Raw genomic sequence first — 72,089 nt, forward strand, 5'->3', positions numbered from 1 at the left:
GAAGATACCCTATTAGGAAGTTTTTAGCAGCTCACTATAGAGTCTATACTCTTAACTACGAACACTATACTTAAACCAGCTACATATAAACAAGCCTTAAAAAGCCCTAAAAAAGACTATTAGATAGAGGCTATAAAAGCTAAAATTCAAGAATTAAACAAAAGAAATACCTGTAATATTATTAACGTTAATACACTTCTAAAAGAGGAAAAACGCAGCCTACACGTCTTAGGAGGGCGGTGGGTCTATAAAGTTAAATACGATAATACGGCAAAACCTATTCGATATAGGGCCCGTTAGGTTATACAAGGTTTTAATCAGGTACTTAGTATAGATTACCTCGAAACCTTTAGCACTACCTATAGACCAGAAGGCTATAGGTTAGCCCTTATCCTTAGAGTGCGTCTCGGTTAGAAATTTAAACAACTAGATATTATAAATACGTTCGTACACGCTAATATAGATATTAAAAATATCTATACTATACAGCCTATTAGTTTTAAAAACCAAAATAAGGCTAATAGTCGAATATACAGGCTTAATAAGGCATTATATAGGTTAAAACAAAGCCCTCGTTTATAGTATCAATACCTTACTAAAATCCTAAATAATTTAGGAGTAAAGGTATCACCCATGGATAATAGAATCTTTACGTATTATAAAGATAATAAAAAAGCCTTATTTTTATATCACGTTAATAATATAATTATAATAAGCCCTGATAAAAAGACTATAAATTGGTTTTATACGGAATTATCTAAGGACATATCCCTTAAAGACCTAGGAACTTTAAGTACGTTTGTAGGCTATTAAATTACTATTAATTCCGAAAGGAAAGTAATTTATATAAGCTAAACGGCTTATACCGCTAGAATATTATAGCGGTATAAAAAGCAAAGCCTTAAACCGGCTAATACTCCTACTATTATAAAAATAACTTTGTTTCCTAACCAGGAAACTGCTTATCAAACTAATATAAATCAATATCAACAGGAAATAGGAGCACTACTATATTTATCCCTGCATACTAGACCTAATCTAGCCTTTACAGTTAATAGGTGTGCAAGATATATAAGCAATCCTTCAAAAGACCATTTTATGGCTTTAAATAGGATCTAGGCTTATTTAAATACCTATCCTGATATTAGTCTTATTTACGATTATAATAAAGACCTTAATATATTCGGCTACTCTAATTCAAGCTGGTCTGATATACCAGAGGACAGAACCTCAACAGGAGGTTATACCTGCTATATAGGGCTAAATAATTCTATAAGCTAGAATTCACAAAAACAAAAAACTATAGCCTTATCATCTACAGAAGCCGAATACATAGCTTTAACCGAATCCTATAAGGAAGTTATATATATCTATAACCTATATCAAGACCTTATTACAGGTCTTAGGTTAGATATATCGCTACAAACTCCTACCATTTTACTTAATAACGAAGGAGCAAAGAAAATAACCCAAAATCCCGAATTCCATAAAAGAGTAAAACATATTAACAGACAATATCACTACTACCGTCAATTATACTCAGATAGGAAAATTAAACCCGTATATATTAATACGGATTATAATATAGCCGATATATTAACTAAGGGATTAGCCGCTCCAAAGCATAAAACTCTTAGTGGCTATATAAATTTAGGCACTACAGAAAAACTTCCAACAGAATATAAGAAACCTGATTTTACCTCATTAACTAAATTTAAATATTAACAGTTAATCGAGCAATTATAGGTTTTTTATTCCTAAAGAAGGAATTTTCCTATAAAATCAGTGGGTTTTTACCTATACAGGTTTTTTCCTACTATAAATATACTTAGGATATTTTTCTCCCTAGTATTAGGGTTTTTTATCTAAGTAAATATCACCTTTAATAAGCATAAATTGCTTTTAAACTTCTTATAACTAATAAGAAGAAACTAAGAAAAAGAAAAAATAACTTATATACCTCCTATAGCAGCTATTAAAGCTAATCTAAGCTAGCTAGTCTAGCTTACGAGGGGGTATTAATATCTGCTATTAATAACTACTTTATTATTATAGGCAGTGAAATCAGGAGCAAAAAGATATATATCTTTATGCTAATTTACCTATCTTAATATCTAATTATTAATATAGGTAGTTAGTAATACGGAGATACAAGGTACAAGCAGAGACAAAAAGTCTATTACGCAATAAAGAATCTACTACGTAATATATTATGCAATAAAGAGTCTACTACGTAATATACTACACAATAAAGAGTCTATTATATAATAAGGAAGTAGTCTATTATATAATAGACAAAGCTTATTATTATTACTGCTTTAAGACTAGTCTCTCTATATACTGTTTATCTATATATATCTGCTTCCTCTCCTTCCTCTTTCACTCCTTTTCTTACTCTTCTTTATAAGAATTATTATATTCTACTATTACTATGGAATATTACTCTGTTCGATTCACTCAGCTTTCAATTCCTCAAGCCCCTTTTACTATCTCCTTCTTTAATCTACGGCTTCCAGTTAAGCTTGTAGATTTTATCCAAACTCTTACATTAACGACTAGCGAAGCCGGGCGGAAGGTGGGTCTAATATGCCCCCTATTTAACCCTTATTATATATACTAAGGCAGATAAGGGCCCCCTAGAATAGGATCCGAGTAGCGTAAAAAAGGAAAAGGGGTTCCTTTTTTACGTGCGCCTCTAGCCGGATTTAAACCGACCCAGTCACCTTAACTATATACTAGGTATACCACCATTATACTATAGAGGCGGTATATATTATTATAAGCTTAATTTTTTTTTTTTTTAAAAAAAGAAAGTGATTATTAGCGGCTAGCGCCGGCTATAAAAATAATACCCTAGTCGGAATAAATAAAAAGGCCCGTTATTCTAACTATACTACTTAGTTATTCTAAATATAATTCTAATTAAATCTAATCTTCCTACCACTTTATTAATCTATATGTATAATCTACGTTATTAATCTATATCGTTAATCTACGCCGTTAATCTATATCGTTAATCTATATCGTTAATCTACGTTATTAATCTAAGGAATAAAAGGCGGCGCGTTCGTTATCTTATTATAGGAATAAGATAGCCGTGGACATAGAAGAGGAAGAGGCGTTACTGTTACTATTGCTATTAGCTTAAATCGAACTATCGAACTAATAAGCTTGTCTATGGATATAACGCAGTTAATCCGAGCGATTAAATTAATTAACTTATTAAAGGACGTTAGAGACCGTAGCTACGAAGTAATTACTATATTAATATTCCGAAGGGTCTATCTATATTATATATATAAACTATAGTCGGAATAACTAAGTAGTATAATCGGAATAACGGGTCTTATAAACAAATACCCTAGTCGGAATAAGTCCTCCCTATATTATAACCAGGATAGTCTTTTTTTGCCCTAGGATATTATAGGGGGGAGACCTATTATAAAGCCTATTAAGATCTCTTAAAACGGCGGCTCAGGTATAGACAACGGCGCCGGTACCTTCAGGGCTTATGCTGTTATGGCTTAGTCCTCTAATAGACGCTATAAGTAGGCACGAACTTCTTAACGTCTTACCAGAGATACTCCTAGTAGTAGGCCTTAGAAACCCTTTTAATAGTCCGACCTAACTAACCTATAAGTGTTGCCAACAGAGGTCAGGATCAATTACTAAGTGCATTTTAAGGTGTGAACACTATAGGGTTATTTCGGTGTTATACTACACATCGCCTTATCAGGAAAAGGAATCGCATTCAAGAATATGCATGTATTTCCTAGAACCTACTTAAGCCCTCTTTACGTAGTGTACTTAACTGATCTTTGCCCGGGAGTCGATGGAGTACAATCCCCCAGCCCCAAAAACGACAATTGCCCCGATCAATGTTCCTGTGGCGAGCTGATTTCCGAAGAGCCAGACACTTAACAATAAGCTGATAAGTTTCCGAATGTTTAACACTATGGTGACGGTTAGCGCTGACGATGCGGCCGCCAGCAGATTAACGCCCCTTATGCAAGCATACTGCGTTAAAACGTTGATAATGAGATAGGCTAATTGGCTTGGGATGTAAAGACTGCCCCATGATCCTTGACCAGTATCCTTGGTGAAAGATGTAAGACGTGCCCAGGATGGCAGAGCGAATGGCTGGCTCCCTGCAAGCCGTGCAAACTGCCTAGACATAGAAGGCATGAACGGCAGAAACAGTGGAAGAGAAAGAAGGTGAGAGTAGAAGAGATTTTCCTTCCACTGCGGGCCATATGTCCTGTATGTCTCCTCGGTGTAAAGTCCCATAATTGCAGACAGAATCTGTGCAACGAAGAGTATGACTAGACCGGTACTGAATGAAGGTTTGGACGATTGGGTATCCATGTTTTCGAGAACGACCTGTCCAGCAGCTCTCTCTACATCCTGTACGCGGTGTTGGAGGTTAGCGCCTTGGGTTCGAAAGACAGGGAAAGCGAACAGGAACCCTTGCCTTATCCTCTGAGTCCGACCATGCAGCAATGATGACGCCAACTGTCAGCAAAAAGACTGCAATGACCTGTGTCCTTGAATATTTTTTGCCGTACAGCCAGCCAGCGACCATAGTCGTAATGCTGCCACCTGAGCGGAGAATTATGTGAACAGGAACGGAGATATCGTAGCTAAAAGCATGGTTGTTCATGACGTTGATGCCGAAAAAAAGCACAATATTGACAACCCAGCGTCGTAAAGGTACCTTGCTACGTCGAAGGAAAAAAGGTGGCCGAGAACGATCAAATTGAGATATGTATCCAGTTACAGCCACGAAAATGAATTGAACGAAGGTCAACAATGTGCCTGAACGTTGTTGTTAGAACAGTCAGGAAAAATTACGGCCGGGCGGTGGGAATGGTTACCACTTAATGGCTCGACCCTATCGACAGGTGAGAGATGGTTAGTCGCGCAGCTGTATACCCGAGTACAGACTATCAAGGTCTTACTGAATTATAGCTTCAAGAGCATAAACCTAGAAGTCAAGTGTGTCAGCGAGATGAGGTGCGTCTGTATCATGCGTAGGAGCAAGCCAGCCAATGGCCACGCCCGGGTTGAAGCCATTGGCTTGGAGTTGTGTATAACACTTACATTCGAGCAACAGCCTCCGAATATTAGGCCAAGCGTCGCGCCAATGACAAAAACCTGTGGGATTGCGTCGGCCGCAATAGAGCTGACAAGCTTCTTGAGGCTGCTTTGAGTCGGCTCGTCGACGTCCTTCCCATGGGCCTTGATAGGCGACTCCTTGCCCCAATATTCAGCCTGTGGGGTCAGAGGCATGGCTATTTGCCGTCGAGCAGCTGAGCGACCCTTTCGCGTCGGAGACCCTGGGGTGCCTTGCGGCAGTTCGCGCCTTCGTGTCGTTGGTGTTATTGTCATCAAGCTAACCCAAAAGAGACTACATATAAACTGATATTGAAAACAGTGGCTGGGCTGAGGTGCAAGGTTGAGGAACCAGTTTGCAGGGGCCTCGGGCGAGTTTGCATGGGCCTCGAACGGCATATGCTCCGCATAGGCAAACTACGTGATGTATACAGTATATATACACAGTATTGGATATATTTATATACTGTCTTAATATAAAGCATTTTTATATAAAATATCTAAAATATACTAGGCATATGCTAGGCATATAGTATATAATAATAATTAATATATACTATAAGATTTATATACTTTAAGAGTAGAGTATATACTAGGTATATAGTATATAATAATACTTAATATATACTACTAGATTTATATATCTTAAGTGTAGAGCATATACTAGGCATATGCTATGCAATAATACTTAAGATATATTACTAGATTTATATACATTAAGAGTAGGGTATATGCCAGGCATATGCTATATAATAATACTAAAGAAAGGCGAAGCCGTCACTGTGCAGAACGGCTCCGCTAGGGCCAAAACAAACAACCAACCAATATAGCCGAAGGGAGGGTCAGGCTCGTCACGGGTCCGTATCTAGAGCTAAGGGTCCCGAGGAGACGGTCGCCGGGCCTCTAGAAGGGTCGGCAGTGGTCCGATCAGGGGAACAAATAGCTATAGATAGGCAGGCGGGCCTACGGTCGGCTCTTCTGGATCGTCTAGATAACTAAAAAGGGAAGGATAATGTAAATTATGATTGTGATGGGTGATAGGTGATAATCGTGAAAGATCGGACGAAAAGCTGTAACGAGATGATCGCAGACCTATCGGTATATAGTCGGACCGATGGCCGCGTATAGACCACCGATCCGAACCTATCTCTATGCGTACGTTAAGGGATTAGTTTAATCACTTAAGTTAAAGTCTTAGTTTAAAGTCAGCGCTTAGTTAACGAATATACTACGACTACTCTGCGATACTAAGCTATTAAACCTTTTTTATAATATCTTTTCCTTAACTAAAGTCTATAGACTTTCCTTTCGTTATAATTCTTTAACTTCTATACCTTTAAGGTAGTTAGGCCGAAGATACCACTAAGAAGGACTTAAGGAACGAGCGTCCCCCCGGGGGGGCCTAATAAGGCGGACGCCGAGCAGGCGCCCGTTATACTAAAACTAATAATATCGGTGCCTAAGCAGGGACCGGATAAAAATTAGGGGTTAACGGATACGCCGGTTACGCTTAGTCCTAAAGATAGTAGTTTATAGATTAATCGACGATCCGTCGCCGGCCCCTTAACGTTAATGTAAAAGGCGTTAATTACGATATTTTCGTAGTATTTCTAGTAACAGAGCGAGATTAACCAAGTAATTATAAAGAAGCTCGCCGAATAACCGGCGCCCCGGCGCGATTACGAAAAACCGCCGGTATATAATTATAAGCTAATTAAAGAGTTATCTATAGTTATAAAAATCGATAATTAGTTAGCGGCGATTAAAGCTAGGAACCAGTTTAGGCCTAGTACCCTAATACTATAATAGATCGAATAGGCTTTAATTCTAAACGTCCTAAAGGTGTTATACCCGGAAGATCGCTAACCCGAATTAGAATAACTTTACGGCGTTTATTCGGCGAGAGTATCTATCCCGGGATATATAACGGTATTATTACTATAAAGAACTTTATAAGCTAGGAATAACCGGCGATATAACGCCGATAAAGCTATTTAAACGATAGGATAACCTATACCGGCTATTAGGCTAGGAGATAAGCGGAAGCGAAGAGTATACCTATAACTATTTTAGTTAACTGCCCCTACGTATTAAAGATAAGATACGGGAGCGGAGAACTAAATTAGATAAGGCCATAACACTGGCTTAAGAGGCGTAGCTATTCTAGGATATAAGCCCTATTAAGAAGGTAAGCAGTAAGCGGTTAGACGCCGGTCGTAAAAGGACCTTATCGAACTTCTAGCGTTCGGACGGTCGCTTAAGTCGGGTAAGCACCCTAGCGATTAGTCGGCGTACCACCGCTAAGCTAGGTAAGACGGACTTAAAGGGGGCGCCCCTAACGGGTTAAAAGGTATTAGGCTCGGGCCCCGAGCCTTTATAGACGTAGCCTAGTACGCGTGCCTTTATAGGCGAGTACTATAACTACGGTAAAAAGGGTTATTATTCTAAGGACTATTATAGTAATAAGGAATAATAGATAACGGCTAACGATAAGGCGGCGAAAAGTCGCGCCTATATTAGTAATATATACGCTATATATAATAACCTCGATAATAATATTCGGGTTAAAGAACTCTATTTATTAGGAAACGAGTCGGTATAGGTAATAAGGGGGCCGGACCTATACCCGATAACCGGCTAGCGATTATAATTAGCGAGGTAATAAGATTTATAGCGATAGTAATCCGTTATAGGAAGGAGATCGAGTTTAGTATAGATTTAGATACCTGCGCGCAGGTAGATATTATTAGCCCGGCGTTAGTAGAACGCCTAGGGTTAAAACCGCTCTTAAAGGTTAAGACTCCGGAGATTAAAGGCTTCGATAATAGCCCGGTAAGGGTTCGCGGAGCGTACGGCTTAGCTTTCTATCTACTAGACGTAAGGGGGCGGCCACGCTTATTAAAAAGGGTCTTCCTATATACGGATCGACCTAAGGGTACCGGATAATTACTGCTCTTAAATAATAGTATAGGTTAAAAAGGTATTATAATTAATACGGCTCGCTAAATATTCGTCTATAGGCCGATCTTAATTATAGACCCCGAGCTATAGGCTCGCGAGGTTATCGAAAAGCGAGTAAAGGCGTATATTATATATATCGTTACCGCTACTACTATTATACCGGGGACGCCGGATATAACTATTCCGTTTATAGATAACGATAAGGTGATATACGGACTAGTCGTTAAACTGCCGCCGGAAATCGCTAACTATTAGGATATATTTTCGGAGCAGGCTATAAAGGAGCCACCCTTATTAAAGGACGCCGAATATACGATTAACTTATAAGATAGGAAGGAACCGCCGTTTAGGCCGTTATATCCCTTATCTTAAGCCTAGCTAAAGGAGCTAAAGAAGTATATCGTCGAAGGGATAGCGAGTGGTCGTATTTAATAGTCGATAAGCCTTATAGGCTCGTTAGTGCTATTTATACCTAAGAAGGATAGTAGTTTACGACTCTATGTTAATTATAGAGGGTTAAACGCTATAACGATTAAGAACAGGTACCCTCTACCCCTAGTTAGCGAGCTATTAGATAGGCTCGCCGGGGTAAAGTACTTTTCTAAGGTGGATATTCGAGATACCTATTATAGGATCCGGATTAAGAAGGAGGACTGCTAAAAGACGGCGTTTAGAACGCGATATGGCTATTACGAGTATACGGTTATGCTGTTTAGGCTAACGAATACTCCGGCTACTTTCTAGGCGTATATTTACTAAGTACTCGCCGGTTTACTAGATATATATTATATCGCTTACCTGGATAATATCCTTATATATTCCACGTTAAGGAAATGGTATATAAAGGACCTAAAGAAGGTCCTGGATCGGCTTTATAGGGCCTAGCTATACGCGAAGCTATTAAAGTATAAATTCTACTATAATCGAGTAGACTTCTTAGGGTTTATAATAACCCGCGAAGGTATCACAATAAATCCGGAACGTATATATACGGTCGCCGAGTAGCTAGCGCGTAAGTTATTTTAGGATATCTAAGTTTTCTTTAGTTTTACTAATTTTTATAGGAGGTTTATTAAGGGATACTCTAGAGTCACTACGCTATTAACTACGCTATTAAAAGGTAGTTAGGCGGGTAAAAAGAAAGGACCTTTTAAGTTCCTAGATAGCGCTAAGCGGGTATTTAAATTACTAAAAGTCGCCTTTAGGTCGGCGACTATTTTACGGTACTAGAATCTAGTGCTAGATATAAGGGTCGAGATAGACGCCTCGAATAAGGCTATTTCCGGGATCCTAAGTTAGAAGTATAAGACTAAATAATAACCGGTCGCCTACTTCTCGCGGAAGCTTTTTAAGATAAAGTAACGATAGGGTATAGGGTAGTAGGAGCTATTAGCTATAATAGAAAGCCTCGAGTATTAGCGTTACTATCTTAAAGGCACGGGGTAGGCGTTTACTATACTAATAAACTATTAGGCGTTTTAGGGCGTATTAAACGCGCCGGCGTAGGACCTTCGTGGAAGGCTTACTAGATAGGTATACCGATTATTATTATTCGACTTCGAGGTTTAACACCGCCCGGGTAAGATAAACCCGGTAAATAGCCTATTAAGACGGCCGGATTATCTAGTGGATAAGACGCTATACGATAATATGCTTCTTACCTTATCGTAAAGATTATAACTAGTTAGCGACCTCCCGATAAGTATTCGTTAACGGATTACAAGTATCTATCTTACCCTAATAAGTAACGCGGTAAAGATCGTATACGTTTAAGCTACTCGGGTAATACTACCCGAATATAGGCCTAGTAAGCGTAAGCGGGTATAGACTCTATAAGAGGGTGCCCTGCCTAGCTTAAGAGATAAGGACGGAAAAGGGCTATAACCCCTACGTCTTACTGATAGTACCCGGCGTGTTATTATCGCTGCTATTACCGGCTCCTAAATATAAGACGTGGGTTATAGGGCGACTACCTAGCGAAGGGTCGCTGATAAGATATCGCCGACGCCTAAGGCTAAGGCTAGGGTTACTATAATACCGGATTAGTATATCCTATATTCTATAGCCAGAGAGCTAGCTAGGAACGAAATGGTAGGTCGGCGTATTATTAGTAAGGAACTAGAAGATCTGGTTAGAGGGCTATAAACCACTAACCCGGATTATATATCCTTAATTAAGAATATCCGTTAAGGGACCGGAAAAAGAGCAGGGTACTCTCTCGGAGATAAGGATATACTATTATTTAAGGGACGGTTAGTACTGCCTATATAGGGCGCCCTAAGGGCGGAGGTCCTGTAATAGCACCACGATAACCCTAGAGCCGGGTATATAGGAGCGAATAAAACGCTTAAGCTAATTTTAAGAAAGTTCTATTAGGTGGACTTAGCGGCGGATATTCGCGATTACGTCGCCGTATATTCGGTGTATTAAGGGGTATAAATACCACGATATAAGCCCTATAGTTAGCTATAAACGCTACCGTTACTTATATATCCGTTCTAAGAGATTAGTATAGATTTTATTACGGGTTTACCGCCTATAAAAGGGGCCGATAAGTAAATATATAACGCTATTTTAGTGGTTATCGACCGGTATATAAAGTATACCCTATTTATTCCTATATAGAAGGACCTAATAGCACCCTAGCTAGCAGCGTTACTATATAGGGAGATTAAATACCGATTTAGTAGCCCGGAGGGTATAGTAATAGACCAGGATAAGCTATTTACTAGTTAGTTTTAGATAGAGTTCTGCTATAAGCGGGCGAATACTCGGCGACTATCTACCGTATACTATCTATAGATAAATAGTTAGACGGAACGAATATATTGGTTCCTGATTAAGTACCTATAAATAATAGCCGGCGATACGATAATATAGTGGCCTATTTAGTTATTAAAAGCGGGGTTCGCCTATAATAATAGTAAGCATTCCTTACTTAGTATTTCGCTATATAAAGCGTTATACGGGTACTATCTATATATAGTGGAATATATCTGCCCTAGGGACGATACCCGGGTATAAGGCGTTTAAAAACGTATTAAAAAGTTAGCGGAGGTTCGGCGGAAAGTCCGCGAATACTAAGCGTATACCACGGAGCACTAGGCTCGGTACTATAATAAGCACTACTAACAATAATAGTATAAAGTAGGCGATATTATTAGATCATCCACGAAGAACTTCCGATTCCGGTAAGGGTCGAAGCTAGTATCGCGATATATTCGGGTATAGGTAACTAAGAGGATTAGCGAGTAGGCGTATAGGGTTCGCTTGCCTACGTAGTATACCAGGATATATAATATATTTCCGGTATCCTTATTAGAACCGTGGAAAGACTAAGTGGCCGTAGAGCTATCGGCGAAGGATCTCCCGCCCCTAGAGGAGGAGTAAGATAAATAGGAGGTAAAAGATATTGTTAGTTATAAAAAAGAATAAAGGAAAACGTTCTACCTTATATAGTAGGCAGGCTAGCCGGTAGAGTATAATACCTAGGAACTAAAGGACCACCTAGAAAACGCTCTAGGAATCCGGAAAAGGTATTAAAAGTATAAAAAATATATATATAAAAAGTAAGACGACTATAAGATAGTATAAGGCGCCGAAGGGTTATCGGATATAAATAAGAACTTAATTATAGGTTATAATAACCTTTTCCTTATAGTAACTAAATAAATAGGGTTAAGCCCCGACTAGTCCTAAAATAAAATCCTAAAACTATTAGTATAAAGTTTAACGCTATTTTAGGCGATTATTACTGGTAACTACTCGGCGAATAAAAAAAAATTTAGTTACTAAAACCATAGAAGTCGGTCTTATTACCGATAGCGGCGGCTACGATATTATCGTTATTAGCGGGGGCCGGCTAGGCGGCGGGGGTATAATAGCAAGGCGTGCGAATACGCCGGCAGGGGATATCGTTCTTATCTAATAAGGTAAACGCTAGCGGCGTGTACGCGGTATTACTAGTAGGAGCCGGAGCGTTAGTAACCGATAAGGCGGCGGAAGCTTAATAGCGAGCAGGGCGGCGGGGGCGAGCCGTAACGGGATAAGGAATAGGTTTAATAGCCTTATTAAAGCTATCGCTAAAAGGATTATTATTACTATTAACAGAGGCATAACTATAACGAGTAGCCGCTAAGCGACTAGTAAAACGACGGGCTAAGGTAGGGCGTTAAGGATTATTAACCGCCGCTAAGAGGTTAGCGAGTCTATCTAAAGATAGAAACGCCTTAAGACCTCGGAGGCGATCCTTATAATCGAATAGGCGGTAACTATTCGTCGCTAAATCCTTAATAAAAGAAATAAGCGACTTAACGTCGCGAAGGTTACCCTTATAAGGCGGGCGGGTTTAGTTTAGTAACGCCGATACTTCGGCGTTATTAATACGACTAAGATAATATATAAAGTTAACCGTTATTATAGAGCGTAAGGACGAAATTTCGTCTAGAACCAGTATCTAGGACTGCTAATTATTAGAAACAGGTAGCCGAATAGTTAGCGACTAGAAAACTTATATCCTTAGCGGTAAGCCTTTTCTTACCGCGATTTATAATAAAGCGGAACTATTTATAGGCCTTAAAGATACGCTTATAAGAGCGACGCCGGGCTATCGGCGTTAGATCGTTATCTATTATATAAATACGCTTACTATTATTCTATAGTAACTAAGCGGTACCTAGTAAGAAATCGGGGATTTAACGATTAATTAGTATAGGAAAGCGCTAAAGAATTAGCGAACTTATAGCGACGTATTATTAATAACCCCGGGTATAGGTAACGTAACGACTAGCTCCTATACCGTCGCCGGCCTTATTAAGGCAGTTAATACTAATATACGAATCTAGTCGGGAAACACAGAATAAATAGGGCGCTTTATCCCTAATAATAGATTCCTAACCCTTATCAGGATTATACTATAGCTTATAAAAAGCGATTATAACTTATAAGTTAACTAATAATATAATAACGAACGTTCGGCGTTAATATTAGTGATAATAGATAAGATAGATAGAATAGTCGCCGTATAATCGGCGATTATAATAGTAACTAAAGATAGTTATAGGAAGAAAATTAGGAGCTATAAGGGAAATTACGCGAGGAACTATATACTCGTCGCTAAACGGTTACCTAAGGCTAGGTATAATATCCGCGAAAGGTTAGATAACCATAGGCAATAATAATAAGCATCGCGGAGTTTCTATAGTAATATTCGGATAAATCACGAGGTATATAGTCGGCGATAGAACGCTGAAGAAATAAATAAAAGGAGCGGCCACTCTTTTTCCCTACGGGTTTTTAATAAGGGCTCGTATAAAACCAGATAGAGATAATTAATCGCGATAAACGCGTAATTAAAGGCATCACGATAATATAAGTCTACGGGACTAGACTTATTAGGAGGAGGGGCAGTGTAACGAGATAATTGTAGACCTATCGGTATATAGTCGGACCGATAGCCGCGTACGGACTACCGATCCGAACCTATCTCTATACGTACGTTAAGGGATCAGTTTAATCCCTTAAGTTAAAGTCTTGGTTTAAAGTCAGCGCTTAGTTAACGAATATACTACGACCACTCTGCGATACTAAGCTATCGAGCCTTTTCTATAATATCTTTTCCTTAACTAAAGTCTACGGACTTTCCTTTAGTTATAAAAGCTAGCTAGATATAGTGGGTCTATTCCGAAGAATAGCCGTATACAAGACCAGATCTCTGGGACCGCGTACGTGGTCACGTGATATCCAACGTCCTGACCCGGAACACGGGTCTGCCCCTCTATAATACTTAAGATACATTACTAGATTTATATACATTAAGAGTAGGACATATACTAGGCATATGCTATATAATGGTACTTAAGATACATTGCTAGATTTATATACATTAAGAGTAGGGCATATGCTAGGCATATACCCGGTATATACTATATTTTATAAGATATATTAATAGATATCTATACTTAAAGCATAGAATATATACTAGGTATATACTATATATTATACTAAGGATATATTAATAGATTATATATATAAATATAAAGGCATATGCTAGGCATATACCTTATATACTTGAAATATAATGTTATAATATACTGTATTGCTACGAGAGATATATATATAGGACTTTTTTAATAATGTACCTAAGTCACTTTTCCTTGGCATTTCGAGTTCGAGGCCCTTACAAACTTAAAGTGGGTACTTTTTCGAGGCCCCTGCGAACTAGCCCGAGGCCCTTGCAAACTATACACTCGCAAGGTTAAGCTAAGGGTTACTATGGGTCTGAATTCTGATTAGCGGAAACGGTTCGAGTCTTCACGAGTCGCGTCATAACACGTTAACTTAGGGCTTAACTGGAACGACCGTAAGTCCTACTATCCCGACCGTAATAAGTGGGTCCATATAGGACGATAACGTGACACTAAATATCCCTAAGTACTATAGCCAATTTGTATATAGAAGTTAAGTAGGTATATATAACTGTTATATCTATGCATCTTATCCACTCCACCTTATCTTATCTTTTTTTTTCTACTATATACGTGTTATCTCGCCTTCCTATAATTAAAGCTATTTATAATATATAACTATATCGCGATCCTGCTTATCGATAACTATAACTAATAAAGATCGACCCTACGGCTCCGGCCTCCCGGAGGACCTTTTTCCTTCTAGAGAGCAGGCACATAAAGCTCTTACTTCTCACGCTTTCTTAAACGGTTATAGCCTTACTATCCACGAATAGTATCTATATAATAATAAAACGATACGAGTTACGTATTATTATAGGAAGGGTTAGGTTTATACGCTAAGGCCTTTTTAAACTCACGAATCTAAGCGCCAGAGAATAAGGACGTAGATAACGGCCTGCCCTTTTAGGGTTAATCTTTATTATCGCGATAACGGCTAGGAGGTAAAGGCTATCGTTAAACGCGGCGGGGGTAACTCTTCCTATAACCACGGGTAGATTAAGGCTAATGCCTTTCCTTAGTTTCGTTTACGGGGCCTATAGGTATAGAGACTTAAGATTATCTCTATATAGAATAGCGGTATTCGCCCCCGCGATATCGTAATAAGGCTCCGCGATCCTAAAGTTCCGGAATAATAGCCCCTCGAGGTGGTTCGGAGCGATATTATAAATCTGCTCGCCTAGTATCGCTATAAGGAGCTAGCCAGTAAGACTCTAATCTAGTAGCTTTACGAGGTAAGCTGCTCTTACCGCTATTATCTATTTATATACTAATTTCTTAGTAAATTAATAATCAGGATAACTTCTTTTACTATAATTAACGCGATAATATAGATCGGATCCAGTGCCTCTTTATCGCACCGCCTTCTGGTATTTCCCTTATATAGCAGGCTCCTGATATCTTAATTATCGACGCGACGTATAAAACGAATAAATTCAAGATACCGTTACTTAATTTTTACGGCGTATCACCGCTTTAAAAGGCCTTTTTAACGGCTATTATCTTCCTTAATAAAGAGAAGCAGAGGTAATATTTTTAGGCCCTTAAGACTCTAACCGAATATCTCCTTATTATCGGCGTGCTACTACCACGTTATATTATCACGGACTAGGAGCTTACCCTAATAAACGCCCTAAAACTCTATGTAAACTTAAGATACATTCCTTATCTTCTATACTATTAGTATATTAATATAAACGTGCTTATTAAAAGTAAATCCTTCTTCCTTAAGGCTATAAAGACTAGTAATAGAAGGGTTACTCGCTACCTTACTTTTTAGATGTTTTTAAAGGGCTAGAATACCCTGGTTATAAGTTTAACGGAAGAGATATTCGCCTAGCGACTTAGAGACTTCGAGTAACTAGGAAAGCAGCCCGAAAACGCAGTTAATTATGCTATAAATACGTGGATCTAGCCTTACGAAAAGAAGATTATGGATTGCTTTACGAATAGGGTCCTGTATTTTAGTCACCGTACTATATCCATTATAGAGTCCTCTTACGCTAGCCTTAAGAGGTATATACACTCCTTTACCGGTAATCTAGTAACTATCTTCCGTAGTTTAAAGCTATACTAGAGGAATTAAGAGGCGGACCTATGATTAAAGAGGAATAGTCGAATTAATAGAACGCACTTTTATATAAGTGGCGTTCTTTTTAGCCTTTTTTTTTTTTTTTTTTCATTACGCGCATGCAGCCCTAGAGCTATAGCGCGGCGGACTATAGCGCTAGGCGCTATAGTCCTAAAAGACAGCTAAGTATAGTACTATATAGCAGTAAAATCAGTAAATAATAAAGGAAATCCTCCGTATTAATCTGCCAAATACCCTGTTCTTTATATAAAAGTCAGGAAAACTAAACCAGGAAAATCAGACCGCAGAATCCGTAGTAATTTACCCCTTAAACCACTCTGCCTTAGCTATCTTAGTAGCTAAAAGGAAGGCTTATAAGCCCTATAACCCTTTTTTAGTACTAAATAACAGCGGTAAAGTTAGTGGTAGGCCTGCTAGAGCTTCCCGCAGGGCGTCTCTTTCTGCCCTATAGATAGGGTAGTGTAAAATCAGGTACGCTATATCCTGCACCGGGGAGCCCGGGTAGGAATAGCGGTCTATAAAGTAGTTTTAGGCCCGTTTTTAGTAAGGTCTTAGGTAGCCGAATCCAGTTTTTAACTGGATATAGGCTGATTAAAGCCACCGTGGGCCCTGTAAATACAGGGGTTTTCGAGAGAAGCGGAGGTTATCCTGAACTAGGCGCCTATATAGGCGGCCTAGCCGGACTATTTTACCCCTTTTTTCGGCGTCTTCTTTAGTAGCCTAAAGGGATGTCTAGTTAGCTATCGTAGCTGCGTTTACCTAGCGTTTTAGGTGACTAAGAGTAACTAATTTAATAGATTTAGTAGCTTTTCCCGGGTCTAGAGCCCGTTTAGCTACCTTATCTGCTAGTTCGTTACCCTCTATCCCTATATAAGCCGGGACCTACTAGATAAAGACCGAGGTGCCTTATTATTTAAGGCGAGAGATATGATTTTTAGTAGTTATAGCCTACTACGAGGGGCTCTGAAGCTTCTGAATAGCCGCCTGTGAATCGCTGAAAATATAGCACTCTAGGGGCCTAGAAGACTGTTATAGAGTAGTCTCTGGGGCCTAAACTATAGCGTATAGTTTAGCGTTAGCGACTTCGGTAGAGGGGCCTAGGTTAATTCCTAGGGCTCTACAGGGCCTATTAGCGGGTGACCACTGTATAATAGCGGCTGCCGCCTGTTTAGGCGTTGTAGGGCCCGGGGGGCCTATGAGGTGGCCTTAGGAGCCGTCGGTGTAGAAAATAGATGCCTAGCTGCCGAGAGACTGGATTTCCTTTAGGGCTTCGAGGTGGGCTGTTTTAGGGTCGGTAGGGTCTTTTATAGAGGGCTGCGGCGCTATAGGGCCGGGAAAATAGGGGCGTAGGTCCGCTAAAGGCGCTAAGGCCTAGGTGGCCTCCCACTTAGTAGACGGGGCCTGTATATCCCAGGAGGACCCTACTAAGGCCGGTAGTTCCCCCCCTAGCTTATAGAGCTATATGGAGGGCTATAGGGCCTAAAGGAGGGCGAGGTCGTTATCGTTATTGCTTAATTCGTCCCGGACGCTGTCTAGAAGCTCCTTTTTTACTAGGTGGTTCGGTAGGAATTTTAAGACCCTAGAGGCGTAGAGCCTATTAGATCTATTTAACCGGACCCGGGCCGGTAAGACAGCGGCTTTTAGTTCTAAAGGGCGGAGGGGAGAGCCCCTGAAGGCACCTAGGGCCCTAACTAGAGCGCCGTATTATAGGCGTTCTAGTCGGTCTACTAGGTGGGTTTTTTAGGACCCGGGGTCCCACCAGAGCTATAAGCCGAAGTCAGCTATAGTGGATATATAGGCTATATATAGCTGCCATAGGGCCCTAAAAGAAAGGCCCTTCTAGGAGCTGGCAAGCCTCTATAGTCGATTTAAGGCGTTAGTGGCTAAGTTTAGCCGTTTTTCGACGTGGAGTTTAAAGGATAGCTTAGGGTCGAACCAGACCCTAAGCCACCTAATAGCCCCTTCGGTAGGCCTGATTTCGTGCCCTACTATAGTAGCCGAGTCGTTAACTATAAAGCGTTTATTATGGAAGTGGATAAGCTCTGTTTTTTACGGGTCGAAGATAACCTGGTTATTTTCGGCGGCGCTAAAAAGGGCGTTGGCTGCTAACTCTAGGGCCCTATAGTTCCTACTAGCTGATTTAGAAGCTACGGATAGCTGAAAATCATCTATATAGGATAGCTATAGGCCCTGGAACCCTTTATCTATTATAACCCCCCTAATATATATTAGGAAGAGTATAGGGGATACAGGGGAGCCCTATAGGACCCCTATATTTAGGGGGGTGGGCTGCTGGACCTGCCCCTCGAACGCTAGCTGGATACGCCTATTTTCTGTAAAGGAGGCGACCTAGCTAACTAGGTTCGGGGGTAGTTAAAGCTGTTATAGGGTGCGAAGGAGCTATGGCCTAGCGATATGATCGAAGGCGCCTTTAATATCTAAAAACAGGGTGGAAACGACTAAGTGTTTCTGAATTTTCCGTTGTTTTTGGATATAATTTAGTAAAAGGAGGGCTATATCGATAGCTAAGCGTTATTTTCTACCTCCTATTTAACTAGGGTGTAGAAGGTCGTTATATGAATTTATAAGGAAGGCGAGTCTAGCAGCTATAACCCTTTCTAGTACTTTACCTAGGCAGTTTAGAAGGGCTATAATCCTATAAGACTTAGGATATAAATAGTCCTTTTTCTCTGGCTTAGGCAGAATAACGCTAAGGGCCTCTTTCTAGCAGGTAGGGTGATAACCCACTGAAAAAAGAGCTGAATAGGCCTATAGGAAAACCCCCGGTATTATATTATAGGCTTATTGGATGGGTTTTAAGCCTATATAATCCGGGATAGGTGCCTTGCCTATAGCGGCTCTAAAGATAGCACGCTATAGTTTAATAGCCTATAGGCTAGGCCACTCCCAGGGCCTTCTTCTAGAGTGCTTACTACTTAAACTAGTTAGGTTCTAGGGCACTCTAGACGGGCTGGAGGGGCCTAGGTCCCCTAAAGGGCCTGTACGAACAGGGGCTTTAGGGGCGTCGGTAGCGGTGGCCTCGGTGGCCTCGGTGGCCTCGGGGGTAGGAAACAGGGTCCTTAGGAGTGTATTACACTTATCCTCGAAGGTATAGGCCTTAGGGCCTTCTGGTCCCTGAATAGGGGGTATTTTGCCGTTAAGGCTGCTTTTTGTATAGCTATACGCCTTAAAAATCTCGTTGCCTTCGGCCTAGGCAAGGAAGGCCTCCTAGTGGTCGGTTTTTGCTATTTTTATAGCGCGATAGTAGACGTTTCGGGCTGCTTTCCAGGCGGCTTTAAGGGGGGCAAGCCGGGGGGCCGGGGCCCCCTTTTTTGCCTCTTTCTTAAAGACCCTAAAGGCTCTACTACTCTCTTTTCGTAGGGTCTTTAGCTCTTTAGTCTACTACGGTTTCGAACGCTCCACTACTTTAAGCCTAGGCGTGGAAGACTCTAGGGCTATAGTAATAGAGCTTAAAAGGTGGCGACCTATAGAGTCCTAATCTATAGCGTCGATCGCCTACTATAGCTAAAGGGTTAGTTAGGGTTCTAGGTCCTTTAAAGACCTAGAGAATAGGTCCTAGTCGGCTAATTTATAGTTATAGGCGGGAGGGATAGCCTTGTTTATAAGGCCTTTAGGACCTAAAATAGCTGCCGAGATAAGGATAGCGCGGTGGTCGGAGGTAGTGTTATTAATATACCTCTAGCGGGGGATGGCGTAGTGGTAGTGCGCCTAGTGACTTGTCGTAAAGTCGTAGGTTCGAATCCTACTCCCCCCACTTCGCGCGCGAATTTCTTTTCGCGCACGAACTACCCGGAGCCCTTGAACCGAAACAGGGGACCCGAACAGGGACATATTAGTCAGACTACGACCTGACTAATAGAAGACCCACGCCTCACGTAATCCTTGCCTTGGGGGAGGTAGGGCTCTTACGTAACACACGCGCATTAAGCGCACACACACACACGCCTTTACGACCGTGCCCTAGAGCCTAGGGAACTCTACGGCGCGCGCAACACACTTGACAATTCCCGGACTGAATGCAAAAAACGGGCCAGCCACTTCTTTACTTTAAAATAGTTTATATAAATAGACTAGATACTCGTTATAGGAATAGTCTCCTTAATAGACTCGTGCTATAGCTCTAGGGCTGTATGTATGTATTAAATAAATAAAAAGAAAATATACCTCTAGCTATTAAAGTGGAGGCGGTGGAAGCTAGGCGTGTAGAAAGCTAGGTCTATAACTAACTCCCGTCGTAAAGTATCTCTAATTAGCGTCCCTCTATATAGGTTAACCTTTTCAGGGTCTATTAAACAGGTAGCTCCGAGGCTATCTAACCAGTCTACTAAAGGCTGGGCCTTAATAGTATCCTGATTCGACGCAGCCCCGTTCCACTACTAGTGGTTCCTGCTAAAGTCCCCTATAATAAGGGCGGGCCTAGGGATTAAGAGGCTCTATAGGACCCTTTCTTCCGTCCAGGGGCGGGCTATAGAGCCTAAAAAGGGGGGGGAGGTCGAGGGGGGGCCAGGAGGCCCCGGGGGGGTCGTAAGCGGTCTAGGGGGGCCCGCGGTGCCTAAAAAGGGGCGGGGGCCCCTAGTATTCTTCGAGGGGTCAAGCTATTCCTGATTATAGACGTGTAGGATATAGAAGGTCTATAGAAAGTAGACCTTAATAATCTAAGCGTCTAGGTCGTTAAGAAGGTCGTTTCGAAGGGAAAAGTCGATATTACTAGCCTTTCTAATATAGGCTAGTACCCTAGGCCTAAGAGGGAAGACCTAGGAGGTTCAGGAGGTAGGGGGGGCGGTATAGAAGGCCGAGTGGCTTTTAATCACCTAGCCTTCCGGTTTCTGAAAGTAGTAGGGTTCCTGAATTAGGACTATATCAGCCAAAGCCTCTAAAGCCTATTCCAGGATCGATTCGTGGGCCGGTTATTATTTATTAGCGTTATATTAGATAAAGAGCAGCCCCTTTTTCGAGCTTTTTTCCGAGCTAGAAAACCCACTATTTATAAGAATAGTTAGGCTTTAATAGCTCGAATAACCTCGTAATCCGGGCTATCCGGGGGGTAGTCGCTATTATAGTTATAGCAGTGATATTTAGTATAGACGTAGATACCGTATTCTTTATAGCGGTTATAGTAGTGTTCGGTATAATGCTCGTGGTTACCGGCGTAGATAAAACAGGTCGTTTCGGCCTTATAGGTGCCCCTGGTATAGCCGAATTTCCAGCACTTAGAGCACTGGGTTTTCGGGGTGATAGGCCTATATTTATAGACCTTAAGGCGTTAGCCAGCGATCTATAGGCCGAATTTTAGGCAGTGCTTCTGCTCTGCTTTAGTAGGCACTGCTAGGATAATAATGCCGCTATTAAATAGGGGGTTAGGGCGGCCTAGCCACCTAGGCTAGCCTACGACCTTAATAGGGTTAAAGGTCGTAATTTCGGTGGCTATACCGGCTAGGCCTCGGCCTAGGCCGGAACGGAGGCCCCAATCCTCCTAGGGGACGGTAGAGGGGTCCTGTTCTTCGAAAGGGTGGACCGGGACCTGTTTAACGACTAGTTTAAACCAGTCGCTAGTAGGCTAAGGGGCCTAAAGAGGCAGGTCTTTTAGCTCTTTAAACCACTGATTTTATGATTCTAGGAGCTATTCGGCAGTGTATTTCGGGCCTGGGGTTAGGACAAGGTTTTCCTTAGTCGAGGAGCTAATTACTATAACGGCGGGGGTGTTTAGGACCTTATTAATGCTATTTCGAAGCTCAAGAGTGTCGATTTCCCCGAGGGATTATCCTTTAGTAGGCTGGAGCACTACTCTTCGGACCTTTTTCGAGTTTTTTAGAGTAGCAGGGGGGGGAGGGGCAGGCCCTATAGAGCCTATAGGCCCTATAGAGCCCGTAGGCCCTATAGAGCCCGTAGGTCCTATAGAGCCCGTAGGCCCTATAAAGCCCGTAGGCCCTATAGAGCCTATAGGCCCTATAGGGCCTATGGCTCCCGAGGGGGCTTAAACTCCTTTAGCGGCAGCCTGGCTATAAAGGGGCTATTACTACTACTACTGCTATTATTCTATAGGTTTATAAACAGCCTAAGCTAGTTTGTTAACCTTCTATTTAAGTGCAGAGGTAATAGGTATAATAAGGGTTATAGGACCCGTAGGGGTTCCTTCGATAGTGGATTTAAGCCCTATAAGAAGGGCCTTAATCGGGGGGGCGGTATCAAGGCTATAGGCGTACTAAACCAGCTAAAGAGCCTGCTAGAGAAGTCCTTTAACCTAGGCCTTACTAGCTAAACTAGTCGACTTCTAGGGCAGAGGGGGGAATTCTTTAGCAGGTCTTTAGGTCTTTTCAGCCTAGGCAAAGCTAATTAGACCCTGTTTTTTAGTAGGTTTAGCAGGGGGGGCCCCTGGAAGGGGTCCTAAAGGGGGCCCCTATAGGGGGACCCAGGGAGGCTTTCGACCTCCGAATCGTCGGCTATATACCGGTTTATACGGGTCCTAGAGGGGCTTCTAGGCGTAGGGCTTATAGAGGCGCTATGGTCCTGTTTAGAGGCTTATATAGGCGTTTTATAGCGGGCTATTTTATTAGAATCGTCGTCGGAATCGGCGTCTTCTATAGTTATATCCCCTTTCCCGTCCCTAGCCGTTTTAGGAAAAGTGGGACTAGGTAGGGCCGGGTCCGGGGAGGTCAAAGTCGGGGGTTCGGGGCTATAGCGGCGGCTAGGGCGGCCGGGCCGGTCTTATTACGTTAGAATCGGGCGTTACGTTAACTTAGTCGTTTATATACGCTGCTACGGCTATACGCGTGGCTTAGTGGGTGGCTCGGTATAAGGCTGGGTGGTCTATACGGGCTGTTTAGAAGGCCCGGGCTCTGATTAGGCGGAGGGCGCACGGGCCACCTTAGAATTTTCGGGCGGCTTTACGTGCGCACCACGCTACGTTTTCGCACCCATTTTACGGCATAACAACGGCTTACGTAAAGCAAAGCTATGCGTGCGCATAACGGGCTCGAAAAGAGTAATTAAACGATACTAATATCGGGCGTTTTAGGGCGTTTACGCGGAAAAGGTAGGTCCAGCTCGTAGAGGTGGAAGAGTATAACTCTGGTTAGTCAGGTTATAGTTATAGTTATGTTATATTATAGTGTAGTAATCCTAGTCTATCTAAGACTAGAATATATAGAGGAAAAGATTTTAAAAACCTCTTCTTTTTTAATTCAAGGGAACACTTTAAAAACTCTTATTATTATTATAGTATATTATTACTTTAAAGGAAAAGTCAGAAAAACCTTTAATATATAGGGAAACCCGAAGGTAAAAAACCTAGTTATACCCCCTTGGAAAGAACTAAGAATACTAAAGAAAGGCGAAGCCGTCACTATACAGAACGGCTCCGCTAGGGCCAAAACAAACAACCAACTAATAGGCTAGCCGAAGGGATAGGCTCAGGCTCGTCACGGGTCCGTATCTAGAGCTAAAGGTCCCGAGGAGACGGTCGCCGGGCCTTTAGAAGGGTCGGCAGTGGTCCGATCAGGGGAACGAATAGCTAGATAGGCAGGCTGGCCTACGGTCGGCTCTTCTGGATCGTCTAGATAACCAAAAAGGGAAGGATGATGCAAATTGTGATTATAATGGGTGATAGGTGACGATCATCAAAGATCGGACGAAAAAGCTAGCTAGATATAGTGGGTCTATTCCGAGGAATAGCCGTATACAAGACCAGATCTCTGGGACCGAGTAGTCACGTGATATCTAACGTCCTGACCCGGAACACGGGTCTGCCCCTCTATAATACTAAGTATTAAAACCTAGTATTTTAATTCTTTAATATTATTATAAGTCGGCAAATTATACTTAGGCAACGTATCGTCCTTATAACCTAGGTTTATATAACTGCAAAGAGTATTATAAGTCTCTTTTACTAAACCTTCAGTTATTATATTAGCTATATTAAATTTCGTATTTATATATACGACTTTTATTTTATTATTATATCGCTATTGCCTATAGTAGTGATACTGCCTGTCGATGTGCTTTACCCGTTTATAAAATTCAGGGTTTTCGGCGAGCTTCTTTACACTCTCACTATCTATTAAGATAGTAGGAATATCGAGACTATTATTATTATTATTATTATTATTATTATTATTATTATTATTATTATTATTATTATTATTATTGTTTTTATGATTATTATTATTATTATTATTATTATTACTATTATTATTATTCTCTTCCTTAGGTTGAATAGACTTAACAGAACGTTTCGAAACGCGTGAAGGAATATTTTATGAAAATTAACCTGTATTTTCACTAAAAGTGATTCCTTTATTATATATAACAGGTTAATAAGGCCCGCGGTTTGAAACATGATTATATGGCTGAGTATTAATATAAGAAGGGAGGTTATTATTATTTTTAGGCGTATAGTTATTATCATAATTATCTAAAGAAGAGTGAAGAAACTGATTTTCTAAGATATAAACGTCTCGAAACCAACCAGTCTTTCTAGTTACTGGGTTATAAACCTTATAGTTATAGTCATTAAGACCTATTAAAGCACCTCAAAGAGCCTTTGTATACAGTTTCTTTATATTCGGGTCGTTGTTTTTATGATAAATAATAGAACCCTAAACCCGTATATTATTAATATTAGGTTTCTGACCTTATAAAAGCTTATACGGACTCTTAGAATTAAGAGCTGAATTGGGTGATCTGTTATATATATAAATAGCTGAAAGCACAGCTTCACCCCAAAGGTATCCCTAAGTGGAAAAGAAAAGCTCGACCCTTTTCTATTATAATTCTTATAACTTATTCAACAGAGCCTTAAGCTTTATAAGTGTACGGTGGCTTTATATTATGCTTTATACCTATAAAGAGGCGTTAAAAAGAGGCGTTATTAAATTCTTTTACACTGTCTGTATCTACTTCTTTGATAAAGAAGTCATATTTATTATTATTATTATTTTCTACCTGAGCTCTCCACTCTTTTACAGCTGTTATAACCGTCGTTTCAGACTTGTCTAAGAGCGGTTATGCCAACAGGAACCGGGTAGGACGGTCTAGTATAAACAAAATCCAACGCTTTTTATTTTAAGAAAAAGGTTCCATCGGTCCGCAAAGATCTATATAAACCTTTTCTAAATAGGAAAAGTCTTTGTATTTATTAACTGAATCTTTATTCGTAAGTGTAATAGACTTGCTTCTTTTATAGGCATCATAGCTCTGTATTTCAGTTAACTCTTCATTGGTTATATTATAGTCTTTTTAAAGAGTATTAGTATAGTGACTTTTCAAGACAACATAGTTGATATTACCCATCCTATTATGCCACAGTGTTGTGTCTTCAGTTATAGAGGTAGTCCTTCGACGGTTACTACGGTCTCTTTGTTTATAAAGCTCTTCTTGGGGTTAAAGAGGTTAAAGAAGTTGAGGTTTCTTTGTTATATTATTTCTTTGTTGAGGTTCAACCAACCCCTTTGTTGGATTCCTTTGTTTATTTAGTTTCTTTGAAGCCTGTTCTTTGAACCTTTGAAACCTCTTTATTCTAGTTGAGTCTCCTGGCTGTTTCTTTGGTATAAAACCCTTTTACAGTTGTTTCTTTGGTATTATAAGTAGAAACGAGTCTTTTATTTGTAATAACATGCGCCGTAGCCCCGCTATCTACACAGAAATTCAGACCCAATTTGATACTGTTTTCTGCTTGTATTTCATGAACCTTTTCCACTAACCAATCTGATCTATATCCATTAGATCCTGTGTGAAAGGATTCGGACGGTCTGAAGGAGGACACGGAGGAGGGAGGACGTCTTTAAAAATAACCCCGCCTCTTCGTCTTGATCATCGTCTTTCTATTCTTTTTCCTTTTCCTGCGGTTAATCCTGTAGTTAATTCTCCTGATGTATAATTATATTAACCGGAGCAGACTTATCGTTCTCCTCTTCTAAAGACGTATCTAAGGCGTGCTGTTCTTTAGCCTTTAGTACGAGTTTTATTATACGTTTCTCTTTTTAAGAGAGACTCGTCTTTCCTCCTTTCTTTTCCTTATCCTTTCGCGAGGACTAGGATTTATTTACCCTATTCTGGGTATTTTCCCTTAATCCTGAATTATCCTTTATTACCCAGTTCTTAGGTACTTTTTGTGGATAAAGAAAGCAGTAGTTAGTCGGCGTATAACCTGGCTTCTTATAGTTCTTAAAGAATAAACTCTTAGTCCTTTTCCAGGGTTTTTTACTATTATTCTTCTATGATTTCGAACCTTATATGAGGAGGGTATTCAACGCGTAATCGACCTTTCTTATAGCGTCTATTAAGTGTACTATTAATTTATCTAGTGTATAACTAGTAATATCGTGACGGAGAGCTTAAGTTAGGGACTGACTAGAAGGCCTAGACGAATTGATATTCGGCCTATAATCGTGGCTTTTTAGTGGGGTATAACAAAGCCGCTAAGCTCCCTAAGTACCACACCTCCTGCCATGTACAACGTATAACGTACTTTGTATATACATCTATACATCTTAAGCAGTACTCCCAGGACCATAACTCTAAGCCTTTTTGGCTGAGTTTAAGGGCAGAATTAATGCATTAGTGAGGAGCTTCAAGATAATAAGAATAAATTAAATGAATTGGCGCCTATATGATGGTGATGATAGCTGGATTGTCCTAATTGAGATATACAACGTAGGTATATACAAAGTATATATGGCACTTACGGTGCTTAGTAACTGTATTATAGCCCCACTAAAACGCCACGATTATAGGCCGAATATCAAAGTGTGTAGGTCTCCTAGACAATCCCTTAAGTCATTTACCCTACTATAGATTCGTACCTCTCGTCGAGACTATTAAGAATCTAGGCAAAGACCGCCTTATTAGAAAAGAATATACCTCTTTGATTTAAGATAAGTAGTCTCTTTTATATTTTATATAAATACGCTTCGGGATTAGGGAATTCTAAAGGCGAGAGGTTAAAAAAAGAAGTCAGGACGATATAGTCGGCCTGGAATCCCTTTGCTTTATATAAATCCTTTAGTTTATCCTATACTTTAAAAGCTTTGTATATTCCTTCAGTCTGAGTTAAGGGACCGTCTAAAAGAGCAGAGAGTATATCTCTAGCTGCCTTTAGAGACTCCTCCTTTTATTCTATAGAGGGATTTACTAGAAGAAGCTTTATAACGTCTTCTATATATTTTCCTTTACGAGTAAAGTAAGCGTGTATTCTGTAATAAGATAATCGCTGACGTATCGGTATATAGTCGGACCGATAGCTGCGCACGGACCACCGACCCGAACCTATCTCTATACGTGCATTAAGGGATTAGTTTAATCCCTTAAGTTAAAGTCTTAGTTTAAAGTTAGCGCTTAGTTAATAAATATACTGCGATTACTCTACGATACTAAGCTATTAAGCCTTTTCTATGATATCTTTTCCTTAACTAAAGTCTACGGACTTTCCTTTTATTATAATTCTTTAACTTCCACACCTTTAAGGTAGTTAGGCCGAAGATACCACTAAGAAGGACTCGAGGAATAAGCGTTCCCCCGGGGGGAACTAGCGAAGCGGACGCCGGGCAGGAGGCGCCTATTATGCCTAAACTAATAACGACGGTGCCCGAGTAGGGACCGGACAAAAATAAGGGGTCCACGGATACGCCGGTTATACTCGGTCCTAAAGATAGTGGTTCGTAGGTTAATCGGCGATCCGTCGCCGGCCCCTTAACGTTAATATAAAAGGCGTTAATTACGATATTTTCGTAATATCTTTAGTAATAAAACGAGATTAATTAAGTAATTATAAAGAAGCTCGCTAAATAACCGGCGCCCCGGCGTGATTATAAAAAGCCGCCGGTATATAATTATAAGCTAATTAAAGAGTTATCCACGGTTATAGAAATTAACGATTAGTTAGTAGCGATTAAGGCTAGAAACCAGTTTAGACCTAGTGCCCTAGTGCTATAATAGATCGAATAGGCTTTAATAAAGCTCGAATATACCTTCTAGATATCCTAGAGGCACTATACTAAGAAGATCACTAACCTGAATTAGGATAACTTTACGGCGTTTATTCGGCGAGAGTATTTATCTAGGGATATATAACGGTACTATTACCGTAAGGAACTTCGTAAGCTACGAATAACCGGCGATAACGCCGATAAAGCTATTTAAACGGTAGGATAACCTATATAGACTATTAGGCCAGGAGATAAGCGGAAGCGAGGAGCGTGCCTACGACTACTTTAGCCGGCTACCTCTACGTATTAAGGATAAGATATAAGAGCAGAGGACTAAGTTAGATAAGGCCGTAACGCTAGCTTAAGAGGTATAGCTATTCTAGGATATAAGCCTTATTAAGAAGGCGAGTAGTAAGCGATCGGATACCGGTCGTAAAAGGACCCTATCGAACTTCTAGCGTTCGGACGGTCGCTTAAGTCGGGTAAGCACCCCGGCGACTAGTCGGCGTACGCGCGCTAAGCCAGGTAAGACGGACTCGAAGGGGGCGCCCCTAACGGGTTAAAAGGTATCGGGCTCGGGTCTAGAGCCTTTATGAACGCAGCCTAGCACGCGTGCCTTTATAGGTAAGTGCTATAACTATAGTAAAAAGGGTTATCGTTCTAAGGACTACTATAATAATAAGGAATAACGGATAACCGATAATAAGGCGGTAAAGGCTCGCGCCCGCGTTAGTAATATACACGCTGCACGTAACGACCTTAATAACGATATTTGGGTTAGACAACTCTATTTATCGGGAAACGAGTCGGTATAGACGGGGGGCCGAACCTACGCCTAATAACCGGCTAGCGATTATAGTTAGCGAAGTGGCGAGATCTATAGCGATAGTAATCTATCACGGAAAGGAGATTAAGTTTAGCGTGGACTTAGATACCTATATATAGGTGGATATTATTAGCCCGGTGTTAGTAGAACGCCTAGGGTTAAAACCGCTTCTAGAGGTTAAGACTCTAGAAATTAAAGGCTTTAACGGTAGCCCGGCGAGGGTCTATAGAGCGTACGGCTTAGCGCTTTATCTACTAAACGCAGAAGGACGGCCACGCCTATTAAAAAGGGTCTTCCTATATACGGATCGACCTAAGGGTACCGGATAATTACTACTTTTAAATAATAGTATAGGTTAGGAGGGTATTATAATTAACACGGCTTACTAAATATTTATCTATAGGCCGATCTTAATTATAGACCCCGAGCTATAGGCTTATAAGGTTATCGAAAAGCGACCGAAGGCGTACGTTATATATATCGCTACCGCTACTACTATTATACCGGGGACGCCGGATATAACTATTCCGTGTATAGATAATAATAAGGTGATATACGGACTAGTCGTTAAGCTGCCGCCGGAAATCGCTAATTACTAGGATATATTTTCGGAGCAGGCCGCGAAGGAGCCGCCCTTACTAAAAGACGCCGAATATATAATCGACTTATAAGACAGGAAGGAACCGCTATTCGGGCCGTTATATCCCTTATCTCGAGCCTAGCTAAAGGAGCTAAAGAAGTATATCGCCGAAGGGATAACGAGCGGTCGTATCTAATAGTCGACGAGCCCTATAGGCTTACCGGTGCTATTTATACCTAAGAAGGATAGTAGCTTACGACTCTATATTAATTATTAAGGGTTAAACGCTATAACGATTAAGAATAGGTACCCTTTACCCCTAGTCGGTAAGCTATTAGATAGGCTCGCCGGGGTAAAGTACTTTTTTAAGGTAGATATCTAAGATACCTATTATAGGATCCGGATTAAGAAAGAGGACCGCTAAACGACGGCGTTTAGAACGCGATACGGCTATTATAAGTATATAGTTATACTATTCGGGCTAACGAATACTCCGGCTACCTTTTAGGCGTATATTGACTAAGCGCTCGCTGGTTTACTAGATATATATTATATCGCTTACCTAGACAATATCCTTATATATTCTATGTTAAGGGAATAGCATATAAAGGACCTAAAGAAGGTCTTAGATTGGCTTTATAGGGCCTAGCTATACGCGAAGCTATTAAAATACGAATTCTACTATAACCGAGTAGACTTCTTAGGGTTTATAGTAACCTACGAAGGTATCGCGATAGATCCGGAACGCGTATATATAGTCGCCGAGTAGCCGGCGCCTAAGTTATTCCGGGATATCTAAGTTTTCCTCGGTTTTACTAATTTCTATAAGAGGTTTATTAAGGGATACTCTAGAGTCACTACGCCGTTAACTACGCTATTAAAAGGTAGTTAGGCGGGTAAAAAGAAAGGACCTTTTAAGTTCCCGGATAACGCTAAGAGGGCGTTTAAGTTACTAAAAGTCGTTTTCGGGTTAGCGACTATTCTATAATACTAGAACCTAGTACTAGATATAAGGGTCGAGACGGACGCCTTAAATAAGGCTATTTCCGGGATCCTAAGTTAGAAGTTCGAGACTAGATAGCGACCGGTCGCCTACTTCTCGCGGAAGCTTTCTAAAATAGAGTAACGATAGGGTATAGGATAGTAGAAGCTATTAGCTATAATAAAGAGCCTTAAGTATTAGCGCCACTATCTTAAAGGCACAGGATAGGCGTTTATAATGCTAATAGACTATTAGGCGCTTAAGGGTATACTAAACGCACCGGCGCGGGACCTTTATAGAAGGCTCGCTAAATAAGTATACTAATTATTATTATTCGACTTCGAGGTTTAATACCGCCCGGGTAAGACGAACCTAGTAGACGGCCTATTAAGACGGCCGGATTATATAGTAAATAAAACGCTATACGATAATATACTTCCTACCTTATCGTAAAGATTACGACTAGTTAGCGACCTCCCGATAAGCGTTTACTAACGGATCGCGAGTATCCACCTTACCCTAATAAGTAACGCGGTAAAGATTATATACGTTTAAGCTACTCGGGTAACACTACCCGAATATAGGCCTAGTAAGCGTAAGCGGGTATAGACTCTATAGGAGGGGGCCCTGCCTAGCTCAAGAAATAAGGCTAGAAGAGGGCTATGACCCTTACGTCCTATTAACGGTACCCGGCGTATTATCGTCGCTACTGTTACCCGCTCCCGAATATAAGATATAGGGTATAGGGCGACTACCTAGTAAAGGGTCGCCGATAAGATATCGCCGACGCCTAAGGCTAAGGCTAGGGTTACTATAATACCGGATTAGTATATCCTATATTCTATAGCTAAAGAGCTAGCCAGGAATAAAACGGTAAGTCGGTATACTATTAGCGAGGAACTAGAAGATCTAGTTAGAGGGCTATAGACCACTAACCCGGATTATATATCCTTAATTAAGAATATTCGCCGAGGGGCCAGAAAAAGAGCGGGGTACTCTCTCGGAGAAAAGGATATACTACTATTTAAGGGACGGTTAGTACTGCCTGTATAGTATAGGGCTCCTTAAGGGCGGAGGTCCTGCGATAGCACCACGACGACCCTAGGGCGGGGTATATAGGAGTAAATAAAACGCTTAAGCTGATTTTAAGAAAGTTCTACTAGGTGGACTTAGCGGCGGATATTCACGATTATATCGGCGTATATTCGGCGTGTTAAGGAGTATAGGTGCCACGATATAAGCCGTACGGTTAGCTATAAACGCTACCGTTACCCACGTATCTATTCTAAGAGATTAGTATAGATTTTATTACGGGTCTACCGCCTATAAAAGGGGCCGATAGGTAAATATACGACGCTATCCTAGTAATTATCGACTAGTATATAAAATACGCTTTATTTATTCCTACGCGGAAAGACCTAATAGCACCCTAGCTAGCAGCGCTACTATATAAAGAAATTAAGTACCGATTCGGTAGCCTAGAGGGTATAGTAATAGACCAGGATAAGCTATATACTAGTTAGTTTTAGATAGAGTTTTACTAGGAGCGGGCGAATACTTAGCGACTATCCACCGTATACTAGCTATAAACGGATAGTTAGACGGAACGAATATATTAGTTCCTAATTAAGTACCTACGAATAATCGCCGATAAAGTAATAACGTAGTGGCCTATTTAGTTATTAGAAGTAGGGTTCGCTTATAATAATAGTAAGCACTCCTCGCTTAGTATCTCGCCGTATAAAGCGTTATACGGGTATTATCTATATATAGTAGAATATATTCGACCTAGGGATAATACCCGGGTATAGGGCGTTTAAGAACTTATTAAGAAACTAGTAAAGGTTCGGCGGAAGGTCCGCGAATACTAGGCGCGTGCTATAGAGTACTAGGCTCGGCACTATAATAAGCGCTACTAACCGTAATAGAATAAGGTAGGCGATATTATTAGACTACCCACAAAGAACTTCCGATTCCGGTAAGGGTTAAAGCTAGCACCGCGATATATTCGGGTATAGGTGACTAAGAGGATCGGCGAGTAGGTATATAGGGTTCGCTTTCCTGCGTAGTATATAAGGATATATAATATATTCCCGGTATCCTTATTAGAACCATAGAAAGACCGAGTAGCCGTAAAGCTATTAGTAAAGGATCTCCTGTTTCTAAGGGAGGAGTAAGACGAATAGGAGGTAAAAGATACTATTAGTTATAAAGAAGAATAAGGGAAAACGTTCTATCTTATAAAGTAGGCAGGCTGGCCGGTAAAGTATAATACCTAGGAACTAGAGGACTACCTAGAAAACGCTCTAGGGATCCGGAAAAGGTATTAGAAGCATAAAAAGCATATATATAAAAAGTAGGACGACTGTAAGATAGTATAAGGCGCTAAAGGGTTATCGGATATAAAAATAAGAACTTAATTATATGTTAGGATGACCTCTTTCCTTAACGATAACTAGATAAAATAGGGTTAAGCCCTAACTAATTCTAAAATTATAAAACTATCCGTATAAAGTTTAATGCTATTTTAGGCGATTATTACTAGCGATTACTTAGCGAATAAAAAAAAATTTAGTTATTAAAACCGTGGAAGTCGGTCTCGTTACTAATAGCGGCGGCTACGATATTATTATTATTAGCGGGGGCCGGCTAGGCGGCGGGGGCATAACGGCGAGGCGTGCGAATACGCTGATAGGGGATATTGTCCTTATCCGATAAGGTAAACGCTAGCGGCGTGTATTCGGTATCGCTAATAGCCGGAGTGTTAGTAGCCGGCGAAGCGGTAGAGACTCGGCGACGAGCAGGGCGATAGGGATGAGCCGCGGCGGAATAAGGAATAGGCTTAATAGCCTCGTTAAAGCTATCGGTAAAAGGATCGTTATCGCTATCGGCTAAGGCGGTATAACCGTGATAAAGGGGCCGCCGAGCGACCGGCAAAACGACGTGCTAAAACTAGATATCGGGGATTATCGATAACCGCTAAAAGGTCGTCGAGGCTATCGAGGGCGGGGAACGTATCCAGGGCCCTTAAGCGACCCTCGTTATTAAAGGGTCGGTAACTATTTATAGCTAAATCCTTAGTAAACGAAATAAGCGACTTAACGTCGCGGATATTATCCTCGCGAGGAGGGCGAGTCTAGTTAAATAAGGCCGAACCCTTAGCGTTATTAAGGCAGCTAAAACGATATATAAGGTTAATCGTTATTAACGACCTTAAGGACGAGATCTCGTCTAAAAGTAATATTTAAACCTACTAACTATTAGTGTATAGCCGAAGGATCGGCGACCTAAAGGAACTTATATTCTTAACGGCGAGTTTCTTCTCGCCACGGGCTATAATAACCCTGAACCACTTATAGGCCTTCGAAATACGCTTATAGGCGCGACGCCGAGGTATCGGCGTTAGGTTATCGTCCACTTCGTGGATACGCTTATTGCTATTCTATAGTAACTAAGCGATACCTAGAAGGAAGTCGGGGATCTAATAAGCTAATTAGTATAGGAAAACGCCTAAGGGACGGGGAATATACGGCGGTATATTATTAGTAACCGCGGGTATATATGATATAGCGACTAGCTCCTAAGCCGTCACCGGCTTTATCGAAATATTCGATAATAATATACGAATCTAGGCGGGAAACGCAAAAGGCATAAGGAGCCTTATCCTTAAGCACCGAGGCCTAACCCTCAGCCATATCGAATTTTATATCGCGTAAGGCGATAGTAAGCTATAGTTTAACCGACGATATAACGGCGTCCGGTCGATAATAAAGATAATAGCGATAATAATAATAATAGAAATCGGTAGTTAATAGTATAACCGATAAACGATCGGCGATTATAATAATAGAAGATAGTTATAGGAAGAAAATTAGAAGCTATAAGGGAAATAACACGAGGAACTATATACTCGTCGCCGAACGGTTACCTAAGGCTAGGCATAATATCCGCGAAAGGTTAGATAACCATAAACGATAATAATAAGCATCGCGGAGTTTCTATAGTAATATTCGGATAAATCATAAGGCATATAGTCGGCGATAGAACGCCGATAAGCAGGTATATAAAGAAGCGGCCACTCTTTTTTCCTACGGGTTGTTAACGAGGGCTTATATAGAACTAGATAGAGATAATTAATCGCGATAAACGCGTAATTAAAGGCATCACGATAATATAAGTCTATAAGACTAGACTTATTAAGGGGGGGTAGTGTAACAAGATAATTATAGACCTATCGGCATATAGTCGGACCGATAGCTACGCACGGACCACCGACCCGAACCTATCTCTATACGTGCGTTAAGGGATCAGTTTAATCCCTTAAGTTAAAGTCTTGGTTTAAAGTCAGCGCTTGGTTAACGAATATACTGCGATCACTCTGCGATACTAAGCTATCGAGCCTTTTCTGTGATATCTTTTCCTTAACTAAAGTCTACGGACTTTCCTTTCGTTATATATTCCTATAGTCTAGTTCTAATAGTCTATACTGCCCTAGAGCTTCCGGACTGAAATCTCTTTGTTAGTCTCTTATTAAGCCATTTTTAAGCAGCAGAACAAAGTTTTATATTATTTATTTAGGTCAGAATTAACTAAGTTATTTAACGATTTATTTTATTATTTTTATTCGTTTTCCTTTATTTCTTTTTCTTTATTACGTTATCAATAAAGGATACAAACAAAGAATACTAAGCTAAAGGTCAGATTCTAATTAGCCTAGCTTCGAAAAGTGGGTCCAAAAGTGAGTCTAAACGGTAAAGCTATTTATAGATTTCGTAGCGCGAAGAAAAGCGATGCTTATACTAAGCGAATAACAGGATTTTTATAGGTAGACTTTTTACTAAAAGCTTATATACCACGTTACGATATCCTATTATTATAGGCAGCGTAGGATATTAAGTGGCTTAATTATTATAGCTATTATTTATAGAGTAATTATACGAGCCTTTATATTTAATCTATGCCTTTATAGTATAGTGGTGGTATACCTGGTATACGGTTAGAGGACCGGGTCGGTTCGAATCCGGCTAGAGGCGCACGTAAAAGAGGGAACCCGTTCCTTTTTTATACTACTCGGATCCTGTTCTAGGGGGCCCTTATCTGCCTTAGCACGTATAATAAGGGTTAAACAGGGGGCCCGTTAGACCCACCTTCCGCCCGGCTTCGCTAGTCGATAACAGGTGCTACGGGGGAGTTAGTCGCCCTACCGTCGAAAAAACGAGAAGACGGTACCGCGCTATCCCTAAGCGCGTAAGTAAAATCCGCGGCGTCTCTTCCACGATACGGAGGTAGCCTCTTACGCTATTACGTAAGCGTTCTGTATAGGCACGTAGCCAGCGTTAGCTCCACCTATAGCTATAGAACAGGGAAGCTTAGGAGCTTTAAACCCTAGGAAGCGTATATATAAGTCGCCCGTAAGTGGGCCCGCAGGGTTAGCCCTAGAGTATATAGAAGGCGTATAAAAACTAACTAAGATAATCACGCGCGCGCCGTTAATTAAGTATATAGTCGGCTTTAAAGCCGCTACGGGTAAAACGCTACCGGCTTCCTAGAATAGAAGCTATAAGTTTCGAATATATATTAAGTTAGTAACGGGACCCCCGCGGTACCCGTATAAGGCAGTAATACTAGAGGAGGAGGGTATAGGGGTTTTTATCTAAGTCTTATACTAGTTCCCTAAGTCTTATACTACGGTTTTTCCCCCTATAGGTATCTAAGAAGGACCGTATAGTTAGAATTCTAACTCCTAGCTACTTAAGGTAGGATAAGGATAGCGGAGTAAGAGAAATAAATAAATAAATATTTAATCTATATATTCGTTATTTTTCTTCTTTTTTAAAAAGCCCTTCGTAAAATAAAAGAATAGTATATCCGATTATGATAAAGAGACTTATTCCGATTATATGGTTCTTCCGGAATAGAAATAAAGAGCTTATTACCGCTCTTAGTAATCGTATTAGGAAGAATAAAGAGCTTTGAACCGTGGTATCGGTACAAACGGTTCGAATCGATTAGCTATCTTCGGGAGATAAAGGGATTTCGTACGGTCGGAGATAAGTATCTAAGACAAGGGGAGGATAAAGGGATAGCCTAAAAAGCTAGGTGGGAGTCTTTTTAGTATTTTTATATAGCCTAAAAAGGCGGGAGTCTTTTTAGTATTTCGAGTAGAATAATAGGGTAGAAAAGAGTAGATTTCCTTTATTGCTAACCCGGGCTTATAACCTTTTAATGAGTTCGGCTACGAGTAGTAGGCTATACGCGCGGAAGAGAGGAAAATTAAGTAAAATAACTATTGAGTTTATAGATCCGTAGGGATCACTGCTTGTTCCGCAAACGCGTGGTTATATGTATGTGTAAAGAGCTGAGTTCTGGGATTTCTTCCTGGATCCGGGGCTGGCAAAAGACCCTGAAAGATTAGGTGGCGACTGTTACGTTAATAGCCTACGCGACGGTTATCACGCCACGTTATTAGCTTAAGTAATAACCAAGATATCGTATTTACGATACCTCGTGTATTTATATAATATATATTATAAGCTAAGTATATATACACGTATAATACGTATAGTATTATAGTATAGGTTTAGCTAGTTTAAAGTAAACGTCTGGTTATATAGCTATAACTATATACTGTTTATTTTGACTTACATATTATGCTTATTATTATTATAATTATTACTTATTATGAGTATAATATTAACACTAGTTATTATAAGTCGGTTAATAATATCCTTGTTTTAAAGGATTTCTTTATCGAGGGGGGATCCTATACTATGGCAGGGCCTTATTCCGGGGCTAGCCCCGGACTCAAGGCATTATCTAGGCTATTGGTTTTAGTAGTTATATTAATAGACTCGGGATAGGATCCCAGGAGCTATTTTTTTACCTGGTTATAGGCGAGGGAAGTGAGGCAGGACTCCTCTTTTTCCATAGCCTTCTACTAGGCCTGAGTTACTTTTATAGTAACTCCGTTCACTGTCTTGGAGCGGGTAGGGTAGATCTTAAGGTTATTAGGGTAAGGCCCTTTATAGTTAATACATTAGGGGAAGCTATTATAGGCCGAGTCGTGTTCCGGCTTACCGTAATTACGGTAATATTATTTACGGTAGTATAGGCGTAAGCTATACTATTCGTAGTATTATATCTATTATATAGGCGTTATCCTCCGGAGGAGCAGCCTAGCTAGTCCGCTATTATAGATATAGAAGGCCTTAACTAAGGAGGCGAAGGAGGCGATTTAGGTTTAATCTGGTAGGGCGGGTATATAAGTCTTCCCGGCGGGGAAGACTCGGACTGGTTTTTACCTTATTATAAGGGTAATATTATGTTCTATAATATCGGGGACTAGGCTAAAGTCGGAGAGCCCTCAGATCTTAGCGGGGATATAAGGAATCGTATACATAGCCTAAATCTAGGATCCCTTAATAGTTATTATATTAAGTAGTTTAGAAAGCGTAGTATACATATAAGTAAGGATATTCGAATTCCTAGAGTCTTCGTGGTAACTGTATAACCGGTTATAATCCGGGTCGTTATTATAATAGGGTAAGGATATTCCGACTAGGGCAATCGGATATACCGACTAGGGTCCTATGTTAACAGCCGGTGACACCCGCCCGCTTGTACCCAGATACTTCCATATACTATAAGATATCCGCGTAAAAATGACCACAGCGACGATACCGACGATATACTTAATTGATCGTAGCGACGATACTAACGATACACTCAATTAATCGTAGCAACGATACACTCAACCGGTCGTAGCAACGATACCGACGATACACTCAATCAATCGTAGCGACGATACCGACGATACACTTAATTAATCGTAGTGACGATACACTCAATCAATCATAGCGACGATACTAACGATACACTCAATTGATCGTAGCAACGATACACTCAATCGGTTATAGCGACGATACCGACAATACACTTAATCGATTATAGCGACGATATACTTATCGATCGTAGCGACGATACGCCCAATTAATTATGTACGTGTCTATAAGTATCTAGGCACAAGAGGAAGTTGTTACAGCTAGCGTCAGGCGTTGTCAGTAGGACCCTAGTCGGAATATCCTTACCCTTATAATATCGCTGCTTTAGAGCGAGTAGCTATTAATAATTCGGCGACGGATAATAGCTAGGTCTATAAGGGCATATTTACTATCCCGTGGTATCCGGATAAAGATCCGGCGGTCCTAGAAAGCGCGCTATTAGGGTTTTTTAGGCTTTATTTATATATTCTATAGTTTAGTTATAGCTAGCCTAAGAGCTAGGGCTGGTTTTAGACGTGCGTTTATAGTTACAGTCACCGTGATAGTAATATAGGTCTTTCCTCTATTACCGGCAGTTACTATAGCACTAGTATAGTACTATAGTCCTTACTAGAGTTATAGCCCTTATCGTGTACCTTAGTTACCTAGTAGGGAGCTAGAGAGGTAGTCTAGGAAAAGGGTAGCCTAAGACTTAGGGTTTTCCGGGTACTCTTTAACGAGGCCTTAAAGAGTATCTATTATAGCGTTTCCTATATAAATTAGACGCTTTTATTTAGCCAATATCAGTTTTAGTCGATTTACAATATTATATAAAGGGTTAACCGGGGCAGAGATAAGGGTGGGTCGGCCTAAGATAAAAGGGGGCTTAGCGTGGCTAATAGTTGTGTTAATTAGTCTATTAGAGTTTCTTTCGGTTTATACGTTATTAGGATATAGTAGTTATTTTTTAATCGCGGTTATAACTGTGGGGGTGCCCTCTGCGTTTAGTGAGGACGATAATATAAATAGCCTCTTCCTAGGGGATTTAAAGGGTAACCCTTCTATTACGGTGATCGGGCTTAAGGCGGCTACTATCCCGGGAGCTGCAGTCTAAGAGCTAACTCGGGTTAGGATATCGAAAAGAGAGGGGGGGGGGGGGCGGCGTGATAGCCCCTGTCGCGTTGGCCTAGGCTATAGGCGGGAAATTACGGTCTGTTAGTGTTTATAGTATAAATAGGCGGTGGGCACTAATAGTCCTAAAAGTGGGAACCTAACTAGGAAGGAGAGTTTTAAGGCTATTTTAGATATAGGCCTATCAGATAGCTAGCACTTATAGACTCTTATACTTATCGCTTCCTCGCCTATTCCCAATAAAGGGGAGGCGCTCTACGTAGTGGACTATTAGTAACTGGTACCACTTTAGCTATATATCTGCTTAGAGCACTAGCACTATATATAGCTATTCGACTAAATAAGGATTTAGTACGCAGACCTTTACGTATCACGCTAAAGGGCTAGTGAATATAAAGAGGGATATATAGATAAGCAGTTCCTTATCGGCGCTATTAGGCTATAGCTTAAGAGTGGTTACTTATCGCTTAATCCTATTTAAGGGGAGATATATTATTAATAACGAATAGTTACTTACCCTGGAATCGTGTAACTAACGTAGTCTCTACAGTTATCTAATAGGGTCGGTATACAAACCTTACTAACATCGTATAATTTTATTTTAGTTACTATTATTTAATATATACTAACTATATATATCTCTAGCTAGCTAGTACTATTGGACCTATAAAAGGATTTAGGTAAGGTAACCTTAGGGTATAGTAAATAATATATAATAGAATGATTTCTTTAAGAGTAAGGGCGAGCTTCCTGCTTTATATATCTACGGGGAAACCTCGGGCTATCTATAGCTAGGCGCTATACTAGCTATAGTGCTAGAGTAGTACTAGCACTAATCTAGCGCTATACGGGTTTAGTGTCTTTATAGTGCTAAATAGTAATAAATAGTAGTAAATATCTAGTTATATAGCTATAACTATATACTATTTATTTTAACTTATATATTATACTTATTATTATTATAATTATTACCTATTATATAGATAATATAAGGCTTTATAGTGTAGTAGCGGTATACCTAGTATATGGTTAAGGTAACCGGGTTGGTTCGAATCTGGCTAGAGGCGCACGTAAAAGAGGAACCCCCTTTTCCTTTTTTACGCTACTCGGATTCTATTCTAGGGGGCCCTTATCTGCCTTAGTATATACGATAAGGGTTAAATAGGGGGCCCGTTAGACCCGCCTTCCGCCCAGCTTTGCTAGTTAATAATAGGTGCTACGGGGGAGTTAGTCGCCTTACCGTGGAAATAAGAAGACGGTATCGCGCTGTCTCTAAGCGCGCGAGTAAAATACGCGGCGTCTCTTCCACGATATAGATCCAGCCTCTTAGGCTATTATATAAGCGTTCTGCGTAGGCACATAGCCTATATTAGCTTTACCTATAGCTATAAAAAGAGTTAGGGAAGCTAAGGAGCTTTAAACCCTAGGAAGCGTATATATAAGTCGCCCGAAACTAGGCCTATAGGGGTTAGCCCTAGGGTATATAGAAGGCGTATAAAAAGGGACTCTTTAGGGAGACCTCACATTTCCATAGAGGGACCTCACACGTGACATTTTTATGGGATTTTGTGGGGCCATGACAAAGCCGTGAAGCTCCCTAAGTATCTCATACAATTTGTATATACAGTTTGAGTAGATACCTGTACTTGACATTTCCATTTACAACGTATATACATGGACATTTTTTAGATCATTCCGGCGGTGCCCGCCATACCTAGGTAGTACGAAGTACTTTAGTGGCTATGATTTCGAATCTAGTAAGTACCTAGGTAGGTACTACTATTCCTATGCCCCTTTTCTTCCCTGTACCAGATGACTTAAGGGCCAGTTTTAGGCTGCTTATGCCTTAAAAAAGGTTCGAGTTATTCCGACTATACTACTTGGTTATTCCGACTATAGTTTAGACCTAGGCCCTAATCTTCCTGCCAATCTTCCTGTCAATCTACGTCGTCAATCTACGTCGTCAATCTATATCATTAATCTACGTCGTTAATCTACGTCGTTAATCTATATCGTTAATCTACGTCGTTAATCTACGTCGTTAATCTACGTCGTTAATCTACATCGTTAATCTAGAGATAGAGGCAGCGCGTTCCGTTCCCTTATTATATAAAGTAAGAATAAGATAGCCGCGGTCGCGTTAGCGTGGCTGTGGAAGAGGAAGACGAAGAAGAGGAGTTACTGCTACTGCTGCTATTAGCTTAATCGAACAAACAAGGTATCCGTTAATTAAGTCCAAGCGATCAAAATAATAAAAAGACGTCGAAGTGGTTTACGACCGTAGTTGCGAAGGGTGTATATTAAAGGGTCTATATCGGAACTATAGTCGGAATAACCAAGTGGTATAGTCGGAATAACTCGAACCTTAAAAAATTACTGACTTTAGGGAATATCGAGTAGTGTGTAAGACCAGTACAATGTAACGTACAGTTAGGGGTGTATATAAAAAGAGGTGCGGTACTTAAGCGGCTATCATGGCCCCACAAAATCCCATAAAAATGATACGTGTAAGGTCCCTCTATGGAAATGTGAGGTCTTGCTAGAGAGTCCCTATAAAAGCTAATAGAGATAATCACGCGCGCGCCGTGAATTAAGTACGTAGTCGGCTTTAAAATCGCTACGGGCAAAACGTTATAGGCTTCTTAGTATAGACGCTATGAGTTTCGCACTAATAGTGAGTTAATTACGGGACCGTTATAATACCTATATAAGGCATTAATTCTAAAAAGAAGAGGAGAGTATAGGGGTTTTTATCTAAGTCTTATACTAGTTCCCTAACTCTTATACTACGGTTTTCCCCCTTATAGGCATTGGAGAAGGACCGTATAGTTAGAATTCTGGCTCCTAGCTACTTAGGTAGGATAAGGATAGCGGAGTAAGAATAATAAATAAATAAATATATAATATAAATATATTATATCCCGAAATAAGATATAAGTCGTTTATAGGAGTAAGGATATAGTTTTCTACTAAATTAAATTATTATATATAGTTAATTAAATTAAGAAATCTGTTATATGCTTTATCTATACTATTTATATAAAACCTAATCTTGTATATAATTATAACTATCTAGTCTAGGACTAGAATAACCTGCTCTCTTTCTGTTTTGGTCTAGTCTATATAAGAGGTGGATTAGACTACTCTAAGAGTAATCTTATTATAATTATAATAAAATTAAAAATAGCTAATAGTTTGCTATAGCCTATATCTATATATAACCGGTAAATTATATATATTTACTATCTACGCTATGCTATTGCCCCTAGGGTGGTCTAAGCTTGCTAAGATAAGAGCTTACTACGATACCCTAGATATATTAAGTGGGTAACAACCGCTCAGCTGGTGCCTGCTGGCAGAAACAGTGGGCACATTGCTTCCTACGGTATTAGTACTTGAGTTCGAATGAGTCACGACCAGTTAACTTTACATTGCCCACACTCGAGGACTCCATGCACAAGACTCTCTTCACCTTACCTTGCAAGGTGCTTTGCTCAGCTTGTTCCCGAGCAACGCGACCGCTGTGGCGATCATTGCTGCGCTTTCACTGGAGCTCTAGTCGGCCCATCTCTACCAGTCATATCGTCCAGGGGCTCCCTTTCGAAATGGCCGCTCAAGACGGTAAACGAGGTGGAGTTCAACTCAAGACGCCCAAAGGAACCCGGGACTGGGCAGGTCTTGATATCATCCTTCGTGAGGATATTTTTCAAACTATTGGGGACATTTTCAAACGCCATGGTGGTACCCCTCTTGACACGCCTGTGTTTGAACTGAATGAGATCCTTTCAAACAAGTATGGAGAAGATTCACGTCTCATCTATCAGCTAGAGGACCAAGGGGGAGAACTCTGCTCCCTCCGTTATGATTTGACGGTGCCCCTGGCCCGTTGGTTGGCCATGAACACGGTACAGCAAATCAAGCGATATCAAATTGCGAAGGTTTACCGGCGAGATCAGCCCGTAAGGACGTGCCACCTGGAAGTACTTGAACCTGACTAACCACTTCTTCAAGTCAATGGCTCGCGGCCGCCTACGTGAATTCTTTCAGTGCGATTTTGACATCGCTGGCGAATACGATTCAATGATCCCCGACTCGGAAATCATTTGCCTGATTATAGAGGTGTTCGAGGCTCTGGGCCTCGGGAAGGATATTACGGTAAAAATCAACCACCGCAAAATTCTGGATGGTCTTTTCGCGGTCGCCGGTGTCCCCGACCACCTGATACGCCCCATTAGCTCAGCCGTCGACAAGTTAGACAAGTCACCCTGGGATGAAGTCAAAAAGGAGATGGAGGAGAAAGGGCTCTCGTCGGAGGTTGCGGATAAGATTGGAGAATACGTCAAGCATAAAGGGGGCCCTGAACTCCTCACGTCGCTCCAGTCAGATGCAGCAATCACAACCAATGACAAAATCAAAGCCGGCTTAGAGGACATGGACCTCCTATTCCGCTATCTGGGCGCTTATGAGGTGGATGACAGAGTGTCGTTCGATCTTTCGCTCGCTCGTGGCCTCGACTACTATACGGGCTTAATTTTCGAGGTCGTTTTCAACGCGCCGAAGGGAGCCTCCAAGGACGAGCTCTCGCGTGTTGGCAGCATTGCTGCGGGGGGTCGTTACGACGATTTGGTCGGCATGTTCGGCAAGCGCCAAATACCGTGCGTTGGCGTGTCGTTCGGCGTGGATCGCATTTTCACTATCCTGAAGGCCCGTCACGCAGCGGAGAAAGAGAGACAGGTCTCGGCACGTAGGACCGACGTATACATCATGGCTTTTGGTGGCAAAACGTTCGACGGCCTGCTTCTTGAGCGAATGGCCGTAGCTCGGGAGCTGTGGAAAGCTGGCATCAGGGCTGAGTTCTCGCCCAAGGTGAAGCCCAAGCTCCCGCAGCAGTTCAAGGCTGCTGAATCCGGTGGAGTCCCCCTTGCGGTAATTCTGGGTGAAGGCGAGGCAGCAGCTGGGAAAGTTAGACTCAAGCTGTTGGGTCAGGCTGCTGCAACGGATGGTGGAGAAAAGGAAGGACGCTTACTACCCAGGGCAGACCTGGTACCTGAAATTAAAAAGCACCTTGGGGTGGCTTAATGGTTTAAGAGACTAGCCTTGCCGAATAATAAAGGGAGTCTCTAGGGAGACCTCACATTTCCATAGACAGACCTTACATGTGACTTCTTCGTGGGGTTTTGTGGGGCCATGACAAAGCCGTGAAGCTCCCTAAGTATCCTATATAATTTAGAGTACCACTATTTGCAAGCGGCCTGTCTACTATTTGCAAGCGTCCTAAACCCAATTAGGAAGGTTACGCGACCCCGCGTAGTAGTGTATATACACCACGATCTTAGCTATAGATATCCCGTACCGGTATATATCACGATAGAATTTTTATAGTATTAAGATAGGCCTTAATCGCTGCGACTTATACCTGATATTCTATATACTAAAATCATAGCTATTTTAACTCTTTTTTTATTATATTAAAGTATCTTAGAACGCGTTATATCCTTTACTTATCCGAAACCCGTAATCCCGGCGTCCGCCTACCCGGATAAGCTACTAGTAGCCGTTAAGGCGTACTATCACGGCTATAGCTTTAGTGTTATAAAGTCAGGTAATAGAAGACTCGCTAGCGGTATAGTCTCTTGGATTACCCTTGCCTATAACCGCGGCGGTGCGTAGAGGCTATCTAAAGCCGTTATAAGAGCCATTAAAATAACTAAAATTAGATACCTTTAGGCTACCGAGATAATACTAATTAGGGAGGCATAGTAGTTCTTTATCGGCGATAAGGACTATTATAACCACCCTCTACTTACTATCGCAGACTCTTACCACTACGCTAAAAAGGAATATCCCTTATAACGATAGGGTAAGTACTGCTTATATTGGTTGTGACACTTACGTTAAACGTGGCGGCGGCGTCGGTAACCGCGAGGCTGGATTCGTAATAAGCGATTAGAGTATCGCGGATTAAGATAATAGTCGAGTAGTTATCGGGTATAGACAGACTAACGGCCTCTTAAATTACTATATAACTATAGTAAAAATTTAAGTATAATATCGCCGGCAGTCTTATACTTAGCCTATAAGATATCTATAACTATTAATAGCAGTTATAGCGGGAGAAGTACGGTCCTTTATTATTAACGCAGTATTTCCTTAAGAGGTTAGAGGCGGGATCGTTAGGCGAATACCACGTCTATAAACACTTTAACTATAATATAGGCCGTATTAATATAATCTTTTCGATATATCGAGACTACGTTAATTAGTAAAGAAAGAATCCGGAGCTTTTAAGTATAGATTATACCTATTCTGTTAGTAAACGCTCCGTAATTATTTATAATTAACTAACCTTTACTTAGGTAAATCGATTTAATATGCCTCTTTTCGAGGTTATAGGCGTAGCGGCGGACTATAGCTCCTATAACTACTATTTTGCCCTAGTATCGAGGGAGACTTAGGAGGCCTTTAGATAGATCTATCGCCGGATTAGGGAGGTCTTTATAACTAAGGATATCGAGTTTCTAAGTTCTATTATCACTGATTTCGATAAGGCCCTTAAAAATACGTTAAGTATTATTTTCCTAGCTATTAATTAATAAATCTATATATAGTATATCCTAAAGAACGTTAACCTTTATATTAGAAAGAAATAGATTAGCCCTCTTAAGGGAACCAGTCTTTTCCTAGCGGGTAAGTTTATAATTTCTTTTTAATAGTTACCCTTACTTATTATATATAGAATATTCCTTATTTATAGGGTAGGGCTATAAGGCGATAAAATCTTTTCTTATAGAATTATTAGTCTTATTATCGCTTTACTATCCTAATCTAGACTAGTATATAAAATCTTTTTACTAACCGAGTATTAGCTATATAAAATTTAGAATATAATATATTTATTTATTTATTTATCTTACTCCGCTATCCTATCTTAACCTATATATATAGGAGCCTGGTTAGGCTATACGGTCCTTCCTAGATTGCTATAAAGGGGAAAAACCCTAGGGTGAAAAACCTCTATATACTTCCTTATAGTGGAGTGGTGCCACCGCGGTGCCGATATAGCCCCGATTCCGCCATATTACGTATCTAGATTATACCTCTAGTCTAGTAGCTAATAGGAAGGAGCAGGCTAAGGTATAGGTTAGCCTAAGTAAAAGGGTAATTAGGCCTCCCGGGGGGGTCGGTTAACCCCGAAGGGCTGCCGAAAGGCGTCTATAGGAGGACCGTAAGATACGGTCCCTTATATCCCCGGGGGGCTAATCCCTTATTCTATCGTTAAAATAATAAAGCAGGAAGGCGCCACTTACCTCCTTCGAGGCAGGTGCCTTCTAGATCCAGTAGGCAGGGTAGGGCCCCGCCTATAATCGTAAATAGTTAATAAATATCCTCGTCCTCTTCCTCTTCCTCTTCCTTTTCCTTTTTCCTATAACGTAACCGATCCCTTTATAGGTTATCCGCTAACCACCCCTATACCTATTCCCGCGTATTTTCCGTAGCGGCGCCTTATTACTAATAGCATAGCTTTATAGCGTTGCTTTTCCTTTTTTCTAGTTAATTCGCGGTAACGGTATATAGTTTAAGTAGCGGGCTCGCGGTAGGGTTATAGTGGAGGTGGCTAATAGACTAGGTAGTTAAATAATAAAGAAATAAGTAATAGCGATAATAATTAAACTATAAATAGTCTAATAGCGTGGTAGTGCCTTTATAGGCGCTCGCTAATACTAACTCTAGATACTACCTAAGAAGACGTCGCCTAGGAAGGGTAAGGGTAAGAAGAAAGTACCTGCCGGTAATAGTTATGTATATTAGGCCGGGTCTACTTATATTATACCGTATATAGTTAAGGTAGTGCCGATACAGGAGCTTAGTGGCTAACTTAGGGTAGGTATCTACGCTATACTAAAAAGCTTAGGGGTAAGGAACCCGAGAATATTAAGAAATACGCTAATACTACCGGTACGGGCGCGGCCTATATCTAGTACGCTAATAGCCGTCGGATATACTAGAATATAAATCGATCCGGGGTTAAGGCAGTGCTACCTTAGTATTATCGGGGAGCTATTAGGCCTAAGCTAATAATAGGTAGGTAGGTGGTAGGTCCCCTTATCCGCTAAGAAGCACTAGTTACGCCTTATAAACCGTTACTCGGCCTTCCTAATAGTAATAGCCGCCGGCGATAGTATCGCTACCGTAAATAGACTCCTCTTAATACCGTAATAGTATATTACTAACTTCTTATATAGGCCCGGTAGCGACTAAAGGAGGCTAGCGCCTTTTTTATATAGGCTATTAACCGCGCCTAGCCCTCCGGTTATACTACCGGTAATACCTTATCGGCGTCTTAAGGACGTATATTAGCTAAGGTTAATAAAAAGCTTAATCTACTCCTAGATTATCTTATAAGTAGTCTTATTATAATAGCTTAGTGGTGCCTACGGCTAACTCCTTATAGGGCCTTAAATACGCTCCTAGTAACGTTAGCGCCTCCGATAACGATACCGCTAGTAATACCGTTATAGGCGCCTCCTCTAAAGAGGATAGTTTAAAATATACCTCTAAATAATAGGGGTAGGGTAGTAGCTTTTTAGTATTAAGGGGGTCCTGGCTTAGAATAGGCCCCTAAAGATAACTAATAATATCCTATATAATGCCGCGTTTATCCTATTATTATACCACTATATTCCCGTAAGCGGTTATAATTTTAAGGGCTAGCTAAAAGTCGCTTAGCCTTTTCTGCTAAAAGAACCACTTCGCGATTTCCTTAGCTTTAGTCTTATATTTAAGTATATTATAAAGGTCTCCCCTTATTATAAGTAGTCTCCCGACGGCCCTAAAAAGGTCTTATCGCGCTTTATCTTAGATATTTTAGTACTAAAGGATTATATACTCGGCTATTTCGGCCCCCTTATTGTTATAGGGGTAGCGCGGTATTAGGAAGCCGGGGACCCTAGCCTTAGCTAGGAAGGCCCTTAGGCCTAGCTTCTCTATCCGGATCTGCGTAAGCGCTAAGCTCTATGGTTTAAGGAGGCCTTTATATTTCCGGAGGGCGCGCCGTGTTAGGGGACGGTTCAGCGCCGTTACGGTATAGGTCTAGTGGTTCCGGCCTTATGTCTAGGCCCGGCCTTAATCCTTTAAAAGAGCTTTATAAAGGGTAATAGTAGGGCTTCCGATCTAGGTTACTAAAGCGGTATTCTAGGTAGTCTAGGCTAGGGCGGCCTGGGTCCTATAGTATCGGTTTAGTGCCGCTAAGGCACGCGTCGCGGCGTAAGCTCCGGCTAATAGTCGTTCCGCGGCCCCCTCTTCCTGGATATAGAGGACCTTCTGCGCGCTAAGGCGCGAGAGGTAAAGGTTAAGAGGGGGGATAAAGGTCTCCTTTTTTAGAACCCGGATTAGCGTGGCTTTATATACCCCGGCGATAAGCCGGAGGCACCGGCTTTATACTAAGGTAATCGCTATAGCGAGGCCCTGTTTAGGGCCCACGCTAATTCTATAAATAGCTAAGGTATAATAAGCGGCGATTAGCCGGATCACTACGAGGTAAAGACGCCGCGCGTCGGCGAAGCTATACCCCTATACTACCGCGCTTAGCCTAGATAGGGTATAGGTTTAGGTAACGAGTCGGCTCTTTACTTCTTTAGTATATCTTTAAAAGTTAAGTCTTTTATTAAGCTAAACGCCTAGGAAGCGGGTCGACTCCGATAATAGGACCGATACGGTGCTAAGGGGGAGTAGGGTAGATAAGGGCTATTAGGACTTTATAAAAGGGATATATATACTCTTTACGGGTTCGAATTATAATCCGCTCGCCTCCGCCTAGTCTAGGCAGGTATCCTACGCGGTAATAAGGCGGCGCCGCGTCTATACCTCGGTCTTCCTAAAGGCTATAATATTCGTATTATCTATAAACCCTATAACCAGCGACTTAGGTACTCTATTAAGCTTTTTATAAAGGGTTAATATATAGAGGATAAAAAGGATAGGCGAGACTAAGGAGCCCTAGGGCACTCCCCTAAGGAGGTGCCGTGGTAGTGTTATTTCGCTATTAAAAAGGAGTCGTGCTAAGCGGTTATATAAGAAGCTACGGATTAGGTTAATTAGCTAGGGTAGGTAACCTTTCTTTTAAAGCACTTCGAGGCGCCGGGTATAGGGGACTATATTAAAGGCGCCCTTAATATCGAGTTAGAGTATCGACACGGTACTATTATAGGCCTAGCTTGCCTATACTGCTTTATAAACCCTTTACACGGCGGTCTTTATACTTTAGCTAGGGCGGTTACCTATCTATCCTTCTAGGAGGAGCCTATATTCCTCCGCTATAGCTATAATACGGTTAGCGAGGATCCCTTTAAGGACCTTGCCTAGGGTGCTAAGGAGCGATATTAGGCGCTAGCCCCTTATAGTCTTATAGTTACTCGGTTACCTGCCCTCTTTCTTAAGGATTATAATAGTAGCGTTATAGCACTATATAGGGAAGTAGCCTATTATTAGATAAGCCGTGAAGATAATACTAAGATAATAATAAAGGGGGGGCCCGCACGCCTTAAGGATCCCGGCTAGGAGCCTATCTAGGCCTAGTGCTACCTAGGCCTTTATCCTTTAAAGGCGCCCCTAAACGTCTATGGGGGTAATATCGTGGCGTACCTCCTACCCTAAGGGAAATAGCCTCCTAAGGGGGCGGGGGTTAGTAGGTTAGAGGGGGGGGAAGAACTTCTAGCTAAGGACCTCGGCCTTATCTTTATACGATACTATTAGTTCGCTGCTACCGTTATTATAGCGGAGTAGTAGGACCGAAGGGGGGTCCGGTAAGGACCGTCCTTTAGTTCGCGCCTACTTTTATAGGCGCTAAAGGAGACTATCGTTTTATCGAGTAAAGTATAGGAGGTGCCGTTAATATTATCGCTTTATTAACGCGGTGGTATTATTAAGCTTCCGCTCCGCTTCCTAGAATTCCTTTTACCGGTTCCGGGACTTTCTAGCTATATACCGGTAATAGAGTCTTCGGGTATTATAAGTTAGGGCGGTAAGCTCTATGTTCTATTAGGGGCGGGGGGGGTAATTATAGGATCCGGCGCGGCGCTATAGTGCTGCCTTATCGGTAAGGTTAGTAAGCTTTTTAATTAGTTTATTTAGTATTATATCGATCTTTGCTATAGAGGTAAGCGGGCCTAGCTAGCGGATCCGGGTAAGGGTAAGTCGGTCTATAACTAAGAGGTTAAAGTCCTTCTAGACTTAGCTTAGTCGGTAAGGGTCTTATTACGGTATTATAGTTATCGCGGGTGCTAGTATTATGTATATATAGATAATTTAGGAGTAGTGGTCTAAGCTAATAACCGCTTTATCGGTGCCACTATAGTTATAGTAGAGCCCCTATAAGGCCTATATAAGGTCGATAGTGCTAGCTTACCGGCCTAGGCGGTGCTAAGTCGTTATACTAGGTAGGGTAACTAGGTTTAGGTCTTAACGGGTTATAAGGTCTAGGAGGGCGTTAGCTTTAGGGTAGTAATATAGCAGCTAGGACTAAAGGGGGTGGTGGAGGTTAAAATCGCCGATAAGGATATAGCGGCCCCGTGGCGGTATAGTGTCGAGGGTATCGGTAAGTAGAGTGTTTTAGGGTATCCTAGCGGATTAATAGTTCTCGGAATATATAGACTAGACTATAAGGGCGTTATCTCCGGTTCCGAATATAACCGTATAGGAGTTATAGTAGGCCCGCTATATCTATATATATAGGGGGTGCTTTTTATATATATAAAGGAGGGCGTGGCTACCTCCTTAGATTAGTTGGTAGGCCCTATAAAAGGGGTAAGCAGGGCTTTTCGTAAAGGGGTTAAGCCCGGGCTCTTAAATCGTAATTATATTATACTCGGCGCGGTACTAGAGTAATAGCTCCCTCCGCGCTTACTTCCTCCTTATATTCTATATAAGGACACGGATACCTATTATTAATTAAAGGGTTAGGGGGGTTAGGCCGAGGCCGGTTTAACGGCTATAGCTATTACCGCTATTTAGTTCCGGAGCTCCTACTATAGTGTTTTGTTTATACCGCGTTAGATTATATACGTGCTTATCTAGCCGGGTACTAGGGAGCCCTCCTAGCCCCTAGTTCTTTTAGGGGGGCGGCCTTTAGTTTAGCGGGTTATAGGTTCTTAGCTTAGGGGCTAGGAGAAGTTTAGCTAGGGTAGGCTTGGTTAGTGCCGTAGGTATACCACTTTAGTTTAGCGGGTAAGGTTAAAGTCTTATACTTAGTACTTATAGGCTTCGCGTATCTTCTCTAATTCCTTTTTTAGGAGTAAGTAAAAGTCGTCGAAAGCCTTATAGTTACCGTTATAGGCTACGTACCTATAGGGTTAGTCCGGTACCGCCGCGCTATATTATCTAAGTCCCTGCTAGTATATCGATTCTAGTTTAGCGTAGTAGCGGTATACCCTTTTTACTATAGCGTAGCTATTCGCCCGGTAGCCGAACTAAAGGCATTTATAATAGCGGAGGGGGCTAAGTTTTAGGTTATAGGGCTTATAAATATAGCTACCGCTTTTAAAGAGGAGGGTATTATATATAAGGCTTATAGCGCTTTCCGGAGTAGTCGACTTAATTAATAGCAGGGTAACCCTTCTAGTGCTATAACGGGGTAGCCGGGTATAAGCGCGGAGGATATTCGCCTCGGGGTTTATAGCTTATAGGGATACTAGTAGTTCTTTTTTAGATAATACGCTAAGGGTATCGCGGGGGATAGCTTTTATAAGTGCCGGGTAGGTCCTAGTAGCTAGGGTCGCCCCCTTATTAAAGGCCTTTTTAACCTAAAGCTCCGCTTAGGTGGATTATTATTATACCCCTTTAGTAAAGGTAAGGCAGATATTACCGCTAAGTAGCTTTTATACTATAATAGCGTTATATCGGGGGGTTATAGCGTTTATAGCTTAGATAATCTTTTTAGGGGTCCGGTTTTATAGTTATTAGTCCTTAAGGAGGTCCCCGTAGCGGATAATTAGCTCTTAATAGTGTTTAGCGGGTATTACTTTAGGGGGGGCGGGGTCCCTTAGGGGTATTATAGTAGCGCGGGCAGTAATAGTGGCCTAGGTCGGTTTAGCCCCGCCTATCCTTTTACGAAGCTCCTTACGGATAGTCTATTTTATTATTATATGGAGCCGGGCTACCGGTATTATAGTGGTAGCGCTATAAAGACACCGGAATGTTAGCAGTTCTTCTACTAGCTTAACGACCTAATTAATCGTGTTCCTATTAGCTAGTAGATTCTGGATTACCGCCTTAACTCTGGATATATCTTGGTTCGGGGGCCGCGGTGGTCCCCTTTTAGTCTTAGTTCGGTTCCGTGTAGTATTCTGGCCCGAGGGGGGCGGTTTATCGGGTTATCCCTGTGTTTAGGGTGGGTGGGTTAGGGGAAAATTCTACGAAGTTAAGGTCGGAATAATCCTGTTTATCGTGTTAACTCGCGATACGGCTATAGCGCCGCCCTTACGGCGTCTCTACGATAGTATGCCGGGGGGGGGGGGCGGTAGTTATTTTCGGGTTCCTAATAGTTTAATCGATTTTACTCGCGTTACGCGCTTATAGCCGTCGAAAAGGCCGAATCGTTATTAAAGATATAGTTATAGAATATAATAATAACGCGGAATATAATACTAGCGCCCGCGAAGAAGACCAGGATAGCGATCTTATTACCTCTTAACTTACCCGTAATCCAGAAATCGCCGCCTTAATTACCGGCGAAATCACGGATAGCGGCTATACTAGAAGATAGTAAAATTTATATATTTCGGTATAGGCGCCGTCTAACGGATCGACTATAGATAAGTTTATAGATTCGTGGAAATCGTGTATATACGTACTAACCGAGGACGAATTTAATAAGCACTAGGACTCGTTAAAGCGACGGTTCGGCCGCGAATAAATCGGTAAGTCTTTTCCGCCGCCCTACTCTCTACTACCCTACTATTTATTATCTTTACTAACCGCTATATTAGCTTTTATGGCTTATCTTAAATAGACCTATCTACCGTATCGTGATTAGTTCTATAACTACGTAGTTAAGCACTTCCGTAACTACGGTATTAAGGCTATAAGTCGTATAGAGTCCGCCTACGCAGAGCTAAAGACCTATCTTCGCGGCCGCCTAGCTAACCTCGATAAGCTCTTTTCCTAGGTATATTTAATAGTAACAAAGAAGACTAAGCGGCTAAAGATTAGTTTAGCGGAAGCGGGTAGGAAATACGCCGTAATCTATATAAATTAACCCGTTATTTCTAATCTTATTTCCGAAGTCACGTTTAAGGCCCTAGAGCTTATATAGTAGTAGTATCTGGTTATAGACTAGGCGTTTAGAACTCGCTAGCCTCCTCCTAACTATATAGGGACGTTTTAGGCATAATTCGGGCTACTATACCGTTATATAATATTACGTTATTTAGAGGCTATAACCGTCCTGGAACGTACTTAAGTTAACCCTTACTAGTAGGTTAATTAGACCCTAGTATATTTATCCCCACCTCTCGCGCTATCCTATTTCTAACCGTTTACCACCTATTTCAGCCCGAAATACGATAGATACGCGAAAGAACCCGAGTCCTAGATCCTCTTCCTATCCGATTAAATCGGAATCGAATAAGGGAGCTGCCTGCTACTCGTGGCGAGCCTTAACGGCCACGCCCTCCCGGTACTTAAGTGCCTAGGACTTAGGCGGCTAGGGCTTAAGGCCCTAGGGCTTAAAGTAGGCGCTTATTATCGAAGTATAAAAGGGATTAACTAAGGCCGCGGCGTAGGAGAATTAATCCGGTATAGGCCGCTGCTATAATAGCTATAGAGACTACTCGCGCGTTATTTACTAAGCTTAGGGCCGAGATAGTTTCGGCACTTACTAGTAGGCATCGCTATATACCTTACGGGCAGGCGCCTAGCCAAATATAGTAGCCAGAGTCTTAGTAGGTATATTAGTCGACTTAATAGGAGGCATTCCAGACATATATAGACGTGCCGCCGTTAAATTAATAGGCGGCTAGAAGTGAGTTTTAGGTTACGCCGTAGGCGCAGGCAACGCAGGCGTAGGTAATATAGCGTAATCAGTAGCCTTAGTCGAATAGTTATTTTATAATAGATAGCGATTAAGTTTAGGATAGGTTTAAATAAGATAGTCGATTCAGAAATAAGCTATTTTACTAGCAAATTTGACTTAATTTAGGAATCTTAAGTCTTACTCGGACTCACTTAAAACTTAATACTATAAAAATTCTATTATAATATATACCGGTACGGGATATCTACAGCCAAGATCGTGGCGTATGCATACTACTACGCGGGGTCGCGTAACCTTCCTAATTAGGTTTAGGACGCTTGTAAATAGTAGACAGGCCGCTTATAAATAATGGTACTCTATAATTTATATATATAGCTTAAGTAGATACCTGTACTAAGGCTATATCGGTATGTTTTGCGCCTATGGGTCGGTATACAATGCTATATGGAGCTAGGGAAATACGTTCCGTTTTACTATGGTACTACCTAGTACCGGTATCCCGGAGAATCCTGTCTAGTATCTGGCATAGGCCTTACCCTTTTAGGATAGGTTACTAAGGCATATTTTCGGACACGAAATTAGACTCTGGGCGTAAGGTCCTGGTATATTATAGAGTTATAATATAGTATGGATATTTTTAAGTATCTCTCGGGTATGCTCCTAGGTAAATACAGTGGTCGGCTACCTAGTATATATAATATACCTCCAGGGACGCAGCAGGCACCTATCGTATTAATAGCGTATATAAAATTAGTAGGAGATCTATTAATTTAATTAACTCTGTTAATTTAATTGACTCTGTTGATTTAATTGACTCTGTTGATTTCATTGACTCTATAGAAGAAGGATCTGATCTGCTAGAAGTTCAGGAAAAACTCTGCTCTTAACCGTATCTAATCTCGGTACGGAATAACCCCTTCCGTGCCTATTTCGCGACTCTACGATATACCGGGACCTTACGCCCAGAGTCTAATTTCGTGTCCAAAAATATGCCTTGGCAACCTATCCTAAAAGGGTAAGGCCTATGTCAGATACCAGACAGGGTTCTCCGGGATACCGGTACTTATACTACCTAGTACTTTGTAAATAACCCGCCTGCCTCTATCACTGCGTTATATCGATCAGGCATTATACTAATCTACTCTTTTAAAAAGTCTTTAGGCAGTTAATTCCACGCCTCTATAACCCACTCACGTAGCCGCGTTTTTCCTGTGTTGTTGATATCGTGGACGAGATTTCTCCCCTCCCCCTACGGGGGAGGAGAGGAGATCTCGCCCTTCGGGCGCGGCTGCGATTTTTAGCTGGCTCCCTATACGTTAATTTTAAGTGGGCTCCTAATACGATAGATTATTAAGCGACCATATAGCCGTAATTACTTATTCTTATAATTAATTAGATTATTTTTGATATATAGTGAGTATTTTTCGCTTATGAAAATAAAGATTATATACTTATAGTTAACCCTATGCTTTTATTATAAAGCTAAATAATATTTTCTCCTTTGTATTTTTTTAAGTTATAAGACTTAATATATTAATTAATTATTATTACTCTTAATATTAACCACTAATAGTTAACTGCTTACTAATAACTTTAAGAATAACACTATTATAGTAGTAAATAAGTATAAGAATAAGTTAAATAGCTCTAAAGAAGTCTTAATACTAACTGCTATTATAGAATAGCTACTTTAAACCTTACCTAGTCCGATTCTCTTAAGCGCTTATAAGTAAGGTCCTAATACAATAAATTATTATTCGAATATATTATTATAATTAGTTTTCCTAAATAATTAATTAGAGTATGTATAATATATAGTATATATTATATTAAAATAAAGGTCGTATACTAATAAGCTTAATATTTGATTATAAACCTATTTACTATATATATATATATATATATATATATTTATATATATATTTATCTATTTCGTTGTATTATTTCAGATTATACGACTTTATTAATTAACTAATATCCTTTATCTTTAATATTAGTTCAAAATCATTAATCTCTTATTAATATCTGAAAAGATAATACTATTCTTATAAGAAAATAAGTATAGGAAGAAGTTAAATAGTTATATTATAGTCTTAATACTACTAAATTACCAATATAGAATAACTATTCTAAAGTCTATATATACTCCATATCTACTTACTATACTATACTAATATTAATTAGCTTAAATACTAATAGATCTATACTTATCCGATTCCATTATTCACTTATACAAATCTCTAATAATTAGTTTATTAGTTTTTTATTCCGTTATTATACTATATTTATATGTACTTTAATACTATAAGTAACTTTCTCTATTTTAATATATACATTTCCTTTTATGATACTCACTCTAAGACCTATAAAACTTATATCTACGCTATTATAAAACTAATATATATATATCTCTATCATTAATCCCATATCTATTTCTAATCCTATATACTTATATTCTTAATAAGAAATTAACCTCGTACTATTAACTTAAGTTAAAGTATTAGATTTATTATATATATAAGTAAATTTAATAATAATTCTAATGGTTCTCAAGAAGTTTTAATACTATTTACTATTATAAAGTAGCGACTTTAGATTCCGATTAAGATATAGACTCTAGCCCTGCTATTTCTACTATTACTTGTTATATAACTCGTTAGATACTATCTACCCCGTCCCCTATTTATTCTCTTTTTATAGAATAGATATATATATACTACATTTATATACCCTGTATTTATACACTATATTATAGTTCTTAGTCTACTTATATACTAATCACTTTGTTATAATCCGATTCTATTACTTATTTATAGAATATACTTCTTATTACTGCCTTAGCCTTGGCCCTTATATAACTATAAAGTATTTATAATTTATTAAATATTTTTAAACTATTTATAGTATATAAATATAGAGTTATTTATAGGTAATTTTCTATCTTAATAAATATTCTTTTATTATATACTAAGTCTTATATTAGCTAATTCTAAAGTATTATATAACTAATATATATAAATTTCTTTATTACTAATCTACGTATACTCCTTATAGTAAAGATACTTATATATATTATTAAGATTTACTTTATATACTTTACTATATAAATTATTATTCTACTTTTCTTTATTAAGAATATAAAATTAGTAGATTATTATTAATATTTATATATTACCTTATTATTTCTTTAAGACCCTTTAATTACTTTAATAATATAAAAAGTACTAATCTACTAATAGTATTAAGTGTTATATATATATATTTAGATTATTAGTAAAGTATAATATCTAATTATAATTAAGATTAGGATCTTATAAAAATAAAGTATAATTCTAATAATAGTTATAAATAAAAGTAGTTACGAATAGTATTAGTTAAAAATAGGATTAATTGCTAATAGGATTAATTACTAATAGAATTCGTTGCGAATAGGATTATCACAAACAGGATTGTTATAAACAGGATTGTTATAAACAGGATTGTCACGATCAGGATTGTCACGAACAGGATTGTCACGAACAGGATTGTCACGAACAGGATTGTCACGAACAGGATTGGTACGAACAGGATAGTATGGTAGCAAGCGTTGCACACGTTCAGGTCGTTGTCGGGGAGTGACATCCAATTAGGCGGGCGTTCCTATATAAATAGAAGTACCTCTCCGACAAATGAAGATAATTGAAGACTATTTGTTAGGGCAGGAGGTCACTTCTATACTGTGGACTACTGTCTTTGCGGGCGAAAAGCAACAAAAAGGGACGTGCGCATAGTGAAGGCACCTCTTGGCGTAACCGCCTTTTCCGGGTCTAGGAATAGTGAATATAAGAAGGGAAAAATTATGTTATTAATATCGTGGATATTATAACGTAGTTTAGAAAAAAAGGAAGTATAAAGGTAACGAGTCATAAAAAGATATACTGAAAAGTGTCTGTTTCTAAATAGGAAATAGATGGGTCCTAGAGTACTTTCGGATATAATAAAACTTATGCCCTTAATCTTTGTACTTAATATTTCTATTTACAGGGACATTTTCCTATTAGATTATTCCCGCGGTGCCCGGCTATAGTACTATACAAAGTAAGTACTATTATTCCTATGCCCCCTTTCTTCTCTATACCAGATAACTTAAGGGCCAGTTTTAAGCTACTTATGCCTTAGAAAATCACTAACTTTAAGGAATATCGAGTAATGGTGTAATAGTATAACGTATAGTTAGGCGTGTATATAAAAAGAGGTGCGGTACTTAAGCGGCTTTACGACTTTGTTATAGCCCTATAAAAATATCACGTATAAGGTCTGTCTATGGCAATATAAGGTCTCCCTAGAGAGTCCTATAATAAAATATAGGTACGGTTAGTCCGACTAGGGCACTTAGTTATTCCGACTAGGGCAGTACTGATAACACCTAACGCTAGCCGCCACGACTTCTTCTTATACCTAGATACTTATAGACATATATTAAGCGTATCGTCGTCACGATAAATTAAGCGTTACTACGTGTATCGTCACTATAATTATTAAGTATATCGTTACTATAATTAATTAAGTATATTAGTACTACGATTGATTAAGTGTATTATCGGTATCGTTACTACGATTAATTAAGTGTATCGGGTATTATCGCTATAATTACTTAAGTATATCGGGTATCGTTACCATAATCGATTAAGTATATCGTCGTTACGATTAATTAAGTATATCGTCAGTATCGTCTTTACGATTAATTAAGTATATTATTGGTATCGTCCCTACGATTAATTAAGTATATCAGGTATCGTCGCTACGTTTACTTAAGTATATCGGGTATTATTACTATTATCACGGGTTAACCCCTCGAAAGTAAAGTTCCGGTATAAGACCGGAACCGCTAATTAGCATATAGATCCGACGCTCAGACCTCGCGTTACCCTTACCGCGGATTCGTATAAACCTAGTAAATCCTATACCTCTCTATAGACCTTTTCCTTTCCTTTCCTTAATTCTAGCTAATATAATTATTTGGCCTTACTTAGTATAATTAACCTATAACTAGCCGCTTATATAGCTAGAATTTAGCGAACCCTACACGCTATATTAATATAGACTTAGATACGAACGCGCTATTAGGCGGCGGCGGTCCTATAAACCCCGCTAAGCTAGCTAAGTAGACGGATAGAATAATTACCGAAGCTATTAATATAACGCTCGGTCCCTTATAGGAATTAATAGCTTAATAATAAGAGCTACTCTAATAACTTATAAACGGTCTTATAAACGCCTAGGCCCCGTAGTAACCTACACCTAACCTTGCGCCTCCCTTAGAGCGAGCCCTTACGAATATACCTATAGAGTTAGTAGTAGGTCCCCTGACCCCGGCGACCTCTGCTCCCCCCTAAATTATAGTCTTATAGGAACCTCGCGAACTATATCCGCTATATACTAAGCCTTTAATATACCCCGCGAAGTTTAGTAGAAAATAAATAGAGTACGCTACTTAATTATAATAGATATACGATAAGCTCCTACTAGATAAATACGTATTTAATAACTAAGCCGAAATATAATACTATATTAACTTATACTTAGAAGGGAGTGCCTAGTAAATAGTATTAGCCTTTTACGCCGCTAGGGGGCCGGGAGGTACCCGCGACCTAGAGTTATTCCTTACCTACCTAGACCGTATATATAAGGACTATAATAAATAGCCTTACGCGGCCCTCGCGCTATATTCCCTTAGATAGCGTAAGGAATAAACCTTTATATAGTTCCTACCGAAATTTAAGAAATAGATCGCCTAAGTAGGTGGTAGCGAGTAGGTAGACTTAGCGAAGATTACTTTTCTTAAAGGAGCCCTAAGCTAGACGCTACGTTGCGCCCTAGTCACCGCGAAGTTACCCTATAATTATCTAAGCTAGGTTATAAAGGTCTAGGGTATTACCTAGAAGCTAAAAGGCCTACGCCTAACTAGCTAGAATATATATATACCTAATCAAACCCAGAACTAAGAGACCGACGCTAATAGGGATATCGCGATAAGCGGGATTAATTAAGTCTGGCCCGATACGATTATAAACCGACCTCGGGATAACCAGGAATACTAAGGGTATAAGAAAAAAGGATATATCTATATAAACTATAAGTCTCGGGATCAGGGCTTAAAGGCTAAGGGCGCCCGCGTAGTAAAGCTTTAGGCTAGGGATAGTAATATCGCTACGAGGTTAGATAGTTTAGATAATAAGGAGTCGGAAAAAGAATAGCTCTAATATAAAAACGGGTATTAAAGCTAATAGCCGCCTTATAGCAGGAGTAGGAGGCGTTTAAACACCTAGCTAGTAGCGACTTAGCCCTAATATTAATATAAGTAAATAAAAGATATATATACTCTTATAGATACGGGTTATAACTATTACGCTATTATAAATAAACGCTTTACCTAAAGACTCTAGTTACTATTAGTCGATAAAAGGAAATAACTATTAAAAGAATTCTTGGATATATCTAAGCCGGCTATTAGTACCAGGATTACCGTGTTTAAGCTAGAGATTAGCGGCTATATATAATAAGTCGTCGCTTATATAGTAAAAGGACTAGATTAGGATATATTCCTAGGGAAGCTATAGCTAGAATATAACAATATTACGTACTATACGAAGAATCGTAGGTTATACTATAGAGTTGCCGATATCAACCTACGACTAATAGGCGAGGAAGAACTAGCTAATATATAAGCTATCCGCGAAGCTAGGCTAGTCTCGGGACTAATATTTACAGCTATAATAAGACGGATAAGAAGGGGGTTAAAGGGAAAAGAAAGAGACGAGTTTAATGCCTTAATTCGTACTATTAGTATATAAGATATTAATAAGGCCCTTTATAAAAAGAAACTAGTAAACCCTTAGAAATATATCCCTACGAATATACTATAAGAGTTCGGCGACCTTTTTACGCCTAATAAGGCTAACGACTTACCCCCTTACCGACTAGGCGTCGACTATAAAATCACCCTAAAGTAAGGTCCCGATAGACTTAAGCCGACCCTACTATAGGGGGCCCTTTACGGTATATTAAAGGAAGAGTTACTAATACTCTAGAAAACGCTTAACGACGTAATAGATAAAGGATTTATATAAGCTAGTAGCTCGGCGGCTACCGCGTCGGTCTTATTCGTGAAGAAGCTAGGGGGCGGGCTATGCTTTTACTATAACTATAAAGCGCTAAACGCGATTACCTAATAAGATCGTTACCCCCTCCCCTTAATTACTAAGACCCTACGTAACCTAGCTAGCGCTAAGTGGTTTATAAAGCTTAATATAGTCGCCGCTTTTTATAAGATCCGTATAGCCCCCGGATATAAAAGTAAAACGGCCTTTAAAACGCGCTTTAGTCTTTTTAAGTAGCTAGTATACCCTTTCGGACTAAGCGGCGTACCCGCTACCTTCTAACGCTATATTAACTAGACCTTATAGGAGTTCCTTAACGATTTCGTTATAGCCTATATCGATAATATCCTAATCTACTTAAGCGGATCTTATAAGGACTAAAAGGCGAATGTCCGATTAATACTATATAGGCTTATAAATACCGGCCTAAACCTAGACTCGGCTAAATACGAGTTTAGCGTAATAACGGTAAAATACCTAGGCTTTATTATTATAATAGATAAAGGAGTATCTTATAACCCCGAGAAGTTAAAAGCTATCCGTGACTAGGAGGCTCCTACCTCTATAAAGGGAGTACGAAGCTTTTTAGGATTCACGAACTATTACCGGATATTTATCTACGACTTTGTAGATATCACGGCCCCCCTCTCGGCATTAATAAAAAAGGACCGACTCTTTAGGTAGAGGGCCGAAGAAAACGCCGCTTTTAAAAAGCTAAAACGACTTTTTTTTAGCTACAACCCGTCCTATAGTTATAGAACCTAGACCGTAAGACTATATTAGAAACCGACTACTTAGGCTACACGTTAGGTGGTATCTTATCCTAAGTGGATAAGCTAGGATATTATTATATAGTCGTATATTATTTATATAAGCTTACCCTAGCAGAGTATAACTACCTTATCTATAATAAGGAGATACTAGTAATTATAAGTTATATACTCGCTTAGAAGGCAGAACTAACTAGCTAAAAGTAATTTACGATATTATTAGACTATAAGGCTCTTGAGTACTTTATAACTAAATATTCCCTTACTAAAAGGTAAAGCCGCTAGGCTAGCGAACTAGCCTAGTTTAATTTGATACTAAAATACCGGCGAGGTACTAAGAACTTCGTAACGGATATACTCTCCTATTATAAATAGGACGCCCTAAAGGATAGTTTAGATAACCAGGAATAAGGGCGGGTAATTTAACTAATACTTAACTCCGCGATCCCGAAAACGATCCCTAAGCTAATAATATAAAGAATATATATTAAGCGCGTATTCGAAGCAAATAAAGACCTTTAATAACTTTAGGATAAAACTATAGCGACCGACCCCTAATACTAAGGGGTCCTCGCCGCGATTACCATAAGAGCTTATAGCTTTAACCTATCCCTTAGACTATAATTATAGATCGCGGAATATTCTCTTAACCCCACGGGATATATAACCTTCCGGGATCGTCTCTAGGTTCTAAGCTCGGGAGAAGACTCGCCGCTAAAAGGACGCTTAGTATAAGTAATCCACGACTCTGCTATTAGCGGCTACCCGGGCAGGGAGAACACGATCACTATAATAACCTAATAGTTCTTCTTGCCCGGTATAAATAAGGATATATAGAAGTTTATCCGTAACTATAATCCGTATAACGGGAGTAATTAATAGCGGAACGCGAAGCGCGGACTACTAAAACCATTATTTATACTAAAGCGAATCTATAGCCACCACGTAATAGACTTTATAACGGACCTATTACCTACTAATAAAAATAAAGCGAGGTTCCTATAAGTAATCACGGACCGGCTAATAAAGTTAGTAACGTTAAAAGTAATAGAAATAAAAAAAGCGGAAGCCTACGCGGAACGCTTTCTAAACTATTATTTTAGGTTCTACGTTATACCCCTCTTAATTATTAGCGACTAAGGCTTAAACTAAACCCGGAGGTTTTAACGATACTTTTATAAACTTATAAGGATTAAGTAGTGACTTAGTATAGCTTACTACCCTTAAACCGATAAAGGGCCTAAAAGACTAAACTAAGATATCTAGGCCTACCTTTATACCTTTATATACTATTCCTAGGACGACTAGGGTCACTTATTACCCGCCGCGTAGTTATCGCTTAATAGCGGGAAGAGCTTAACGACCTAGCTAAGCCCTTTTTTCTTAGAACACGGGTTCTATATTAACCTATAGGCGGCTAGTTATAGGTTAATCGTATTAAGTAAGGCCGAATAATTATATTAGCTAGAATTAAGGAACGGAAAGGAAAAGGTCTATAGAGGTGCAGGATTTACTAGGTTTATACGAATCCGCGGTAAGGGCAGCGTAAGGCCCGAGTATCGGGTCTACATGCTAATTAGCGGTTCCGGCCTTATACCGGAACTATACTTTCGAGGGGTTAACCCGTAATATTATCCCGCCCCCCCCGGGCTGTAATAACTAAGGACCGGGTCTATTTTACTTAGACGCGTCGTAAGGGAGGCGCGTATCCTCCCTTATATCAGGCCTATTTAAGTCGCGCGGCGTTCGCGGCGACTTTGCTCCTAAGTCGTTAGCGTTCCGCGTTACGCCGAGCGCCTATTCTTTATATTAAAACGCCTAGTTACTCCTTCTTCTTTATTCGTAAACTATTATAATAAATAGCTCTATAGGCTTTTATTATATTCCGTAGTTTAATATCGTAGTATAAGCGTAGTTTTGCCCGGTTTTTTATTTATAGTTAATTCTTCCTTTTATAAGCCTATCATATCGTTTTAGTAGTAAGCTTTATTATTAGTTCTATACTAGGAGCTATATAGTCCCTTATTAACTCACGATATACTCTTATCGTCCTCGTAGCTTTTATTAATTTAATAAATTTCGTTTTCTTAACTATTTAATTATAAAACAGGATATTCCGACTATACCACTTAGATATTCCGACTATAGTTCCGGTGGACCCACCTTTCTAACCAATTAACTTTTATATCCTAGACCCTATAACGTATAACGTGCTAAGTACACACATAATAAACTTACGATCGCTAATTTAACCTATATACGTAGCCTTAATCTGCTTCGATTAATAACGCGATTACGCTTCTACTACCTATTTCCTTGCCTTAGAATAATAATAATAATAATAATAATAATAATAATAATAATAATAATAACAATAATAATAACAACAAGAATAAGAATAATAACAACAAGGCGATATCCGTGGGCGTGGGCGTGGGCGTGGTCGTGGAAGAGGTCGTGGAAGAGGTCGTGGAGCTGTTATTACTAGCGGAGGTCGCGGAGCTATTTCTTCTACGATCGGCTTTAATCAAGCAGTCAAAAAAATCATTCCAGTTACTGCCTTTAATTAAACTAAGCGATTAAATTAATTTAAAGCGTTATAAGGCGTTAGAGTGGTTTATAACCGTGGCTATATCTGTTATTCTGAAATAGGAAGAAAGTGGGTCTATATTAGAATTATAGTCGGAATATCGAAATAGTATAGTCGGAATATCCTGCCTCTTAATTAACTATTATAAGTCTGCCGATAAGTCCTAGCGCTAATCCGGTTAGGTTATAGCTAATGGAGTATATATAGATATCCGAACCCCGTTTTAGCGCCCGCTACGCCTATAAGGGCACCGCTAAGGAGACTCCCGCCGCTAGCGATATCGCCGCCTCCGCCACCCCCCCCCCCCTATTAAGGAAATAGCCGATAAGGCTATTACTAAAATAGCAAGCACCGGTAAGCGTCTTAGCAAAAAAGAGGTATACGACTAGAGTCTATACTTTGCCGCGAGGGCCCTGCTAATACTCTAATAGCCGGCCACGCCTAATAAGCGATAGCGCGGACCTAGCCACCCCTTAGTTATTACTATAACGACTTTTACCGCCCCTATACCGATTATATTATAGGTATTAAAATAAAGTTTAACTAAACGTATTATAACTAGTCCGGGCCTAGTATAGCCCGTAAAAAGCCTAAGTGCTACGAATAGGCTATAGGATCTTATATATACCGCCTAGTAAGTCTTTTATAATTTAAGGGTAAAGTGGTCGCGACTAACTTCCTTAGCTCCCTCCCGGCGCCGCTAGATTCGTTTATCCTATAGCCGCTATAAGTCGCGCTATATATAATAATCTAGATAACGATAATATAAGTAACCCTAAGCCTTTTCTTTTTAGGTCGCCGCTAACTTTAGTCTAGCTCCGCGAGGCCTTTAAGCTAGCTCGTAGTGATTATTATACCTTATTATCTAAGGAGCCCCCCGCTACCGCCGCTATTACTATTAACGCCGCTTCCGCGTCCGCCCCTATTAATAATAGTAAGGGTCTCCGCTATAAGCTAGAGGCCCTCTGCTAGGAGGTTTAAGGCCAGGGCGCTACGATAACGCGCCTCCTAGAGGGTATTCTCGCCGCCCTTTAAGGGGCTAGTAATCCTGCTACTAGTAGTAGTAGTAATAATAATAAGGGCGGCTTAAGTAATAATGCTACCGACTAAAGTCCTTTATAAAGACACTATCTGCCTTTTTAGGAACCGGTAAGGGGGCCAGTAAATTCCCCCCCCCCTTTAATTAACTTACGACTAAAGGTCGTCCTCCCCTTATATCCAGGTCTCCTTATCTTCGTGTATTCCTCGTAGTATAGTCTTATAAAGGCCCGTTATTCTTATCGGCGGGGCCGTATTCTGCTTTAAAAATATCTAACGCTATAGTATCCTTTACGGCGTCTAATAGTTCCTAAGTAGGTTCTGCGTATCCTGCCTAACACACTAATACTTCGTGTCGTATACCGCGACCCCGCCGCTTATTCTATACGTATAAGATACTTTCTACCTCCTACTCTTCGTCGCTATAAAGGGCGTCCCGGATCGGTTCGGGCTAAGGGTCGATCACGACTTATCTAGGGAGGGGGTCGCGGCTAGCTTATTTTAGGATATCGATATAGAAGCGAGGGTATATCCCCGAGGGTATATCTAGCTTAATAATATAGGAGTTAATTACTTTTATTACTCTATACTTTTAGTATAGCTAGCTTAGCTTCTTTAAGGGCCTAGACGTAGAGTAGTTAGCTATAAAGAGCTAGGCGGGGTCTCCTACTTTGAAGCGCTTTGCTAGGAATCGCCGCTTATTCGCGGATTCCTTATCCTATAATTACTTTAAGGCTATAGCTACCTATATAAACTCTATAGCCCCTTATAAACGACTTAGTAGGCTATAAGCGGCGGCTTCCTTTAGGTATACGAGTATCGGGTCGTGGATTTAGATAGAGTTAATATAAAACCCGTGTTCTAAGAAAAAAGGGCTTAGCTAGGTTATTAAGCTCTTCCTGCTATTAAGCGATATCTACGCGGCGGGTAATAAGCGACCCTAGTTATCCTAGGAATAGTATATAAAGGCACGGAGGTAAGCCTAGATATCTTAGTTTAGCCTCTTAGGCCCTTTATTAGTTTAAGAGTAATAAGCCGTGCTAAGTTATTACTTAATCCTTATAAGTTTATAAAAGTATCGCTAGAACCTCTTAGTTTAGTTTAACCCTTAGTCGTTAATAATTAAAAGGGGTATATTATAGAATCTAAAATAGTAGTTTAGAAAGCGTTCCTCGTAGGCCTCCGCTTTTATTATTTCTATCGCTTTTAATATTACTAACTTTATTAGCCGGTCTATAATCACTTCTAGGAACCTCGCCCTACCCTTACTAGTAAGTAATAGGTTTATTATAAAGTCTATTATAAGGTAGCTATAAATTCGCTTTAGTATAAATAATAGTTTTAATAGCCTACGCTTTATATTCCGCTATTAATTACTCCTATTATACGGATTATAGTTATAAATAAACTTCCGTATATCCTTATTTATACCGGGCTAAAAGAATTATCGGGCTATTATAGCGATTATATTCTCCTTACCCGGGTACCCGCCGATAATAGAGTCGTGGATCGCTTATACTAAGCGTCCTCTTAGCGGCGAGTCCTCTCCGGAGCTTAAAACCCAGATATAATCCCGGAAGGTTATATATCCCGCGGGGTTAAAAGAATATTCCGCGATCTATAATCATAGTCTAAAGGAGGGGTTAAAGCTATAAGCTCTTATAGTAATCGCGGTAAGGACCTCTTAGTATTAGGGGTTAGTCGCTATGGTTTTATCCTAAAGTCGTTAAAAGTTCTTATTTATTTTAAATACACGCTTAACGGATATCCTTTATATTACCGGCTCTAGGATCGTTTTCAGGATTATAGAGTCGGGTATTAGTTAAATTACCCGCCCTTATTCCCGGTTATCTAAACTATCCTTCAGGGTATCCTACTCGCGATAAGAGAATATATCCGCTACGAAGTTCTTAGTACCTTACCGGTACTCTAGTATAAAGTTAAACTAAGCTAGTTCGCTAGCTTAGCGGCTTTATCTTTTAATAAAGGACCGTTTAGTTATAAAGTACTTAAAAGCCTTATAGTCCGATAATATTATAAGTTACTTATAGCTAGTTAGCTCTGCCTTTTAAGCGAGTATATAGCTTATAATTACTAATATCTCCTTATTATAAATAGGGTAGTTATACTCTGCCGGGGTAAGCTTATACGAGTAATATATAACTATATAGTAATATCCTAGCTTATCTACCTAGGATAAGATACCACCTAACGCGTAGCCCGAGTAGTCGGTTTATAATATAGTCTTACGGTCCGGGTTCTATAACTATAGGACGAGTTCTATCTAGAAAAGTCGTTTTAGCTCCTTAAAGGCGGCGTCTTCTTCGGCCCCCTACCTAAAGAGTCGGTCTTCTTTATTAGTACTAAGAGGGGGGCCGTAATACCTATAAATTCGTAGATAAATATCCGGTAATAGTTCGCGAATCCTAAAAAGCTTCGTACTTAATTTATAAAGGTAGGAGCCTCCTAGTCGCGGATAGCTTTTAGCTTCTCGGGGTTATAAAACACTCCCTTATCCACTATAATAATAAAGCCTAGATATTTTACCCTTATTATACTAAACTTTTACTTAGCCGGGTCTAGGTTTAGGCTAATATCTACGAGCCTATATAATACTAGTCGGACCTTCGCCTTATAGTCCTTATAAGATCCGCTTAAGTAGATTAGGATATTATTAATATAGGCTATAATAAAATCGTTAAGGAACTCCTATAAGGTCTAGTTAATATAGCGTTAGAAGGTAGCGGGTATGCCGCTTAGTCCGAAAGGGTATATAAGTACCACTATTTATAAGCGGCCTGTCTACTATTTATAAGCGTTCTAAACCTAATTAGGAAGGTTACGCGAGCCCGCGTAGTAGTCTATATACGCCACGATCTTAGCTATAGATATCCTATATAGATATATCACGATAAGGTTTTCTCTCCCTAGCTTACTATAAATGTCCGTTACTATAAATTCACTGTTTTTTTAACCTCCTTATATAAAGCTCTAGTTAAAAACAATACACGCTATCGTGATAGAAAAAATAGTAGAAAAGCAGGTAGAAAAAGTAGTGGAAAAGCAGGTAGAAAAAGTGGTGGAAAAAGAGGTGGAAAAAGTGGTGGAAAAAAGAGGTGAAAATCTTTTAAGGTAACACGTAGTGGTGGGTGATTATATAACCTTATCTGTATAATAGATAAGACCGTATCTATATAATAGGTAGATAAGATCTTATCTATATAATAGATAAGGTTACGTAACTACCCACCACTATATATTACCTTAAAAACTTTTTACTTCCTTTTTCCACCTCTTTTTCTACCACTTTTCCACCTCCTTTTCTTACCTTAAGGATATAATATAATTTAGGGTACTTTAATATAATAGAAAACAGGTTAGAATAGCTACGATTTTATAGCGTAGGGCATTAAGTATAAGTTATAGTGATTAATGGCTGTTTTATATATATAAAACGCCTATTATATACCTATATACCTATATATCTATATACCTATATACCTATACACCTACGTACCTATATACCGGTACGGGATATCCATAGCTAAGATCGTGGTGTATATAGACTACTACGCGGGCTCGCGTAACCTTCCTAATTAGGCTTAAGACGCTTATAAATAGTAGATAGGCCGCTTATAAATAGTGGTACTCGGGGTATACTAGCTACTCGAATAGGCTAAAGCGGGTCCTAAAGGCCGTTTTACTCTTATACCCGGGGGCTATACGGATCTTATAGAAAACGGCGACTATATTAAGCTTTATAAACTACTTAGCGCTAGCTAGGTTATATAGGGTCTTAGTAATTAAAGGAAGGGGGTAGTGATCCCGTTAAGTAATCACGTTTAGAGCTTTATAGTTATAGTAAAAGAGTAACCCGCCCCCTAGCTTCTTTATAAATAAGACCGGCGCGGTAGCCGCTAAGCTATTAGCTTATATAAATCCCTTATCTATTAAGCTATTAAGCGTTTTCCGGAGCACTAGTAACCTTTCCCTTAATATACCGTAAAGGGGCCCCTACAGTAAGGTCGGCTTAAGTTTATTAGGACCTCGTTTTAGGGTGACTTCGTAGTCGACGCCGGGTTAATAAGGGGGTAAATCGTTAGCCTTATTAGGCGTAAAGAGGTCGCCGAACTGTTATAGTATATTCGTAGAGATATAGTCCTAAGGGTCTACTAGTTCCTTTTTATAGAGGGCCTTATTAATATCCTGTATACCAATAGTATAGATTAAGGCGTTAAACTCGTCTCTTTTTTTTCCCTTTAACCCCCTTCTTATTTATTATATTATAGCTATAAACACTAATCCCAAGACTAGCCTTACCTTACGGATAGCTTCTATATCGGCTAATTCTTTTTCGCCTACTAGTTATAGGTAAATATTGGCGACTCCGTGGTATAACCTATAATTCTTTATATAATATATAATATCCTTATATTCTAGCTATGGTTTTCCTAGGAATATATCCTAATCTAGTCCTTTTATTATATAGGCGAAGACCCGTTATATATAGCCGCTAATCTTAAGCTTAAACGCGGTAATCCTAGCGCTAATAGCCGGCTCGGATATATCTAAGAATCCTTTTAGTAGTCGTTACCTTTTATCGACTAACGGTAACTAAAGTCTTTAGGTAAAGCGTTTGTTTATAGTAGTATAGTAGTTATAACCCGTATCTAGAAGAGTATATATATATCTTTTATTTACTCGCGTTAATATTAAGGCTAAGTCGCCGCTAGCTAGGTATTTAAACGCCTCCTACTCGTACTATAAAGCGGTAATCGGCTTTAATACTAATTTTCGCGTTAAAGCTATTTCTTTATAACTCTTTATTATCTAAACTATCTAAACTTATAGTAATATTATTATCCTTAGCCTAGACCTTCGCTATATAGGCGCCCCTAGCCTTTAAGCCCTTATCCCGGGACTTATAGTTTATACGGATATATCCCTTCTTCCTATACCCCTAGCACTCCTAGTTATTATCAGGTCGGTCTATAATCGCGTCGGGGCGGACCTAATTAATCCCGCCTATTATAACGTCTTTATTAGCGTTAATCTCTTAGTTCCGGGTTTAATTTAGTATATAAATATTCTAGGTAATTAGGCGTAGGCCTTTTAGTTTCTAGGCGATACCCTAGACCTTAGTAATCTAGCTTAGGTAATCGTAGGGTGACTTCGCGGTAATTAAAGCGCTACGTAGCTTCTAGCTTAGGGCTCCCTCAAGGAAAGTAATCTTCGCTAAGTCTATATACTTACTACTACCTGCTTAGGCGATTTATTACTTGAATTTCGGTAGGAACTACGCGAAGGTTTATTCCTCGCGCTATTAGAGGGAGCGTAGCGCGAGGGCCGCGTAAGGCTATTTATTCTGGTCCTTATATATACGGTCTAGATAGGAGAGGAATAATTCTAGGTCACGGGTACCCTCCCGGCCCCCCGGCGGCGTAAAAGGCTAACACCACTTACTAAGCACTCCTTTTTAGGTATAAGTTAATATAATACTATATTTCGGCTTAGTTATTAAATAAGTATTTATCTAGCTAAAGCTTATTATATATCTACCACGACTAGGTAGCGTACTCTATTCGATTTCTACTAAACTTCGCGGGATATAGTAAAGGCTTAGTATATAGCGGATATAGCTCTTAAGGGACTTTAATTTAGGGGGGAGTAAAGGTCGCCGGGGTAGGAGGGCCTGGTACTAATTCTATAAGAGTGTTTATAGGGGCTCCCTTTAAGGGGGGTATAAGGTTAGGGGTAGGTTATTATAAGGCCTAGGCCTTTATAAGACCGTTTATAAGTCGTTAAAGTAGCTTTTATTATTAAGTAATCTATTCCTATAAGGGGCCGAGCGTTATATTAATAGCTTCGGTAATCCTTTTATCCGTCCACTTAGCTAGCTCGGCGGGGTTTATAGGACCGCCGCCGCCTAACGGCGCGTTCGTATATAGCTTTATGCTAATATAGCGTGTGGGGTTCGCTAAATTCTAGCTATATAAGCGGCTAGTTATAGGTTAATCGCACTAAGTAAGACCGAATAATTATATTAGCTAGAATTAAGGAAAGGAAAGGAAAAGGTCTATAGAGGTATAGGATTTACTAGGTTTATACGAATCCGTGGTAAGGGCAGCGCGAGGCCTAAGCGTCGGGTCTACGTGCTAATTAGCGGTTCCGG

At 40.1% G+C, this 72,089-nt stretch overlaps 4 protein-coding genes, 2 non-coding genes and 1 pseudogene across 7 annotated transcripts; 4 read left to right on the top strand and 3 right to left on the bottom strand.

Moving 5' to 3' along the window:
* Positions 1 to 2,690: 2,690 nt before the first annotated feature.
* ACRALDRAFT_t169 lies at positions 2,691 to 2,765 on the bottom strand (annotated as a pseudogene). The gene has a single exon. The product of its transcript is annotated as a tRNA-OTHER (tRNA).
* Positions 2,766 to 3,744: 979 nt separating this feature from the next.
* On the bottom strand, positions 3,745 to 5,466 carry ACRALDRAFT_1063902 (uncharacterized protein). Its single transcript, XM_071016873.1, has 5 exons — positions 5,101 to 5,466; positions 4,959 to 4,984; positions 4,875 to 4,891; positions 4,472 to 4,815; positions 3,745 to 4,404 (listed from the first exon to the last, which is right to left on the bottom strand). Exons 1-5 carry the CDS (start codon positions 5,287 to 5,289, stop codon positions 3,808 to 3,810), a joined length of 1,173 nt encoding a protein of 390 aa, XP_070875133.1. The 5' UTR covers positions 5,290 to 5,466; the 3' UTR covers positions 3,745 to 3,807.
* Positions 5,467 to 19,830: 14,364 nt separating this feature from the next.
* ACRALDRAFT_2019780 (uncharacterized protein) lies at positions 19,831 to 34,156 on the bottom strand (the record flags this gene model as incomplete). Its single annotated transcript, XM_071019987.1, has 6 exons — positions 19,831 to 19,860; positions 19,908 to 19,937; positions 20,028 to 20,056; positions 20,150 to 20,164; positions 24,233 to 24,349; positions 34,147 to 34,156. The coding sequence occupies 6 exons, from the start codon at positions 34,154 to 34,156 to the stop codon at positions 19,831 to 19,833; spliced, it is 231 nt and encodes a 76-aa protein (XP_070875134.1).
* Positions 19,835 to 19,906, top strand: ACRALDRAFT_t152. The gene has a single exon. It is a non-coding gene; the product is annotated as a tRNA-OTHER (tRNA).
* Positions 34,157 to 35,420: 1,264 nt separating the features above from the next.
* On the top strand, positions 35,421 to 35,494 carry ACRALDRAFT_t153. The gene has a single exon. It is a non-coding gene; the product is annotated as a tRNA-OTHER (tRNA).
* A 2,556-nt stretch (positions 35,495 to 38,050) lies between these two features.
* On the top strand, positions 38,051 to 41,070 carry ACRALDRAFT_2019781 (uncharacterized protein; the record flags this gene model as incomplete). Its single annotated transcript, XM_071019988.1, has 3 exons — positions 38,051 to 38,080; positions 40,887 to 40,939; positions 40,980 to 41,070. 3 exons carry the CDS (start codon positions 38,051 to 38,053, stop codon positions 41,068 to 41,070), a joined length of 174 nt encoding a protein of 57 aa, XP_070875135.1.
* Positions 41,071 to 42,786: 1,716 nt separating this feature from the next.
* On the top strand, positions 42,787 to 44,601 carry ACRALDRAFT_1063900 (uncharacterized protein). Its single transcript, XM_071016872.1, has 2 exons — positions 42,787 to 43,311; positions 43,364 to 44,601. The coding sequence occupies exons 1-2, from the start codon at positions 42,958 to 42,960 to the stop codon at positions 44,429 to 44,431; spliced, it is 1,422 nt and encodes a 473-aa protein (XP_070875136.1). The 5' UTR covers positions 42,787 to 42,957; the 3' UTR covers positions 44,432 to 44,601.
* Positions 44,602 to 72,089: the final 27,488 nt, after the last annotated feature.

This window comes from Sodiomyces alcalophilus (genome assembly GCF_042370955.1).
Source record: "Sodiomyces alcalophilus JCM 7366 unplaced genomic scaffold ACRALscaffold_4, whole genome shotgun sequence".
NCBI classification, from domain to species: Eukaryota; Fungi; Ascomycota; class Sordariomycetes; order Glomerellales; family Plectosphaerellaceae; genus Sodiomyces; species Sodiomyces alcalophilus.

Bases quoted from the DNA above. Each gene is read 5' to 3' on its own strand.
- ACRALDRAFT_1063902 (XM_071016873.1), bottom strand. From the start codon at position 5,289: ATGCCTCTGACCCCACAGGCTGAATATTGGGGCAAGGAGTCGCCTATC. The intron at 4,985-5,100 runs GTAAGTGTTATA...CTTGACTTCTAG, and splicing joins TCGGAGGCTGTTGCTCGAAT to GTTTATGCTCTTGAAGCTAT. The intron at 4,405-4,471 runs GCAAGGGTTCCT...CACCGCGTACAG, and splicing joins GGTCGGACTCAGAGGATAAG to GATGTAGAGAGAGCTGCTGG.
- ACRALDRAFT_1063900 (XM_071016872.1), top strand. From the start codon at position 42,958: ATGGCCGCTCAAGACGGTAAACGAGGTGGAGTTCAACTCAAGACGCCC. The intron at 43,312-43,363 runs GTAAGGACGTGC...CACTTCTTCAAG, and splicing joins TTTACCGGCGAGATCAGCCC to TCAATGGCTCGCGGCCGCCT.